At 40.3% G+C, this 72089-nt stretch overlaps 3 pseudogenes; all 3 read right to left on the bottom strand.

The window, feature by feature from the left end:
* Positions 1-14328: 14328 nt before the first annotated feature.
* On the bottom strand, positions 14329-16116 carry LOC147610620 (putative FAD-linked oxidoreductase ARB_02478; annotated as a pseudogene).
* Positions 16117-16308: 192 nt separating this feature from the next.
* Positions 16309-42914, bottom strand: LOC147610619 (putative FAD-linked oxidoreductase ARB_02478; annotated as a pseudogene).
* Positions 42915-43106: 192 nt separating this feature from the next.
* On the bottom strand, positions 43107-69736 carry LOC147610618 (putative FAD-linked oxidoreductase ARB_02478; annotated as a pseudogene).
* Positions 69737-72089: the final 2353 nt, after the last annotated feature.

The following is a 72089-nucleotide window of genomic DNA, read 5'->3' as shown; positions in this document are numbered from 1 at the left end:
GACTCACCAATTTTAAAAAACCTACAAAAATAACTCAAAATCTGCATTTCCCTCTGATTCCACTAGTTTGCATCCATCCAACCCTTCCTTGGCATCATTTGTGATATCCTGACCCCGCAGTGTTTCAGTTGCTCTTTGGCACTCTTTGGCTTTGGAGCATTTTCGTAGTGTTTCAGTTCCTCTTTGGAACTCTTCGGCTTTGGAGCATTTCCGTCTCCTAGCACGCCGCTTCTACGGGTAAGGAGAAAACTCACATTAGTATTTTTGTCATTGGCCATGTCGCCTCTAGGAAGTCGACCACCATTGGCATTGACAAGCTCAAGGCAGAATGAGAGCGGGAAACACCATTGACATTGCTCTGAAACCATAATCTTAACAAGAGCGTGTGTATATGTGGTGTAAACAAAACAACACAGATACCTTCTTCAACCTCCTCCTTCACCTTGTTCCATTGTTCCTTGTTTCTCACATACAACATCCATTGTCATCTCGCTTCTCTTCTCACTCACTTTTTCATATCTCTTGGGCTGAGGGTGTTTTCACACCTCACACGCACATGTACATTTTGCTCAACAACATTTACCTCATGTGTTTATGCATAGCCTTATATCATACGTGTGCTCAATTATCTTTCATAATGTGTGTAGAAGGATGCAACTCATCTTGCCTATATGAGAGATGAGTACAATTATGAGTGGAGGCACATAACATTTGCATTGCTCGAGAAGTTGAAGCAAGAAGGGCATCTAATTAATTGGGCCCATGTTGTCAACTATGTAAGCATAATGATCTTATAATTAAGTATAGAAGCATGTAGCTTATGGTTTGGTAGCATATAACTTATGATTTGCCTATATTTATGCAAGGAGTTCCGTAAGAGGCTCGCAACAATGACAAGGAAGGGGAAAGAGGCAATGGTGGAAATGATCATGAGTAGATAGACTATTTTTGTAAGAGCTATGTTTTTGTAACACAACAATGAAAATGATACTCCCGACAATATAGATATAATCATATTTATGTGTAAAAGTATATGCCAAACCTGAGTACCTATTATGCGTTGGCAAAGTTGCTAGCCCCGTTGTGTCCCATTATACCCTTTTTTTTAAAGAAAGAGCTGAAATAAGCATCAATTTTAACCAAATTCAGTAAAAGCATCAATGTGTGCATTGTATATTCATATTTCGATGCTTATTCTGACACTCATTTTCATAACCAGAGTCAATAAAAGTGATAGTATGTGCATCATATATTTACATTTCGATGCTCATAATGACTCACTCTTGTCAACCCTTATCTATACCAACAACGATGATACGATAACGGGAGAGGAAAGTCACATTGTCACCACAAAACATGATTTTCTCTCTAGAGAAGATAGGAATGTTGCTATACCCTCCCTATTTCTTATAGTGCAAGGGTAAGCTCTACTTTGAAACATATTGAGGAAATAATAGTGTATTATTCTATTCTTCACGCACCATGCTTGATTCTTTCATATGGGTGAAATGATCTTAAAGTTACTATTCCATCATAATCCTGTGGTGTGTTGAGTTGTAGAAACTTTAGTAATGCGGAGCTTAGAAGATACAACTTTCAACATGCAATGTGATTTGATTGAAATAATGTTGCAACTTACATATGATAATAGAAAAGATTAAAAAAGACGATTTTCTCATCTTAATCTTGATGTGTGGTAGTGTGTATTGTGCTTGCAATACTAGCTATGTGGAGTGTTGCATGACAAATAAAGATCAATACAAGGATGCAACAAAAAAGATACTTAGGGCTCTTGAAAAGAGTTCAAAGTTGTAGATGAATGTGGGAGAGGGCTTGACAATAATCCCACATGGGAACTTTTGGGAGTTCTAGAATTTTTGTATAAAAGGTGGCTCATTTGAGAGCATGGACACATTGGGCAAACTCATGTTTGAGCTCTCTTGAGAATAGCTCTCCCTCTTCTTCCATAGAGGTGCAAGCTCTTCTCTCTCCCCATCTACGTTGTTGTAAGTTCTATTCTTTTGTTAATTCAATGCAATGAGTTGATATTTGTCTCTCTTCTCTTGTCAATTCTCTTGTGTGCATGTTTCTTATTGATAGCTTCAAGGATTGTGTGCATGCTAGGGAAATGAGTATTTGAGAATGAAGACTGCTTTGATCTTGTGTAAGCAATAGCTAAGCTTTCTTCTTGTTTGGATGTATGGATGAGTGGAATGTGGAGTTGAGTGAGCAATAGCAAGATTGAGCTTGAGTGTGTGTTGAGTCTATGTCAATAGTAGTAGTTTTCTTAGCAATCTCTCCATCAAATGGATAAGCTATTGTGCACCGGTACGGGTTGAATCCCTAGCTCCGAAAGGGATGCAAATCCCATTGGATTGAGCTAAGTGTGGATCATACTACTCTTGCTACAAGTGAGAGAGTTTTTCCGTCTCTCCATTGGCGCCGCTGCCGGGGAGAAGACTCAAATCCGGTTGAGAGTGTGTGGAAACCACCACTATTTTCTCTTTTGGTTGCAAAACCATTGAGTGATTAGGTTAAGTTCGGGTGTGCGATCCCGGTGTGAGTGGATAAGGTTAGGATAAGAATGAGCGGTTGAGATTTCTCCCGCATTGTTTTTTTTATGTTTTATTGCTTTTATGCTTTTTCAAGTACCGTTCATTATGCTTACCTTCATTGTTTTTTGTCATTTCATTCTTTCATGCTTTTTGCTAACATGTAATTAGTAGTAAAAATAAAAATAAAAATAAAAAGATATGCGTTGCTAAGCTCTTCCATAGCTTATGCAAGCTCCATAGGCGTACAAGTGAGAAGTCCGCTTAAGTAAGAGAGGAGAGAGGAAAAAAAAAAGAGAGGGAGAAAAGCGAAAAAAAAAGAGAAAAAAGAAAAGAGAGGTTGTAAATTTTATTTTTTATTTTTGTTATATATTTTTAAAAGGCACATAGTAGGAGTCCGCTGTTGGCGAGCGTGAGGAGAGGCAGGTGTAGCTGAAGAAGGCGGCGGGCTCTGCCTGGCTGTAAAAAAAAAAAAAGGAAGAAGAAGAAGAAGAAGAAGAAGAAAGCGAAGGAGTCAGCAGGTTCAAGGCGGCTGATTCCCTGAAGGGCCGTGAAGCGGACGGCATAGGGGAGGCGGGGTGAAGTGGCCGCTGAAGGCCAAAGGTAATTATTAAAAAAAAAAAAAACGAAGGCTGCAGGGCGGCCGCGTGGAAAAGAAGGGGTCCGTCGAAAGAGGTGGCTGAGCGTTGCGACTGGCAAGCGAGGTGGAGGCGCCAAAGAGCAGCAGCAGGGCGAAGGGAGGCAGCCGTGTAGAAGGTTGACGGCGGCCGGTTGCAGCAGACTAGGAGAAAGGTAAAGGAAGCGTGAAGCTGTTGGTCGGCTGCAGCTAAGGTGCGCAGCTGGCGAAGGTTAGCGTGGAGGTAAAGCGAGCGCAGAAGGGAGAAAAAGAAGGAAGAGCTGCCGACGAGAGGTAGCTGCAAGAAAAGCGGGCAAAGAGGAGGTGACCGTGTAGCTGCGTGGAGAGGCACTGTGGGGGGCGTCTTCATCGGGCGCAGCAGCAGTGTGCAGGCGAAGAGCTGTGGGAGTGTGTAGGCAGCAAAACGGCAGCAAAAGGCCGTTGGAGGCAGCTGTAGGCGAAGGTCGGCGTGAAGGCGGCTGCAGTTGTGAAGGCAGCACAACAGAGCTGGTTGCAGAGCAGATGCGGAGAGGTTGAAGGCGAAGAAGAGCCAGGTGGCGAGAGCAACACCAGAGAGGAAAAGAAGGTTGGTGAAAGAGAAGGGGCCTGTATCTGCGCCGGCAGCAGTGAAGAAGCAGTGAAGAGGGCGGCTGGCTGCAGAAGAAGACGAAGAGCTCGGAGCGGTGGGAGCTAGCCATTAAAGAAGGTCGGCGAGGAGGCACGTGAAGAGCCCGGCGAATCTGCAGAGAAAGCGCCAGGAAAAAAAGGTTTGTATTTTTTTTATAATTTTTAATTTTTAATTTTAATTTATTATTATTATTTTTTTATGTTTTTTGTATTTTTTAAAAAAAATAAAAAAAAAATAAAAAGAAAAAAACCATAAAATAATAAAAATAATTTTTTTTTAAAAAAATAAGAAAAGAAAGAAAGAAAGAAAGAAAAAAAGAAAAAAAAATATGTGTTTTATTTTGAGTCCATATTTTTTTGCATAATTTGTATTTTTTTTAATTTTCTGTAATTTTTTTGCATAATTAGTGTAATTTTATATTTTTTTTAAAAAACTTTTGTAATTTTTTTTTTTTGCATAATTAGAGTTTCTTGCATTTTTTTAAATTTTTGTAATTTTGTACATAATTAGTATTTTTGTTTAATTAGTTAAAAAAATATATTAAAAAAACAAAAGAAAAGAAAAGAAAAGAAATAGAAATAGAAAAAAATTCTGTAAATTATTTGTTTTGTTTTTAGGAATCCATATTCTTTACATATTCTCTGTAATTTTTTATTTTTTTTAAAAAAAAACTTTTGTAATTTTTTTTTGGTGCATAATTAAAGTAGTTTGCATTTTAGAATTTTTGTAATTATTGCATAATTAATAAATTCATATTTTTATATTTGGCACGAAATTTATTAGTTTTAAAAAAAAACAACAACAAAAGAAAAAAAAATTGATAAATTAAGTAATTTTTAGGAGTCTACTTTTTTGCATAAATTATAATTCTTTATTTTTTTAATTCTTTGCATAATTAGTTTAACCTGCATTTTTTAATTTTTGTAACTTTGTGCATAATTAGTATTTTTTTTAGTGTGATTCATAATTTTTGTGTAAATTTAAAAAAATAAAAACATAAAAAAACATAAAATCATTTAAAAAAATCATAATTAAATTTAAAAAAAATAAGATAGATAGTTACACCGCACATACTCCTTTTAGTGCATTTAGTGATTAGGTAGGTTAAAAAAAATATATATATATATATATATACATATATATATATATATATATTTTATTTAAAAGAAAAAACAAAACAAAACAAAAACACATAAAAAACCCAAAATTTTTTTTTGACCTTATGCACTTGCGGTCGGGACGTCTTGTAGATTCTGCCATAGGACCTAGGGCACCTTCTAGAGTACCTACGCAGGAAAGTGGGACCCAATCGGTAGGAAATTTGGCAGATATTGCTGAAACCCTTTCTGAATCCCAATCCGATACCCTTTCCTCTAGAACAACTAGTTCATTGTCCATGGACAATCTAGGGCCGACAAATAGTCATCCCGTAGCCCCAAATAGGACACCCTCAAGATCCTTTAATCCATTTGAAGCCGACACTATGGGATTAACACTCAATGTGAGACTCCAATATGTCTACACAAATGCTCAAGGAGCTGAGATCTTTAGGGACCCACAACAACGGTATCTTGTTAAGATCGCAGACATTTTCTCAGAACTTGATAGAGCACCTCTAGTCAATGACCAGGGTAACATGTACATGGGTGGAGATGGTGTTCGCTACGAAGTCACCTACCATCCAGAAAAGGTAGACAAATTAGGGGAGCTCTCTAAAACCGAGTTCTTAGACTTATCAGAACTTTCCAGAGCAAGGGTGTCTAGAGATGATTGGCTCATCGAGCCGGACATGCCTGGACCATCCAATGCCCAGTCCTCAAGGCCATCCATAGATGATTTACTTCTTGTAGATCTAAGTTTGGAAAAGGATAGGAAAGGCAAGAGTAGAATGGATCAGGAAGCTGAATGCCAATGGGAGTTTGTACGACAAATTCCTGTGACAAAGGTCTTACAGGATGACCCACTTCAAGAGGTCTATGAGGACTCGTTAAAGGGATATTATGCCACAACTAAATTGCCACAGCTAGATCTTCCTCTAGCTCATGTGGTGGTAGTTGAGAAGCGTGCACGACACATGAACAGAATAATTGATAAATGGGCCAATGAATACCGAACCTTAGATTGGAAAGAGATTCGGGAACTCACGTGGAAAGGACAACCATCATTTATGGAAGTGTTCTCAACAAATACAGCCAAACCAGGAGAGACAGCCTTTCTTGGAGAAACTGTTGCTCCTCCCCTACGAGAGTTCACTAGAGAGGGACCTTCAACATCTAAGTGGACCACTGCTAGTAGCCCAACTCTAGCACCAAGATATCGTCCTACACCAAATGTGCGACAGAGAATGAGGAGTGTACTTCCTACAGGTCCTCATCTTTGTGGAGCATGTGGCGGTAACCATAAAACAGAGGACTGTAATACCATATCTCCTCTAGTCACAAACCAACCCACAAAGAAGTGGTGCCAAGCCTGTGCTTGGAACTTTACTCATACCACACAGGAATGTACTCGCATCGCGAGAATGAGACAGGAACGTGAGCAGCCGAGGGGTGGAGTGGCTCCACAAATGTATCAACAGTATACTAGTTTTGAACGTAAGCCACCGATGACACAAGAGCAAGCACGACCTGTACTTGGTGCTCAACCTCCTGCTCCAGGGACTGCTCCTGTGAGGGTTGTTGACTATGACAATTCAAATATGTGTAGAGAATTGGTAAACCCAGGCTATGTGGAGGAGGAATATGTATCATATTCATCCAAGGAAAATATCTTTGAAAGTCCCGCATACCCAAGCCTAGCACTGGACGTTCAACCAGGGGAACAAAACTCTTTAATGTTGCTAGGCGGCTACCAACCTAGGACTCCAGGTCCCTCAGGTCAATGGCAGCCAAGGAAAGTAGAGGCCAAACCAATGGGCCCCTGTTATGAGTGCGGAGAACCCCATTGGGCTCGTGATTGTCCACATCGCTCAAGGCAAGCATCTCGGTCCAATACAACAGTACAACAGTTTCCACCAATTGAAAGATATTGTCTAGGGTGTTGTGTAGAACACTTCCCAAAAGACTGTCTGCTGAAACCACATGAGGAAGGCACCTCTCAACCAAAGGTCTCACTCAACCTTGTAGGTACAGTTCCATCGCCACCTTCATCTGAGAATGAGGATGTCGTGCCACTTAGAGTCATGACTAGATCACAGACACGAAATGCCGAAATACAGACTGATGAGACACCTCGAACTAGGGATGCAAAGACAAATCTAGTGGACAAGACCCTACAGTCCAATAGAAAAAAGACCACTAGGAGGAAGAAGAACCGAAGCAAACAAACTAAAAGTACATCCACTAGTTCTCAAGAAGCCTCTAAACAAAACATGAGGGATAAAACTTTTACATCCCAAGAAGTGCATGAGGAACATCAACCTCAACCTGAGCCTGGTGCTAAACAAAATGAGGCTAGTACGACTGAGGATAGTTCTGGGGGTTCTGTTTTTGTGGATAAAGTGAATGAGACTCTAGAGGCCATCATTGATGCTCATAGAAGTCGCATTGCAGCTTTATCAGAGCTACCCAAGAAGCTTCAAGAATACCCAAACCCTCGTGAGGAGAAGATCAATCTAGCTGTACATCAGCAAATCATTAGGGAAGCTCAGTCAATACTTGAGGGACCACCACCACCTATTCCTCGGGGCCCAACCTCTCTTAAGCCAACATTAGAAACCATACCAGAAGTGTCATCGAGTCGGGAAATGAAAAGTGAGCTCATTTCACAAGCTCATAGCGAAAGGTCTGCACTAATTGACACCCAATTGAAAGGGGGTAATCTGCCACCACCTAGCCTTGTCTTCCCATGCAATGATGAAGTTATTGATGCTAATGAGGACATGGCAAATGAGATGTGGGCCGCAGTTCATGAGAAAGTTAATGAGAACATGTCTTCTATTAGTTCGCCTCCATTCTCTGAGGTGGATTTTACCAGAGGCACGGAAAACAACTTTGGACGCCCAAGCATCCAGGAGGAAGTTCAAACAATTGTTTCTCCTAGAAGTAAGCAGACAATGAAAACATTACCATCATATCTGGGAGAATATGAGAACTGTTCTCAAACCTTGAGGATACCCTCCATAAATAAAAGGTTGAGAAAGGAGAAAGATATGAGTATGGTGCAAGCTATTTTGTCAGCACCAGTGGCTTGTACCTTACCTTTGCTTGATTTGATAAAAATTCGACCTGAGTTGTGGAATGATATTGCCACATGTTTGTCAGAATAGGTATTGCTACAAAAGGGTCACCATGAGTGTACTATACACCCTGAGACAAAGCATGTAATGCCAGTTCCTATCAACAAAGTAGGAAAATTTTGTGAGGACGATCAGGGAAATGCTACCCTCCCATTAGAAGTGCGAAAAGTATCTTCAACTGCAATACTTTGATAGTGGCGCAGGAGTGGGCATTGTGACAAGGTCCATTTGGGAAAAGTGGGACAAACCAGCTATTAGGAGTACTAGGATGCGCTTGCAGCTAGCAGATGGAAGCTTAGAACATCCCCTTGGGCTGCTTGAGAACATATTGGTCACCACATGTGGGATTGAATATGAGCACACCTTTGCAGTAGTGGATTTTGGAAAACATCCAAACTACGAAGTGATATTGGGTAGACCATTCATGCGACAATTTCAAATGATTCAAGATTGGGGATGCAATTATTTGTACCTCCGACATGATTCTATCATCACAAGGGTCAACCTAAGGAATCACTCATATCGTGATGTAACAAGGTCTCCAATAGATGAGTTTGATTCTGCTTCATCTGAGGGCTCCAGAGTTACATTGTCCGATGGGCGAGAAGATCTATGGATGTGCGGAGCCTCATGTAGGGATTTCAACACTGAGAGACTTAAGGGTAATCGAAGTGTATCAGACGAGGCATACATTCCACAACCCTTCCCTGAGCATTTAATTGATCCACTAGAATGGAGTCATGTCCTTGCAACATTATCAACATGTGCTTTACCGAAGCCAATTCAATTTTGTGACTCAGATGGATATGATATTATTCCTATACGAATGGTACAACCACGTGCCCTTCTGGATGATTTGTACTATAGGGATACATCCACAACAGCATTGCATGTTAAGGAAGTCTCGGCTACACCACGAGCTTTATCGTGTCAAAGGGGTAATGTTTCTACCTTACCCAACCCACAATCAAAATCTGCTCTTGAAGCTCCAAAACAAATGATGTGGATAATTGATGAGTACTCAAGTGGGGGCCATGGTTGGCATGTTCCAACTACTCTAGTTGCTGCTCAAAGAAGGCCAGGTAAGAAGGAATTATCAATGTGGCTACCCAAAGATGCGTACAAACTTGTACCATCTAGTCCAGTTGCTAAGCCTCCTAAGAAGCACATCATTTCCAAGCCTAAACCTCGGATTGTTAATCGATGGGTCCCAAAACATGTTCTTAAAGCACAAGGCTATTATGAGGGTGCAACAGCAATTTGGCTTCCAAAATGCCATGCTTTGGCAGGGGTAAAAGAGTGTTTCAGAAAGATTCCAAAAGCCACCCTTGATTGTCCATATCAGTGGGTGCAAAAGACATCAACACAAAATCTTCAAGAAAGGAAAGGTGGCTGTGATAGCACCTACAAAACTACTTGTGTTGATCTTCCTAAAACATGTATTGAAACACCGGTTGTCTCGATTTCTCCTTGTTACACAAATCAACCGTCAACTTGTGTACCTACGACAAGTCCAAACGAGTCTCATTTGAGCATAGATTCTAGCATTTCAATGACTAAATCCTCTTATCTTGCTCAAATTCCAAGACAATTGCTAAAGTTTCCACCTCTTAAAAAGGATATACCAAAAACTAAAGATAAGGCATTAACACTACAATTAAAGCTCTTTGGTAAATCAATGTTTGAATAATGTAGTTCCTTATGCCTTTAGAAGATGTGTACTTTTTGAGATAATCTTGTTTTTGATTGGAATTGTCATGATGGATATGAGTGTTCTAAATTTCATTATTCTACGTCCAGATAACTCCTGATGGATATTTGGCGAGATACATGTCCACCATGCATTGACCCCGATAGTACTCGACCAGATCATCGCGGGGGTTATAGTGCTCCTCCATTTCAAACACATTCTAGGTACTTCTATGCTCCCTTAGGTGAAAGTTGCTGTGGGCATCATTTTGTCACATTATTCTATCAACAGCATCACCCATTTCCACATTGTCAAGAGTGTGCACGGCTTGTATTAGAAGAAGCTTCACATATTTGTTGGATATGCCGCTCTTACTTTAGACGATATGGCACGGGCTTAATGAAGCAAATTGTGGGAGTTACACCCCAACGCCATAATCTTCTTAATGTGAGAATACCAGAGAGAGGACCAAATCAGCGTAGATTACCTGAGGAGGTTCAAGCACAACAATGGAGGGATACAAGCCTAAATGACTTGCAACCACCGATCTTGCAAGCCCTCCTTCCCCAAGCCTCCACATGTCAATATTGGATCAATATGAGTACCTACATTGCGCAGTTCCAAAATCGAAACTGTCTGATTAACCTTCCCATAGAACCAATGCCATACTTTAGTGAGGAAGCACTCCTTCCTCTACCACCTTCTCCAGCGGCCGGTTTTTGTGAGGGGTTGTCTCTGCATCCTGAGGAAATTGATACCATCTTTCCATCAGACGAGGACACGGATCCACCACCAGCGCAAGGGTAAGTTCAACGACTCCATAATAAGATCGACAAGCCAGGGCACTTTTCTCCCATTGGGTTTTTTCCCTCGGCTATATTCGGTGTTTGGCACCAATGGCAAATTTTATTTTTTTCTTTTCTTTTCGTGTTTGTTAATAAAAATTTTGCAGAAATCTCTGTAAAAAACAAGAGCATCAAACACGCCCCAATAGTCCACCTATCATGCACACAAATTAGGAAGGGGGGAGAAATGCTACGCTTACAAAGATCAAGGAGGAGCAATCTGCACAAAATCAGCAATGCATCAATGCAAACGGACAACATCAACAGGGCACTACAACAGGTGTATTCAAATCTTAATCTTTATTTCTTTATGTGCTCTTATATGGTTTGCATGTTCACACAATGTTGGCTGGTTTAAGTTTTTGATTAGTTGTTAAAATATGGTGAGTGAATTCTAGAGTCTTAGAAGACTTAGGAAAAGATATTTCTATCTAAAGACAGTGTAGGATATATACCAAGGGAGTATGCCAAGTTCTTATGCTTTCAAGGTATATTAGTTATCCCTAGTGGTGGCTACCTCTTAAATATGAGCTAGGTGCTAGGAGTAATAAAAATTTACGAAAATGTACCCTAAAAAATATATATATCCAAAGTAAATTGAGACATGACGTGTCTACAGCCATGAGAAATGCTTGGTAGGACCTGGGGTTGTCTTAGCACCTTGGGGCCGATGCCTTGGTTTCCATGGGGTGAACACTGGTGTCTAAAAGCTTCAGAAAAAGACCTTTGAGGAATCTATCGCCTTGAAGGATGTTGGTAGGACTCTGGGGTACACTATGGGTCCTCGAGACCGATGCCCTCATCTTCATGGGGTACTCCTTAGGTCATAAAAGAAAGAAAAAGGGTCTGTCGCCCTTGAGATACTTAGCGGTCTTTAGATTCTCTTGGCGGAGGTCTCTTGGCCATTGCTTGGGTCTCTTTGGGATGGAACCTTAATCTTTATCACCTTCTACACACACATCAAAAAGAAAAAGAAAAAAAAAAGAAAAAAAAATTCCAATCACCTTTGCTCATATTTAGGAGTAGGTTTGCCACTTAGGAATAACTTACATACTTGTAGGACATTGAGACTGCGGTCATAACCGGCGGTGTACAAAGCACACTTGCCTTTTCATAGAACTATCTACCACTTAAGTCTCACTTTGACTAGTCTTTACTCACCTATTTTAGTACTCGTTAAAACTTTAATCAGCCTTGCACTTGTATGCTCACGTGTGAAATTATCATTGCTGGTTTTTCTTTTCTTTTCTTTTTTTTAAATAAGAGACTTTACTTGTATCCATTGTCTTTTTTGTTGCAGCTCTTGCTACTACCGCGCTCGAGGATGTGCGCAAAATAGGAAGGGGGGAGTGTTGCATGACAAATGAAGATCAATACAAGGATGCAACAAAAAAGATACTTAGGGCTCTTGAAAAGAGTTCAAAGTTGTAGATGAATGTGGGAGAGGGCTTGACAATAATCCCACATGGAAACTTTTGGGAGTTCTAGAATTTTTGTATAAAAGGTTGAGAGCATGGACACATTGGGCAAACTCATGTTTGAGCTCTCTTGAGAATAGCTCTCCCTCTTCTTCCATAGAGGTGCAAGCTCTTCTCTCTCCCCATCTACATTGTTGTAAGTTCTATTCTTTTGTTAATTCAATGCAATGAGTTGATATTTGTCTCTCTTCTCTTGTCAATTCTCTTGTGTGCATGTTTCTTATTGATAGCTTCAAGGATTGTGTGCATGCTAGGGAAATGAGTATTTGAGAATGAAGACTGCTTTGATCTTGTGTAAGCAATAGCTAAGCTTTCTTCTTGTTTGGATGTATGGATGAGTGGAATGTGGAGTTGAGTGAGCAATAGCAAGATTGAGCTTGAGTGTGTGTTGAGTCTATGTCAATAGTAGTAGTTTTCTTAGCAATCTCTCCATCAAATGGATAAGCTATTGTGCACCGGTACGGGTTGAATCCCTAGCTCCGAAAGGGATGCAAATCCCATTGGATTGAGCTAAGTGTGGATCATACTACTCTTGCTATAAGTGAGAGAGTTTTTCCGTCTCTCCATTGCATTGAATTAACAAAAGAATAGAACTTACAACAATGTAGATGGGGAGAGATAAGAGCTTGCACCTCTATGGAAGAAGAGGGAGAGCTAGTCTCAAGAGAGCTCAAACATGAGTTTTCCCAATGTCTCCATGCTCTCAAATGAGCCACCTTTTATACAAAAATTCTAGAACTCCCAAAAGTTCCCATGTGGGATTATTGTCAAGCCCTCTCCCACATTCATCTACAACTTTGAACTCTTTTCAAGAGCCCTAAGTATCTTTTTTGTTGCATCCTTGTATTGATCTTCATTTGTCATGCAACATGGAGGCTAAGAGAAATCTTTGAAACATGGAATGTGATATGATAGAATGGATATTGTAGCTTCTCTTTGATTGAGCTTACATCTACGCAAGGAGCTAGATAACATTGACCTTACATCTTAATCTTGATTCGTGGTAGTGTTTAGTGTGCTTGCAATACTAAAGTTATGTGGAGCCTAAGAGAAGCCTTTGAAACATGGAATCTGATTATATGATGAAAAGGATTTTGCAACTTGTCTTTTATTAACCTTACATCTTGTTTTTTTGGTTTTTTGAGCCGAGGTCAGAGACGAACACATTCGTTTCTGAGACTCGAACAGAGAAACGCTTTTGTCATTAGTTTCGTCTCGTCTCAGTTGCTTACATCTTGTTGTGTTGTAATGTGTAGTGTGCTTGCAATTCTAAGCTATGTAGAGGGCTAAGAGAAGCCTTTAAAACATGGAATGTGATATGATGGAAAGGATGATGCAACTTTTCTTTTATGAACCTTACATCTATGTAAGGAGCTAGATAAACATCAAGCTAATTAAATTGGTGGATTTACTCAAAAGGATGGTACAACTTATGTATGATGACCTACATCTATGTGAATCCAAATGTATGGGAGTCAAGGTAATGAGAATTTAAAAAAAGCCATGTAAGGGATAAGCACATGTACATGACATAATTGTGACTTAATTGTGCATTCATTTTGAAGAATATAACCTTGACTTAAAAAACAAAAGCTCTTGAATTCATTGTTCTTTTTTAGTCTTTAACGGCAAGTTAGAGATATCGTTGTTTTGTTTTTCACTATGGGTTTATCAGGTCAATTTGCCTCCATTTATTTTCACACGTTGCTCTTTAGCGTGTAGCGAGCAAGGATGGAACATATGATCAATTAGCATCACTTTATTTTTACATGTTGCTCTCTAGCCTGTAGTAGTGAGCAAGGATGGAACCTATGATCTCCACATTAAGAACTTCAGCTATATGGGCAAGGGATAAGCTAAAAAGGTATCCTAAGTGTTAGGACCATATGTCCAATCTATCTATATGGAGTTACATTAATTTTAAAAAACATTGTATGTATATACGTAAAATAAAGACTAGCTAATCTCCACGATTAAATATTGACATCCAAAAGCATTCACCTATATGACTTGTAACATGGATGGAATACACTTACAATCCACCTTCTCTTCATGGTTGGTCGAGTCACTCTATGGATGAAGAACCAGGCCGATCAGATTCGGGTCACATTTTGTGATCAAGAACAGGTTTGGGTCGTCACACGTGCACACATGCTTCACATTTTGTGGACACATCAGGTTTTTATGGCATAATAATTCTTTTCTTGATACATATGATTGTATAGCAAAGCTTAGAAATTCCAAATCAAAACGAGTAATCATACAAATGCATATATGATTTTCTAAGGTACATCTACGCCTGTTATCTCGGAGGAAGGCAGGCAGCAGGGGTCGTCGGTGGAATCCTCGCTGCCCACGCACTTTGTGCAGGTGAACAAGGCATGGGGTCCACCAGGTTCTCGATGAGATTGAGGCGGTCGAAGCTGTCGCCGAAGAAGGAAGTCTGCCAATCGGGCTCGTTGAAGTCGGCCTCGTTGAAGTAGCATCCCGAACCAGGAGTCAAGTCGCGGAGAAGCCCATTCGTTTCCGTGAGGGTACGCATCTTGGCTGCCTTGATGTCAGCACTTGCATAGTCGTCCCAGGTGGATGCGAGGACAACGTGCCACAGGGCCTTTCGCCACGCCGGATTCACAGCGTTGTTTTGGTTGGTGGCAACCGCTCCCCCACCAACAAGGTGGCCGATGATAACGTCCACGCCACTCTCTAGAATCTGAATGAAAGATCCGGCCACCTCCGCCGCATTTTCTCTCAACACCGCCTTTGGGAGTAGCCGCAAGCGATGGCGACGTTGGAGTCCGTGGCATCGGAGCAAACCCCTGGGTTTACTGTACACATCACAGAACTGTGCCATGCTTGGAAGGATTGGAAAGCTTGGTTGGTTTGGCTGATGGTCATCTCGCCGGGATGCTGATCAACATAGGTGGTGAGGGGCTCAAAGGCGGTAATGGCCGTGGACGCGGCGTCAGAATTGGGAAGCGTGTAATTTGCTGAGATGATCATGGGGCTAATGTAGGAATATCCCGACCAGTAACCGGCGTCTGATAGCGAGGATTGCAACTCCACAAACTTTGCAATCAAGCCCTTAAAAGAAGAATGGCCCGGGTCACATAGTGAACCCCAAGGACGCTACTCAAAGCGGGGAACGTTTTATGCGTCGCAGAGACGACGACGCCGAAAGTTCCTCCTCCTCCTCCCCTGAGTGCCCAGAACAGATCTTGGTTTTGGCAGGCGTTGGCCGTTATCAGCCTCCCGTCGGCTGTCACAGCTCTGAGCTCTAGGACGTTGTCCGCCGCCAGGCCTAATAAAGGAGAGAGCGGACTGTGCCCGCCTCCTTGCATGTAACCTCCCGCAGCGCTCACGGAGGCGCTCATCCCTCCAACTACTACTCTATTCTGAGTGTCTACAGCCTCATAAAGCTCTTGCCATTGGACTCCCGCCTCAGCTGTCACGGCAGGGACCTCCGAAACACTAGAATGGCAGCCTTGTGGAATGAAGGAGTCGTAGAATGTGATTTCCTTGAGACGGTGCATCCAGATGTTGAGCGATCCCGGCGCCGTGCTTCTGCCCAGGAAGTCGTGGCCGGTGGACTTTATGGTGAGCCTAAGGTTGTGCTGGACTGCATACCGCACAGCCACTTGCACTTGCCAGGGCTCCGACACCTCCACGGCGTAGGTGGGGACCGCTCCTTGATAGCAAATTGTGTATGGGTCGGATGTGAGAATGCAGCCTGCGTCGCCGTCCGCCTCTCTGTTGGGATGCTGCATGGCCCCGGCCTGATCTGCGCGCCAGAATGGGTTGCGCCAGTTGCGCGTGGCCGTCTGGCATGCCGTGGTATCCAGGCCCGGGACATGGCACGGGGCAACCGGAGGGTGAGGACTCAGCAACCGCCCTCCCAAGGAGAAGTTGAAGGCAACCCATGAAGCATTGCTAGGCCAACAATCCGAACTCGGCAGGCAACGGCACTGTATCCAGCGCCCAGCTTCGGCTGAGGCACACAGATGCAGAAGGATGCAAAGAAGAGAGGCCGCGTACACCATGTCGTTCTCTGCTTGCAAAGTAAAATACTTCATTCCGGCGAGGAAATATCGGTGGTCACGTATAGGCTCCCTACGATAGAGAGGAGTTGGTCTCAGTATTGACCTAGAGAAATTAGAGATGCCGCGCCAGCATCCTTAAGGATGGCTTTAGCCTTTACTCATGCATATTCACTCTCCTATTCGGAAACAAGGTTAAATTAACCTGTGTCGCCGATGATTATGTACTTAAACAGGTACTGGTAGGACATGGTCAGAAGATTGAGAAATGGAAGGCTCCGGTAGAACTTTGACGGACGGATTTTGCCGGACTTGAGAAGTTCCGTTCGATCGATTGATTGACGGACGGGCTTTTGCCGGATTGAGAAACAGACATTCGGGATTGCTGAAGAGGCACCCAACCTCTCCCTCTAAAGGGATGGCCTGGATGCATCGGCCGGACTCGCAATCCCAAACCTTTACCTTCCGGTCTCGGCCCCCGGTGAATAGGGTGTTGGAGCCTTGAGGGAGGACTATGCCCGTCAAAGAACACCCTTTGCTGTGGCCTTTCAACTCGGTGAAGAGGGCAGCTGCGCCTTCCGTGTGTGCATGCAAGAACTTGCAGCAACTCTGGTCGCCCTTGGGGCAGGGGCTGCCACGCAAATAGAACGAGCAGAGGGGAAGGCTGTGGTCCCCTATTACTACAGCGTTCTTTCGCAAACCGATGGTGCTTGCGGTTGTGCACCATTCGCAACGGACGGTGCCTGGAGTCGTTCATGGTGTGAAGAAGAGGAGGAGACGCGCAACGTTTAATCGACTACATTAAACTTGTTAACAATAGTGCATGAAAACCGTAGCTTTCCACAAGATTAATGAAAGATTTCTTTTTTTTTCACTCATTGTGGCCCCCTATTTATGCTAATTAGAAAGCGTAGTAAAGACGTTTGTAAAAGAATGGAAAATGGCTTTCTAGTCACGCATTATTATCTGCTCTAATAAAACCAACTACTAATGTTTTTCCGGTTTCCAACCGTCGCTGTTAAGCGGCTCCTCTCTCACTCAATTGAAAGCCCCACAACAAACCCCTCTGTCTCAGCTTACAAATGTCAAAGAAATCTGTTTGTCAAGTCACGAAAAGCTGCAAACAGCAAGAACATCTCTATCGCAAATAAATCTCTCCCTATCGAAAGGGGGGGGGGGGGGGGGGGGAAATGGCATCCCTAAAAGTTGACGTACTCTCAACTTCCCAAGAGAAGAAAAGAATGCATATTTCTCTAGGAGTCTATGCTAATCTCTCTTTTATAAAACAACATGCCTAAAACATCATCGATGTATTGATAAGAAAATTTCAATTCTGTATGATTAAATATTAAAACAAAGTATCATTTTGTACACTCCTCGATAGTTAAAAGTAGGAGAAGCTTCACGGAGATTTCCCTATAAATCTCTCTTTTTATTGAAAGTCCTAGTAATGTTGCCAACCAATACCTCTCTTTGTCTTTTTATTGGAGGTATTACTAATGTTCCTAACCCGCATCTCTCTAGTGCTATAGCTCTTTAAACATATCAAAAAATGTTTAACTTTTCTCGACCAAGTCATTTAACTGAATTTTTATTTTAGGTTTCAAATTTTGTAAACAAGCAGTCATCTAGAGAAGAAAAAATAATGAGAAAGGAAACTTTCTAAAAAACAAAGCCTTAACTCCCCAACCATGCCAAAGTAAAAAGCTGCAAAACCTATGGTGGATGGTGGGGAGAGTGTTAGAACATGGCTGCAAGCCCTAATGCTTTCTAGCTTTTGCCCAACTTCTAATAAAATTGAGCTTTATTATTACAGTCATCCCACCCCTTACGGGTGGGATGAGAGGGAGGGGTGGCTCGCTTAGTAGGGCTTGAACACCCTATCACCTGGAGATCTCCCCCACTCCTAGCTCTACTCATTTTTTAAATTAAATGTAAAATATTCATTGGAATAGACGTCGGTATTTTATGACATTTATTGCGATGAATATGCCCATGTGGTCCAAGCAGTCTCCATTCTTTCAGAGTTTCTATGGGTGCTACAAGTAATCTTTTTACCAAGTTATCATTCCTAGTGTATATACTAATAGCCGAACATCCAACAACACACATGCTCTGTCCATTAACACCTCTAATGCAATGGAGCTGGAAGTTTTGGATGATGGAAACAAATCCCACATTTCATAATAAGAAATGGTACTTACCTATGCCAATTAAAGAACAACACATTAAGGGAGACATATGCTAAGAAAGGCCCTCAGAAGACATGGGTAAGTCAGCCAAAAAAGGGGAGGTATTCCCATAAAAAAAATTTATTCATATTTTCCATATATTTTAGGTTGATCTTATTCCCCTACTCCCTACTTTGTTTCCTACTTTCCCTCTACTCTCCCTAATTCCTCTTTTAGCCCCACCACTTACACCTATCTCTTTCCCCCATTTATTACTCTTACATTATTCTTACTCTCTTTACTCACATCACACCACATCAATAGCTTTCCCTTTCACCTAGACACCTATCTCTTTTCCTCGTTCTTCGTTCCTTTTACTACCACACCATCAGCTTCGCTAAAAAGTGACCTTAAAATTTGATTTTTATTCTCCCCAAAAGTTGTAACTACCCTCCGAAAAGTCCCCCATACCTACCTAGGAAAAACCAAGTTCCTTAATATCCACAATTAAAATTCAATCTCTATTACTAGTCCACTTCTCGTACCTGCAAATATGACATTTTTTATTTCTCTTTAAAATATTATGTAATTCTTCAAGAAGCTATCCATACCTCCTAGTGATAAAATTTACTTTGTTATGTCTAAAATCTCCATATTAGATTCCATAAATCACTCCTCCTTGAATTTTCAATAAAGTTAGGCCACCACATCATCATCTTGAGTAGAATGTCACCAAAAAAAAATCCCAACGCTCCTCCCCAAATGAAAAAAAAACGGTTGTAACTACTCCACAAGGAACTATCCCATATTTACCTATTATTTAATAAACAAGTTATAACTAATCCACAAGAATCTATTACATACCTAGCTATGTTTAAAACATGCTTTTTTTCTCTTTGTAATCATAGATCAAGATCCATAATCAAGCTTTGTAACCACTCCACGTCACTTACATGCAAATATGACATTTTCTCTCTCTCTCTCTAAGACATTGTAATAGTCCTTCAAAAAGTTGTCCATACCTACATGTGATCGAAAAATGTATTTGATCTCTAAAATCTCCATATTAGATCACCCCTTCTCCCTAGTTCTAACTTTAGCCCCACCATCTATAAGTCTATCACTTTCCCCTATTCATTACACTTATGTTATTCTTACTCTCTTTACCACCACATCATTAGTTTCCCTTTCACCTGGATATATCCCTTCCCCTCGTTCTTATTTCCCTTTACCACCACATCATCAACTTTGCTAAAACAAGTGACCGTAAAATTTGATTTTTTGTTCTCCCTAAAAGTTGTAACTACCCTCAAAAAAGTTCCGTACACTTACCTATGACAAAAGCAAGTTTTTTAATATCCAAAATTAAAATTTGTATGGTATTTGATTACACAAAAGTTGATAATATTTTTATTGATCTAAAATATCAAGATTTAAGGTGACATAGCTCATTTTTATAACTTGGTTCAATTTGTTTGATGGTGTGTAATTTGTTGTCATGCTATCTTTAAGTTATTAAGAGACCTTCAATGTCTACAGAATGGAGTTCTTTTTCACTGTGATTTTAGGTTCTCAAGACACACTTGAATTTGTTTTGAAGCTGGATGAGACTCAGGTTGTGAAATGCCATAAGATTGAGAGGGTAAGTGTGACACTAATAATGACATAAGATTGAGAGAGTAAGTGTGACACTAATTACACTAATGAATTATGTAATGGCTCGTGCTAAGGATATTAAATCAAAGATACATCCATTTAGTGTATTGGAGAAGGAGATATGGTGGTTGGCTACCTTTGAAGTTCCAAAGAAACACATAATGTTTTCTACAAGGGATTTTCCAACAAACATTGTTCAACATTTCTTAGCGAAATATTGGTTAGAAACTTGATGTTGAAGGGCTAGGGAGTTTTAAAGTGAATTAGCATTAATCTCAACACCATTAATGCCATTATATGTGCATGTGTTGTGAACCATGACACAAAGGTCTCAACACTGCTTTCATGTCCTTTCCATGTGAAAGGTTTGATAGTTTTAACAAAGAAGGTTGAAGAAGTGACGTGGACAAATGGAGGGGCACTTGAAGGTAACACTAAATAGATGTATCAGAGGCAACAATTGGAAAACACTATTTCCTATTTCTCTAGTTAATGTTCTCACTTTTGCACTCTTCATAGAGGGCATGTGAAAATCAAGAAAGTTAGAAAAACATATGGACTTAAGTATGATATTTCTTAATACGTTTCCATGAGTGGAGTAAAAGCTCAAAGGAATATGACATAAATGCAAAAAAAAAAAGAACATGGGATTGTTGGAAGGAGTTTGCAAGTGCACAATTAATGAAGATCAGAATACCAACCTTGTAATTTATAGATAAAAACTTTGGTTTAGCAAGTTTGGTGGTGTTTAGCTTTTATAAACTTATGTTCAAGATTATGATAAAAAAGTACCACCCACAAAAATAATAGATAAGAAGTCCTTAAAAAAGAGGATGAAGAATTCACCAAGCTTATTATTATAGCATGGGGAGAAAAAACATTAAACATCACATGGTATTAGAAGTTTAAGTGAATGTCTAGAAGCCCAAAATTCCTTACATAATTAATTTAGTTATATGTATGAAGTTAAATTCAACGATTTTCTTTTTTGGCATGCACGGAGCAAGTATAGCTGTGTTGAAATGTGGAACACTCAATGCAAGGAAAAAAAGAATATTAACAAGCCAAGCGTGTATATATATATATATATATATAATTTAGGAATGGAGGAGGAAATATTTGTGTACAATGTGATCAAGATGGAGAGGGCACAATATTTGATATTGGGTAAAGCTATATGAAAATAAACCAAGTTGAGAAACATTGCCAAGTGTAAAAGCAAAACAGGTCCCAAAACATATGTAGCTTGGCATACAAGGATGGAGTACCAAGGATCAATGTGATTTTAAGTTGCACCTTGTTTTAAAAGTTTTTTATTTTCAATGAAGACTTTACACTTAATGTTTTAATGAGTGAAATGAAGACTATGCTGTTTTTTTCCCGAATGAAGACTATGCAGTTTATGTAATTTTATATGAGTGAAATGTGCAGCATGTTTTAAAAGATATTTTCTTTTCAAATAAAGGCTATGCAGTTTTTGTAGCTTTATATGAGTGACGGCCAATTAAAGAACAACACATGAGGGGGACATAAGCTAACAAAGGGCCTCATAAAACATGGGTAAGTGAACCAAACAAAGGGGAGGTATTCCCATAAAAATTTGCATCATATTTCCCATATCTTTTATGTTGATCTTATCCCCCTACTCACTACTTTTTTCCTACATTCTCTCTAATCTCCTAAGTCCAGTTTCAGCCCCACTACCTACACCTACACCTATCTCTTTCCTCCATTTATTACTCCTACATCATTCTTACTCGATTTACCCACCACATCAATAGTTTGATATTATCCCCCTTCTCCCTACTTTTTTTTCCTATGTTCCCTCTACTCTCCCTAATTCCACTTTTAGCCCCACCACCTACACATATCTCTTTCCCCCATTTATTACTCTTACGTTATTATTACTCTCTTTATTGGTCACCACATCATAAGCTTTCCGTTTCACCTAGACACCTATCCCTTTTCTCCATTCTTAGTTCCCTTTACTACCACAACATCAACTATGCTAAAAAGTGATCTTAAATTTTGATTTTTATTCTCCCCAAAAGTTATAAATACCCTTAAAAAAAAGTCCCCCATACCTACCTATGACAAAACCAAGTTTCTTAGTGTCCACAATTAAAAATCACGCTTTATTACCACTCTACTGTTACTTGCAAATATGACATTTTTTATATCTCTCTAAAATATTGTAATGATCCTTTAAAAAGCTATCCATACCTACTTGTGATAAAAAATTACTTTGTTATCTCTAAAATCTCCATATTATATTCCATAAATCACTCTTCCTTGCATTTTCAATAAAATTTGGACCACACATCATCATCTCCAACATAAAGTCACCAAAAAAAATGATTTCTAATCCTCCTCCACAAAAGGAAAAAAATGTTATAAATACTCCAGAAGAAACTATCCCATATTTACCTATGATTTAAAAAAACGTTATAACTACTCCACAAGAACCTATAATTACATACCTAGCTATGTTCAAACCATGCATCTTTTCTCTTTGTAATCATAGATCAAGATCTATAATCAAGCTTTGTAACCACTCCACTTCGCTTACCTACAAATTCGGCATTTTTTATTCCACTCTGAAACATTGTAATAATCCTTCAAAAATCTATCCATACCTACTTGTGATTAGGAAATGCTTTTTATCTCTAAAATTTCCATATTTGATTCTAAAAATCACCCCTTCTCCCTAATTCCACTTTTAGCCCCACCACCTACACCTATCTCTTCCCCCTTTATTACTTTTGCGTTATTATTACTCTCTTTACCATACATCATTACACTACTACAAGACAATCAAATACCGACGTTTTTTCCAACGTAAAACAGTTGCTTGTAAAATCAGCGATCGTCTATATTCGCATTGAAAAAACCGTTGGAAAGAACATCCAAACTTACACTGGAAAGTTTGTCGGAAACATCATCGCAAAAAACGTCGGTATCCACGCTGGTTAAATCATTGTTGCGACGTGGTTTTTGATGCTTATATCAATGAATATTTCAACATAAATATTGATGGAAGTAGGAATTCACCGACGAAAATACCGACGGATGCAGGAATTTACCAACACAGATACTGATAAATGCAGGAATTTACCGATATTCATACTGACGGCCGTCGTAGGTTGTTTTTTGGCATAATGATGCATTCAGGTACAGTTCTATACCTTGATGCACCATTATGCCAAATATCTAAAGATTTTATTTCATTCAAGTGAAAATTTACGCGCACTTAAAGAATTAACACAAACAAACATACATTGATGTACAAAATCAAGTTTCATTGCTTGATGTCAAACCACATTGATACAAAATTCCATGATATCAATACTTATACGATAAATGTTTATATATTAAAAATTTTGCATGTGAACTATGCATGCCCCAAAGGTGTGCAAAAAAGATGTGTACAATTCCAAAACTATGCCAACTAAAGTGGGTGTACAATCTACAAGCTAGCCTAAAAAATGGGGAGGCTTAGGTACCGCTCTTTGCAAAAACAATGCAATACACACAAATTAGCATATATAAACTTACCAAAACCTCAAATTGGCATATGGTATGCCCTACTTACCGAAGCCACAACCGTCCAATCTACATTTTTACCATCATGCTAATGCACTCAAGTAAGGCTTAAGTGTCATACTTGAATGCATAACGCTCCTCCAACTCGATAGCCTGGCGTTGTGTATGGGTGCTTCCATTATTATCTTGTCACTCGATTTATATCTTGTGTTTACATATTCATTATCGTTCCTCGATAAAATGTATTTTCTTATGACATCCAATAGACCTCCTCTCTCTCATGTGCACGTTGTACTCGGGTCTATGACTAGCATCGTCATTCACATCAATTACATTCGATTTTCGTCTCTTGTGTCCGGATGATTCTATAAGAATATGGCACAACACAAATAGATAGCAAGATAAAGAAAAATATACAATGCAATAGATACACAATGGAGAGAATTCAAAAATTCTACCAAAGAGGTACAAGTGATGGTGTTGTCCGCCCGTGCACTCTCAACAAGTAGAGCTTAGATGGCAATCTAGACAAACTATGGATGGAGAATATACGAACTATAGAAGGGGGTGGATACTCACAAGCATTGTATGCCTTAGCTCATGGCAACTATGTGCATATCTAATACCATAGGTAGTGTGGTAGATGCGTATACAATGAGGGCGGTTACACTGCATAGACACGATCACTGCCCACGTATCAAGAACACGGCCCACTAACCACCACCCACCACTAATGATAGAGCTGGTATCCGTGGAAATATTCTATAGAATATTCCTCATATCGTTGCCCCAGCTAATGCTCGTACCCCTAACCATCTCCTAACCATCATCAATGGTCACAATAATGACCCCATTAGCGTCTAAGTCGGGGTTCCCATCAAAGACATATGGCTACTCCTCACTCATAATGAGGACCTAGAAAATGTGCATTATACATCAAAGTGAGAGACTTGCTAAGATGCAGGAATTGAGTGTATACTAACACCCCCCCCTCAGTGTCCACGCGAAGATGAACTAGGTTTTTGGCCCAACACTAAGTCGATGAAGATGCCGAGTGATTCGGTCCTTCCCAAGATCCTTGGTGAAGATTTCCATGGAGTTTTTCTATGTATAGCAATACTCCAGATCCATTATTTCATCCTCTATTAGCTCCTGCACATAATGATTCTAAATGTCAATGTGCTTTGTGTGAGCATGAAACACAAGGTTCTTGGAGATAGCCATGTAACTCTGATTGTCACATTGCAAGACTGTAGCCTCCCTAATCTGAACTCCCATGTCTACCAAGATTCTCCTCAGCCATACCTCACATGCAGCAAAGCAAGCTACCTTATTCTCAGCCTCTCTGTGGGAAGAAAGTGCCACTATAGGTTTCTTTTTGTTGTTTTGCTGGTCCAAGAGAAAGCACCGGAAAGCGAAAAACAATATCCAGAAACTAATTTCCTAGAATCACAATCTCTTGCCCAATCTAAGTCACAATAACCTGTTAGAGTGTCACCCATGTTGTAAGTGATGCCATACTTAAGAGTACCTTTGATGTACTTAAGTACATCAAAGGTACTCTCATCCCTTCCTTCCAATGAGTCTCTCGTGGCTTGTTGGAAAACTTAACACACCAATCATGCTGTAAGTGATGCCATACTCAAGAGTACCTCTGATGTACCTAGGTACCCTCATCCCTTCCTTTCAATGACTCTCTCGTGGTGGCTTGTTGGAAAACCCGATCAACACACCAACTATGAAGCTGATATCAGGTCTAGTGTTAGTGAGAAAATTCAAACTCCCCACCAACTTGGAAATCTAACCTTGACGATACAACTTTGGATGATCATTTGATTCCACTTTTTATGATCAACCAATTTCACTTTCTTTGATCGTTTGTGATTTCCAAGTTAGATTGTTCAATCCATCAATAATCCAAGTGTCCAATTGGCAATTCTACTCTGGATTTTTAGAACTTTTTAGATTTTTTAACATCAACCAATTTCACTTTCTTTGATCGTCTGTGATTTCCAAGTTAGATTGTTCAATCCATCAATAATCCAAGAGTCCAATTGGCGATTCTACTCTGGATTTTTAGAACTTTTTAGATTTTTTAACATCACCTATTGACTTCAATGTATTCTTTCCAAAGAGAATAAATTAGATGGGTCACATTACTCCCTATGGAGTTTTATGGTAAAAAATGTCCTTGTTGCAAAGGGTTTATGGGGTCTTGTCAGTGGTGAGATGAGCCCTGCCCTAGCATAATTACTCCTAATACTCCTCAAAGGGGGTCAAGGCTAGTAGATCTAGCCTCAAGTCTCACAAACTATTGCTAGCCAAAGAATATGAGATTCACAAAATGATTAAGCTTTAGCACTAATTACCTTGATAATTAAAAGATCTATTATATTGCATCATTATTTGTTCTTTCAAAATATCTAAACTTGTGCGAGAAACTTTAGAGGCTATGTACCAGGTTAAAAATGATCTTGAGGGAGGGAGGGGGGGTCACTCATAAATATGTAAGCATAGCATGTGAGTTCAACACAAGGGATTTTAAAATCCTTTTTTACACAGTTTTTACATACAGAAGGGTGTCATTTAAAGAAGGTGTTCACAGATTGAATAGAAAAAGGGTGTGTTTTATTCACACAAAAAAAATTCATAGATAAGGGGTTTTTTAAATAGGCCTTTAATGCACATGATATAGAGGGTTTACATATAATGAACCCACTGAGAAATTGATGCACCTATTGCTTTTACCAAAAGACAACTTTATAACTAAAAAAATACAAGAGAAGGGGTCAATGAATGAACACTTAACCAAGTTGCAGGACTTAAGAACAACTTCTTAATATTGATGAGATCATTCTTAATAAGTATATGGCTAGTGTCACCTTTAACTCTTTGCATAAATATTATCTGGGTTTCAAAACTTCCCTCTAGCTTTCTTTGAGAGAAAATGTAGGCCCTCCTACCTGTCAATAGCTTGTAAGCTTACTGTATGAATAGTCCAAAAATGTTAGCAAATATTGGTAAGTTTTGATTTCTTATTTCTCTACATAATGTAGATGAACCTAAGTCATTTTAAGAGGCTCAAGAAGATCCAAATTGGGTGAAAGCTATTTGGAATGAAATTCATGTCATTTAGAAAAATGGAATCAAACAAGATAAAGGCAAATGGATAATTTGATAGATTCAAGGCCAGACTTGTTGTAAAAGTTAATACCCAATAGGAAGGGATTGGTTACAGATTCAAGGCTAGAATTGTTGCTACTTTTTTGCTGATATGCAGCCAACATTGACAATCCAACCACTTATTTGGTACCAAAAAGATAGCTCAACAAAGCCTGATGCTGCATAGACTCACCAATTTTAAAAAACCTACAAAAATAACTCAAAATCTGCATTTCCCTCTGATTCCACTAGTTTGCATCCATCCAACCCTTCCTTGGCATCATTTGTGATATCCTGACCCCGCAGTGTTTCAGTTGCTCTTTGGCACTCTTTGGCTTTGGAGCATTTTCGTAGTGTTTCAGTTCCTCTTTGGAACTCTTCGGCTTTGGAGCATTTCCGTCTCCTAGCACGCCGCTTCTACGGGTAAGGAGAAAACTCACATTAGTATTTTTGTCATTGGCCATGTCGCCTCTAGGAAGTCGACCACCATTGGCATTGACAAGCTCAAGGCAGAATGAGAGCGGGAAACACCATTGACATTGCTCTGAAACCATAATCTTAACAAGAGCGTGTGTATATGTGGTGTAAACAAAACAACACAGATACCTTCTTCAACCTCCTCCTTCACCTTGTTCCATTGTTCCTTGTTTCTCACATACAACATCCATTGTCATCTCGCTTCTCTTCTCACTCACTTTTTCATATCTCTTGGGCTGAGGGTGTTTTCACACCTCACACGCACATGTACATTTTGCTCAACAACATTTACCTCATGTGTTTATGCATAGCCTTATATCATACGTGTGCTCAATTATCTTTCATAATGTGTGTAGAAGGATGCAACTCATCTTGCCTATATGAGAGATGAGTACAATTATGAGTGGAGGCACATAACATTTGCATTGCTCGAGAAGTTGAAGCAAGAAGGGCATCTAATTAATTGGGCCCATGTTGTCAACTATGTAAGCATAATGATCTTATAATTAAGTATAGAAGCATGTAGCTTATGGTTTGGTAGCATATAACTTATGATTTGCCTATATTTATGCAAGGAGTTCCGTAAGAGGCTCGCAACAATGACAAGGAAGGGGAAAGAGGCAATGGTGGAAATGATCATGAGTAGATAGACTATTTTTGTAAGAGCTATGTTTTTGTAACACAACAATGAAAATGATACTCCCGACAATATAGATATAATCATATTTATGTGTAAAAGTATATGCCAAACCTGAGTACCTATTATGCGTTGGCAAAGTTGCTAGCCCCGTTGTGTCCCATTATACCCTTTTTTTTAAAGAAAGAGCTGAAATAAGCATCAATTTTAACCAAATTCAGTAAAAGCATCAATGTGTGCATTGTATATTCATATTTCGATGCTTATTCTGACACTCATTTTCATAACCAGAGTCAATAAAAGTGATAGTATGTGCATCATATATTTACATTTCGATGCTCATAATGACTCACTCTTGTCAACCCTTATCTATACCAACAACGATGATACGATAACGGGAGAGGAAAGTCACATTGTCACCACAAAACATGATTTTCTCTCTAGAGAAGATAGGAATGTTGCTATACCCTCCCTATTTCTTATAGTGCAAGGGTAAGCTCTACTTTGAAACATATTGAGGAAATAATAGTGTATTATTCTATTCTTCACGCACCATGCTTGATTCTTTCATATGGGTGAAATGATCTTAAAGTTACTATTCCATCATAATCCTGTGGTGTGTTGAGTTGTAGAAACTTTAGTAATGCGGAGCTTAGAAGATACAACTTTCAACATGCAATGTGATTTGATTGAAATAATGTTGCAACTTACATATGATAATAGAAAAGATTAAAAAAGACGATTTTCTCATCTTAATCTTGATGTGTGGTAGTGTGTATTGTGCTTGCAATACTAGCTATGTGGAGTGTTGCATGACAAATAAAGATCAATACAAGGATGCAACAAAAAAGATACTTAGGGCTCTTGAAAAGAGTTCAAAGTTGTAGATGAATGTGGGAGAGGGCTTGACAATAATCCCACATGGGAACTTTTGGGAGTTCTAGAATTTTTGTATAAAAGGTGGCTCATTTGAGAGCATGGACACATTGGGCAAACTCATGTTTGAGCTCTCTTGAGAATAGCTCTCCCTCTTCTTCCATAGAGGTGCAAGCTCTTCTCTCTCCCCATCTACGTTGTTGTAAGTTCTATTCTTTTGTTAATTCAATGCAATGAGTTGATATTTGTCTCTCTTCTCTTGTCAATTCTCTTGTGTGCATGTTTCTTATTGATAGCTTCAAGGATTGTGTGCATGCTAGGGAAATGAGTATTTGAGAATGAAGACTGCTTTGATCTTGTGTAAGCAATAGCTAAGCTTTCTTCTTGTTTGGATGTATGGATGAGTGGAATGTGGAGTTGAGTGAGCAATAGCAAGATTGAGCTTGAGTGTGTGTTGAGTCTATGTCAATAGTAGTAGTTTTCTTAGCAATCTCTCCATCAAATGGATAAGCTATTGTGCACCGGTACGGGTTGAATCCCTAGCTCCGAAAGGGATGCAAATCCCATTGGATTGAGCTAAGTGTGGATCATACTACTCTTGCTACAAGTGAGAGAGTTTTTCCGTCTCTCCATTGGCGCCGCTGCCGGGGAGAAGACTCAAATCCGGTTGAGAGTGTGTGGAAACCACCACTATTTTCTCTTTTGGTTGCAAAACCATTGAGTGATTAGGTTAAGTTCGGGTGTGCGATCCCGGTGTGAGTGGATAAGGTTAGGATAAGAATGAGCGGTTGAGATTTCTCCCGCATTGTTTTTTTTATGTTTTATTGCTTTTATGCTTTTTCAAGTACCGTTCATTATGCTTACCTTCATTGTTTTTTGTCATTTCATGCTTTCATGCTTTTTGCTAACATGTAATTAGTAGTAAAAATAAAAATAAAAATAAAAAGATATGCGTTGCTAAGCTCTTCCATAGCTTATGCAAGCTCCATAGGCGTACAAGTGAGAAGTCCGCTTAAGTAAGAGAGGAGAGAGGAAAAAAAAAAGAGAGGGAGAAAAGCGAAAAAAAAAGAGAAAAAAGAAAAGAGAGGTTGTAAATTTTATTTTTTATTTTTGTTATATATTTTTAAAAGGCACACAGTAGGAGTCCGCTGTTGGCGAGCGTGAGGAGAGGCAGGTGTAGCTGAAGAAGGCGGCGGGCTCTGCCTGGCTGTAAAAAAAAAAAAAAAGGAAGAAGAAGAAGAAGAAGAAGAAGAAAGCGAAGGAGTCAGCAGGTTCAAGGCGGCTGATTCCCTGAAGGGCCGTGAAGCGGACGGCATAGGGGAGGCGGGGTGAAGTGGCCGCTGAAGGCCAAAGGTAATTATTAAAAAAAAAAAAAACGAAGGCTGCAGGGCGGCCGCGTGGAAAAGAAGGGGTCCGTCGAAAGAGGTGGCTGAGCGTTGCGACTGGCAAGCGAGGTGGAGGCGCCAAAGAGCAGCAGCAGGGCGAAGGGAGGCAGCCGTGTAGAAGGTTGACGGCGGCCGGTTGCAGCAGACTAGGAGAAAGGTAAAGGAAGCGTGAAGCTGTTGGTCGGCTGCAGCTAAGGTGCGCAGCTGGTGAAGGTTAGCGTGGAGGTAAAGCGAGCGCAGAAGGGAGAAAAAGAAGGAAGAGCTGCCGACGAGAGGTAGCTGCAAGAAAAGCGGGCAAAGAGGAGGTGACCGTGTAGCTGCGTGGAGAGGCACTGTGGGGGGCGTCTTCATCGGGCGCAGCAGCAGTGTGCAGGCGAAGAGCTGTGGGAGTGTGTAGGCAGCAAAACGGCAGCAAAAGGCCGTTGGAGGCAGCTGTAGGCGAAGGTCGGCGTGAAGGCGGCTGCAGTTGTGAAGGCAGCACAACAGAGCTGGTTGCAGAGCAGATGCGGAGAGGTTGAAGGCGAAGAAGAGCCAGGTGGCGAGAGCAACACCAGAGAGGAAAAGAAGGTTGGTGAAAGAGAAGGGGCCTGTATCTGCGCCGGCAGCAGTGAAGAAGCAGTGAAGAGGGCGGCTGGCTGCAGAAGAAGACGAAGAGCTCGGAGCGGTGGGAGCTAGCCATTAAAGAAGGTCGGCGAGGAGGCACGTGAAGAGCCCGGCGAATCTGCAGAGAAAGCGCCAGGAAAAAAAGGTTTGTATTTTTTTTATAATTTTTAATTTTTAATTTTAATTTATTATTATTATTTTTTTATGTTTTTTGTATTTTTTAAAAAAAATAAAAAAAAATAAAAAGAAAAAATCCATAAAATAATAAAAATAATTTTTTTTAAAAAAAATAAGAAAAGAAAGAAAGAAAGAAAGAAAAAAAGAAAAAAAAATATGTGTTTTATTTTGAGTCCATATTTTTTTGCATAATTTGTATTTTTTTTAATTTTCTGTAATTTTTTTGCATAATTAGTGTAATTTTATATTTTTTTTAAAAAACTTTTGTAATTTTTTTTTTTTGCATAATTAGAGTTTCTTGCATTTTTTTAAATTTTTGTAATTTTGTACATAATTAGTATTTTTGTTTAATTAGTTAAAAAAATATATTAAAAAAACAAAAGAAAAGAAAAGAAAAGAAATAGAAATAGAAAAAAATTCTGTAAATTATTTGTTTTGTTTTTAGGAATCCATATTCTTTACATATTCTCTGTAATTTTTTATTTTTTTTTAAAAAAAACTTTTGTAATTTTTTTTTGGTGCATAATTAAAGTAGTTTGCATTTTAGAATTTTTGTAATTATTGCATAATTAATAAATTCATATTTTTATATTTGGCACGAAATTTATTAGTTTTAAAAAAAAACAACAACAAAAGAAAAAAAATTGATAAATTAAGTAATTTTTAGGAGTCTACTTTTTTGCATAAATTATAATTCTTTATTTTTTTAATTCTTTGCATAATTAGTTTAACCTGCATTTTTTAATTTTTGTAACTTTGTGCATAATTAGTATTTTTTTTAGTGTGATTCATAATTTTTGTGTAAATTTAAAAAAATAAAAACATAAAAAAACATAAAATCATTTAAAAAAATCATAATTAAATTTAAAAAAAATAAGATAGATAGTTACACCGCACATACTCCTTTTAGTGCATTTAGTGATTAGGTAGGTTTAAAAAAATATATATATATATATATACATATATATATATATATATATATTTTATTTAAAAGAAAAAACAAAACAAAACAAAAACACATAAAAAACCCAAAAAAAATTTTTGACCTTATGCACTTGCGGTCGGGACGTCTTGTAGATTCTGCCATAGGACCTAGGGCACCTTCTAGAGTACCTACGCAGGAAAGTGGGACCCAATCGGTAGGAAATTTGGCAGATATTGCTGAAACCCTTTCTGAATCCCAATCCGATACCCTTTCCTCTAGAACAACTAGTTCATTGTCCATGGACAATCTAGGGCCGACAAATAGTCATCCCGTAGCCCCAAATAGGACACCCTCAAGATCCTTTAATCCATTTGAAGCCGACACTATGGGATTAACACTCAATGTGAGACTCCAATATGTCTACACAAATGCTCAAGGAGCTGAGATCTTTAGGGACCCACAACAACGGTATCTTGTTAAGATCGCAGACATTTTCTCAGAACTTGATAGAGCACCTCTAGTCAATGACCAGGGTAACATGTACATGGGTGGAGATGGTGTTCGCTACGAAGTCACCTACCATCCAGAAAAGGTAGACAAATTAGGGGAGCTCTCTAAAACCGAGTTCTTAGACTTATCAGAACTTTCCAGAGCAAGGGTGTCTAGAGATGATTGGCTCATCGAGCCGGACATGCCTGGACCATCCAATGCCCAGTCCTCAAGGCCATCCATAGATGATTTACTTCTTGTAGATCTAAGTTTGGAAAAGGATAGGAAAGGCAAGAGTAGAATGGATCAGGAAGCTGAATGCCAATGGGAGTTTGTACGACAAATTCCTGTGACAAAGGTCTTACAGGATGACCCACTTCAAGAGGTCTATGAGGACTCGTTAAAGGGATATTATGCCACAACTAAATTGCCACAGCTAGATCTTCCTCTAGCTCATGTGGTGGTAGTTGAGAAGCGTGCACGACACATGAACAGAATAATTGATAAATGGGCCAATGAATACCGAACCTTAGATTGGAAAGAGATTCGGGAACTCACGTGGAAAGGACAACCATCATTTATGGAAGTGTTCTCAACAAATACAGCCAAACCAGGAGAGACAGCCTTTCTTGGAGAAACTGTTGCTCCTCCCCTACGAGAGTTCACTAGAGAGGGACCTTCAACATCTAAGTGGACCACTGCTAGTAGCCCAACTCTAGCACCAAGATATCGTCCTACACCAAATGTGCGACAGAGAATGAGGAGTGTACTTCCTACAGGTCCTCATCTTTGTGGAGCATGTGGCGGTAACCATAAAACAGAGGACTGTAATACCATATCTCCTCTAGTCACAAACCAACCCACAAAGAAGTGGTGCCAAGCCTGTGCTTGGAACTTTACTCATACCACACAGGAATGTACTCGCATCGCGAGAATGAGACAGGAACGTGAGCAGCCGAGGGGTGGAGTGGCTCCACAAATGTATCAACAGTATACTAGTTTTGAACGTAAGCCACCGATGACACAAGAGCAAGCACGACCTGTACTTGGTGCTCAACCTCCTGCTCCAGGGACTGCTCCTGTGAGGGTTGTTGACTATGACAATTCAAATATGTGTAGAGAATTGGTAAACCCAGGCTATGTGGAGGAGGAATATGTATCATATTCATCCAAGGAAAATATCTTTGAAAGTCCCGCATACCCAAGCCTAGCACTGGACGTTCAACCAGGGGAACAAAACTCTTTAATGTTGCTAGGCGGCTACCAACCTAGGACTCCAGGTCCCTCAGGTCAATGGCAGCCAAGGAAAGTAGAGGCCAAACCAATGGGCCCCTGTTATGAGTGCGGAGAACCCCATTGGGCTCGTGATTGTCCACATCGCTCAAGGCAAGCATCTCGGTCCAATACAACAGTACAACAGTTTCCACCAATTGAAAGATATTGTCTAGGGTGTTGTGTAGAACACTTCCCAAAAGACTGTCTGCTGAAACCACATGAGGAAGGCACCTCTCAACCAAAGGTCTCACTCAACCTTGTAGGTACAGTTCCATCGCCACCTTCATCTGAGAATGAGGATGTCGTGCCACTTAGAGTCATGACTAGATCACAGACACGAAATGCCGAAATACAGGCTGATGAGACACCTCGAACTAGGGATGCAAAGACAAATCTAGTGGACAAGACCCTACAGTCCAATAGAAAAAAGACCACTAGGAGGAAGAAGAACCGAAGCAAACAAACTAAAAGTACATCCACTAGTTCTCAAGAAGCCTCTAAACAAAACATGAGGGATAAAACTTTTACATCCCAAGAATTGCATGAGGAACATCAACCTCAACCTGAGCCTGGTGCTAAACAAAATGAGGCTAGTACGACTGAGGATAGTTCTGGGGGTTCTGTTTTTGTGGATAAAGTGAATGAGACTCTAGAGGCCATCATTGATGCTCATAGAAGTCGCATTGCAGCTTTATCAGAGCTACCCAAGAAGCTTCAAGAATACCCAAACCCTCGTGAGGAGAAGATCAATCTAGCTGTACATCAGCAAATCATTAGGGAAGCTCAGTCAATACTTGAGGGACCACCACCACCTATTCCTCGGGGCCCAACCTCTCTTAAGCCAACATTAGAAACCATACCAGAAGTGTCATCGAGTCGGGAAATGAAAAGTGAGCTCATTTCACAAGCTCATAGCGAAAGGTCTGCACTAATTGACACCCAATTGAAAGGGGGTAATCTGCCACCACCTAGCCTTGTCTTCCCATGCAATGATGAAGTTATTGATGCTAATGAGGACATGGCAAATGAGATGTGGGCCGCAGTTCATGAGAAAGTTAATGAGAACATGTCTTCTATTAGTTCGCCTCCATTCTCTGAGGTGGATTTTACCAGAGGCACGGAAAACAACTTTGGACGCCCAAGCATCCAGGAGGAAGTTCAAACAATTGTTTCTCCTAGAAGTAAGCAGACAATGAAAACATTACCATCATATCTGGGAGAATATGAGAACTGTTCTCAAACCTTGAGGATACCCTCCATAAATAAAAGGTTGACAAAGGAGAAAGATATGAGTATGGTGCAAGCTATTTTGTCAGCACCAGTGGCTTGTACCTTACCTTTGCTTGATTTGATAAAAATTCGACCTGAGTTGTGGAATGATATTGCCACATGTTTGTCAGAACAGGTATTGCTACAAAAGGGTCACCATGAGTGTACTATACACCCTGAGACAAAGCATGTAATGCCAGTTCCTATCAACAAAGTAGGAAAATTTTGTGAGGACGATCAGGGAAATGCTACCCTCCCATTAGAAGTGCGAAAAGTATCTTCAACTGCAATACTTTGATAGTGGCGCAGGAGTGGGCATTGTGACAAGGTCCATTTGGGAAAAGTGGGACAAACCAGCTATTAGGAGTACCAGGATGCGCTTGCAGCTAGCAGATGGAAGCTTAGAACATCCCCTTGGGCTGCTTGAGAACATATTGGTCACCACATGTGGGATTGAATATGAGCACACCTTTGCAGTAGTGGATTTTGGAAAACATCCAAACTACGAAGTGATATTGGGTAGACCATTCATGCGACAATTTCAAATGATTCAAGATTGGGGATGCAATTATTTGTACCTCCGACATGATTCTATCATCACAAGGGTCAACCTAAGGAATCACTCATATCGTGATGTAACAAGGTCTCCAATAGATGAGTTTGATTCTGCTTCATCTGAGGGCTCCAGAGTTACATTGTCCGATGGGCGAGAAGATCTATGGATGTGCGGAGCCTCATGTAGGGATTTCAACACTGAGAGACTTAAGGGTAATCGAAGTGTATCAGACGAGGCATACATTCCACAACCCTTCCCTGAGCATTTAATTGATCCACTAGAATGGAGTCATGTCCTTGCAACATTATCAACATGTGCTTTACCGAAGCCAATTCAATTTTGTGACTCAGATGGATATGATATTATTCCTATACGAATGGTACAACCACGTGCCCTTCTGGATGATTTGTACTATAGGGATACATCCACAACAGCATTGCATGTTAAGGAAGTCTCGGCTACACCACGAGCTTTATCGTGTCAAAGGGGTAATGTTTCTACCTTACCCAACCCACAATCAAAATCTGCTCTTGAAGCTCCAAAACAAATGATGTGGATAATTGATGAGTACTCAAGTGGGGGCCATGGCTGGCATGTTCCAACTACTCTAGTTGCTGCTCAAAGAAGGCCAGGTAAGAAGGAATTATCAATGTGGCTACCCAAAGATGCGTACAAACTTGTACCATCTAGTCCAGTTGCTAAGCCTCCTAAGAAGCACATCATTTCCAAGCCTAAACCTCGGATTGTTAATCGATGGGTCCCAAAACATGTTCTTAAAGCACAAGGCTATTATGAGGGTGCAACAGCAATTTGGCTTCCAAAATGCCATGCTTTGGCAGGGGTAAAAGAGTGTTTCAGAAAGATTCCAAAAGCCACCCTTGATTGTCCATATCAGTGGGTGCAAAAGACATCAACACAAAATCTTCAAGAAAGGAAAGGTGGCTGTGATAGCACCTACAAAACTACTTGTGTTGATCTTCCTAAAACATGTATTGAAACACCGGTTGTCTCGATTTCTCCTTGTTACACAAATCAACCGTCAACTTGTGTACCTACGACAAGTCCAAATGAGTCTCATTTGAGCATAGATTCTAGCATTTCAATGACTAAATCCTCTTATCTTGCTCAAATTCCAAGACAATTGCTAAAGTTTCCACCTCTTAAAAAGGATATACCAAAAACTAAAGATAAGGCATTAACACTACAATTAAAGCTCTTTGGTAAATCAATGTTTGAATAATGTAGTTCCTTATGCCTTTAGAAGATGTGTACTTTTTGAGATAATCTTGTTTTTGATTGGAATTGTCATGATGGATATGAGTGTTCTAAATTTCATTATTCTACGTCCAGATAACTCCTGATGGATATTTGGCGAGATACATGTCCACCATGCATTGACCCCGATAGTACTCGACCAGATCATCGCGGGGGTTATAGTGCTCCTCCATTTCAAACACATTCTAGGTACTTCTATGCTCCCTTAGGTGAAAGTTGCTGTGGGCATCATTTTGTCACATTATTCTATCAACAGCATCACCCATTTCCACATTGTCAAGAGTGTGCACGGCTTGTATTAGAAGAAGCTTCACATATTTGTTGGATATGCCGCTCTTACTTTAGACGATATGGCACGGGCTTAATGAAGCAAATTGTGGGAGTTACACCCCAACGCCATAATCTTCTTAATGTGAGAATACCAGAGAGAGGACCAAATCAGCGTAGATTACCTGAGGAGGTTCAAGCACAACAATGGAGGGATACAAGCCTAAATGACTTGCAACCACCGATCTTGCAAGCCCTCCTTCCCCAAGCCTCCACATGTCAATATTGGATCAATATGAGTACCTACATTGCGCAGTTCCAAAATCGAAACTGTCTGATTAACCTTCCCATAGAACCAATGCCATACTTTAGTGAGGAAGCACTCCTTCCTCTACCACCTTCTCCAGCGGCCGGTTTTTGTGAGGGGTTGTCTCTGCATCCTGAGGAAATTGATACCATCTTTCCATCAGACGAGGACACGGATCCACCACCAGCGCAAGGGTAAGTTCAACGACTCCATAATAAGATCGACAAGCCAGGGCACTTTTCTCCCATTGGGTTTTTTCCCTCGGCTATATTCGGTGTTTGGCACCAATGGCAAATTTTATTTTTTTCTTTTCTTTTCGTGTTTGTTAATAAAAATTTTGCAGAAATCTCTGTAAAAAACAAGAGCATCAAACACGCCCCAATAGTCCACCTATCATGCACACAAATTAGGAAGGGGGGAGAAATGCTACGCTTACAAAGATCAAGGAGGAGCAATCTGCACAAAATCAGCAATGCATCAATGCAAACGGACAACATCAACAGGGCACTACAACAGGTGTATTCAAATCTTAATCTTTATTTCTTTATGTGCTCTTATATGGTTTGCATGTTCACACAATGTTGGCTGGTTTAAGTTTTTGATTAGTTGTTAAAATATGGTGAGTGAATTCTAGAGTCTTAGAAGACTTAGGAAAAGATATTTCTATCTAAAGACAGTGTAGGATATATACCAAGGGAGTATGCCAAGTTCTTATGCTTTCAAGGTATATTAGTTATCCCTAGTGGTGGCTACCTCTTAAATATGAGCTAGGTGCTAGGAGTAATAAAAATTTACGAAAATGTACCCTAAAAATATATATATATCCAAAGTAAATTGAGACATGACGTGTCTACAGCCATGAGAAATGCTTGGTAGGACCTGGGGTTGTCTTAGCACCTTGGGGCCGATGCCTTGGTTTCCATGGGGTGAACACTGGTGTCTAAAAGCTTCAGAAAAAGACCTTTGAGGAATCTATCGCCTTGAAGGATGTTGGTAGGACTCTGGGGTACACTATGGGTCCTCGAGACCGATGCCCTCATCTTCATGGGGTACTCCTTAGGTCATAAAAGAAAGAAAAAGGGTCTGTCGCCCTTGAGATACTTAGCGGTCTTTAGATTCTCTTGGCGGAGGTCTCTTGGCCATTGCTTGGGTCTCTTTGGGATGGAACCTTAATCTTTATCACCTTCTACACACACATCAAAAAGAAAAAGAAAAAAAAAAGAAAAAAAATTCCAATCACCTTTGCTCATATTTAGGAGTAGGTTTGCCACTTAGGAATAACTTACATACTTGTAGGACATTGAGACTGCGGTCATAACCGGCGGTGTACAAAGCACACTTGCCTTTTCATAGAACTATCTACCACTTAAGTCTCACTTTGACTAGTCTTTACTCACCTATTTTAGTACTCGTTAAAACTTTAATCAGCCTTGCACTTGTATGCTCACGTGTGAAATTATCATTGCTGGTTTTTCTTTTCTTTTCTTTTTTTTAAATAAGAGACTTTACTTGTATCCATTGTCTTTTTTGTTGCAGCTCTTGCTACTACCGCGCTCGAGGATGTGCGCAAAATAGGAAGGGGGGAGTGTTGCATGACAAATGAAGATCAATACAAGGATGCAACAAAAAAGATACTTAGGGCTCTTGAAAAGAGTTCAAAGTTGTAGATGAATGTGGGAGAGGGCTTGACAATAATCCCACATGGAAACTTTTGGGAGTTCTAGAATTTTTGTATAAAAGGTTGAGAGCATGGACACATTGGGCAAACTCATGTTTGAGCTCTCTTGAGAATAGCTCTCCCTCTTCTTCCATAGAGGTGCAAGCTCTTCTCTCTCCCCATCTACATTGTTGTAAGTTCTATTCTTTTGTTAATTCAATGCAATGAGTTGATATTTGTCTCTCTTCTCTTGTCAATTCTCTTGTGTGCATGTTTCTTATTGATAGCTTCAAGGATTGTGTGCATGCTAGGGAAATGAGTATTTGAGAATGAAGACTGCTTTGATCTTGTGTAAGCAATAGCTAAGCTTTCTTCTTGTTTGGATGTATGGATGAGTGGAATGTGGAGTTGAGTGAGCAATAGCAAGATTGAGCTTGAGTGTGTGTTGAGTCTATGTCAATAGTAGTAGTTTTCTTAGCAATCTCTCCATCAAATGGATAAGCTATTGTGCACCGGTACGGGTTGAATCCCTAGCTCCGAAAGGGATGCAAATCCCATTGGATTGAGCTAAGTGTGGATCATACTACTCTTGCTATAAGTGAGAGAGTTTTTCCGTCTCTCCATTGCATTGAATTAACAAAAGAATAGAACTTACAACAATGTAGATGGGGAGAGATAAGAGCTTGCACCTCTATGGAAGAAGAGGGAGAGCTAGTCTCAAGAGAGCTCAAACATGAGTTTTCCCAATGTCTCCATGCTCTCAAATGAGCCACCTTTTATACAAAAATTCTAGAACTCCCAAAAGTTCCCATGTGGGATTATTGTCAAGCCCTCTCCCACATTCATCTACAACTTTGAACTCTTTTCAAGAGCCCTAAGTATCTTTTTTGTTGCATCCTTGTATTGATCTTCATTTGTCATGCAACATGGAGGCTAAGAGAAATCTTTGAAACATGGAATGTGATATGATAGAATGGATATTGTAGCTTCTCTTTGATTGAGCTTACATCTACGCAAGGAGCTAGATAACATTGACCTTACATCTTAATCTTGATTCGTGGTAGTGTTTAGTGTGCTTGCAATACTAAAGTTATGTGGAGCCTAAGAGAAGCCTTTGAAACATGGAATCTGATTATATGATGAAAAGGATTTTGCAACTTGTCTTTTATTAACCTTACATCTTGTTTTTTTGGTTTTTTGAGCCGAGGTCAGAGACGAACACATTCGTTTCTGAGACTCGAACAGAGAAACGCTTTTGTCATTAGTTTCGTCTCGTCTCAGTTGCTTACATCTTGTTGTGTTGTAATGTGTAGTGTGCTTGCAATTCTAAGCTATGTAGAGGGCTAAGAGAAGCCTTTAAAACATGGAATGTGATATGATGGAAAGGATGATGCAACTTTTCTTTTATGAACCTTACATCTATGTAAGGAGCTAGATAAACATCAAGCTAATTAAATTGGTGGATTTACTCAAAAGGATGGTACAACTTATGTATGATGACCTACATCTATGTGAATCCAAATGTATGGGAGTCAAGGTAATGAGAATTTAAAAAAAGCCATGTAAGGGATAAGCACATGTACATGACATAATTGTGACTTAATTGTGCATTCATTTTGAAGAATATAACCTTGACTTAAAAAACAAAAGCTCTTGAATTCATTGTTCTTTTTTAGTCTTTAACGGCAAGTTAGAGATATCGTTGTTTTGTTTTTCACTATGGGTTTATCAGGTCAATTTGCCTCCATTTATTTTCACACGTTGCTCTTTAGCGTGTAGCGAGCAAGGATGGAACATATGATCAATTAGCATCACTTTATTTTTACATGTTGCTCTCTAGCCTGTAGTAGTGAGCAAGGATGGAACCTATGATCTCCACATTAAGAACTTCAGCTATATGGGCAAGGGATAAGCTAAAAAGGTATCCTAAGTGTTAGGACCATATGTCCAATCTATCTATATGGAGTTACATTAATTTTAAAAAACATTGTATGTATATACGTAAAATAAAGACTAGCTAATCTCCACGATTAAATATTGACATCCAAAAGCATTCACCTATATGACTTGTAACATGGATGGAATACACTTACAATCCACCTTCTCTTCATGGTTGGTCGAGTCACTCTATGGATGAAGAACCAGGCCGATCAGATTCGGGTCACATTTTGTGATCAAGAACAGGTTTGGGTCGTCACACGTGCACACATGCTTCACATTTTGTGGACACATCAGGTTTTTATGGCATAATAATTCTTTTCTTGATACATATGATTGTATAGCAAAGCTTAGAAATTCCAAATCAAAACGAGTAATCATACAAATGCATATATGATTTTCTAAGGTACATCTACGCCTGTTATCTCGGAGGAAGGCAGGCAGCAGGGGTCGTCGGTGGAATCCTCGCTGCCCACGCACTTTGTGCAGGTGAACAAGGCATGGGGTCCACCAGGTTCTCGATGAGATTGAGGCGGTCGAAGCTGTCGCCGAAGAAGGAAGTCTGCCAATCGGGCTCGTTGAAGTCGGCCTCGTTGAAGTAGCATCCCGAACCAGGAGTCAAGTCGCGGAGAAGCCCATTCGTTTCCGTGAGGGTACGCATCTTGGCTGCCTTGATGTCAGCACTTGCATAGTCGTCCCAGGTGGATGCGAGGACAACGTGCCACAGGGCCTTTCGCCACGCCGGATTCACAGCGTTGTTTTGGTTGGTGGCAACCGCTCCCCCACCAACAAGGTGGCCGATGATAACGTCCACGCCACTCTCTAGAATCTGAATGAAAGATCCGGCCACCTCCGCCGCATTTTCTCTCAACACCGCCTTTGGGAGTAGCCGCAAGCGATGGCGACGTTGGAGTCCGTGGCATCGGAGCAAACCCCTGGGTTTACTGTACACATCACAGAACTGTGCCATGCTTGGAAGGATTGGAAAGCTTGGTTGGTTTGGCTGATGGTCATCTCGCCGGGATGCTGATCAACATAGGTGGTGAGGGGCTCAAAGGCGGTAATGGCCGTGGACGCGGCGTCAGAATTGGGAAGCGTGTAATTTGCTGAGATGATCATGGGGCTAATGTAGGAATATCCCGACCAGTAACCGGCGTCTGATAGCGAGGATTGCAACTCCACAAACTTTGCAATCAAGCCCTTAAAAGAAGAATGGCCCGGGTCACATAGTGAACCCCAAGGACGCTACTCAAAGCGGGGAACGTTTTATGCGTCGCAGAGACGACGACGCCGAAAGTTCCTCCTCCTCCTCCCCTGAGTGCCCAGAACAGATCTTGGTTTTGGCAGGCGTTGGCCGTTATCAGCCTCCCGTCGGCTGTCACAGCTCTGAGCTCTAGGACGTTGTCCGCCGCCAGGCCTAATAAAGGAGAGAGCGGACTGTGCCCGCCTCCTTGCATGTAACCTCCCGCAGCGCTCACGGAGGCGCTCATCCCTCCAACTACTACTCTATTCTGAGTGTCTACAGCCTCATAAAGCTCTTGCCATTGGACTCCCGCCTCAGCTGTCACGGCAGGGACCTCCGAAACACTAGAATGGCAGCCTTGTGGAATGAAGGAGTCGTAGAATGTGATTTCCTTGAGACGGTGCATCCAGATGTTGAGCGATCCCGGCGCCGTGCTTCTGCCCAGGAAGTCGTGGCCGGTGGACTTTATGGTGAGCCTAAGGTTGTGCTGGACTGCATACCGCACAGCCACTTGCACTTGCCAGGGCTCCGACACCTCCACGGCGTAGGTGGGGACCGCTCCTTGATAGCAAATTGTGTATGGGTCGGATGTGAGAATGCAGCCTGCGTCGCCGTCCGCCTCTCTGTTGGGATGCTGCATGGCCCCGGCCTGATCTGCGCGCCAGAATGGGTTGCGCCAGTTGCGCGTGGCCGTCTGGCATGCCGTGGTATCCAGGCCCGGGACATGGCACGGGGCAACCGGAGGGTGAGGACTCAGCAACCGCCCTCCCAAGGAGAAGTTGAAGGCAACCCATGAAGCATTGCTAGGCCAACAATCCGAACTCGGCAGGCAACGGCACTGTATCCAGCGCCCAGCTTCGGCTGAGGCACACAGATGCAGAAGGATGCAAAGAAGAGAGGCCGCGTACACCATGTCGTTCTCTGCTTGCAAAGTAAAATACTTCATTCCGGCGAGGAAATATCGGTGGTCACGTATAGGCTCCCTACGATAGAGAGGAGTTGGTCTCAGTATTGACCTAGAGAAATTAGAGATGCCGCGCCAGCATCCTTAAGGATGGCTTTAGCCTTTACTCATGCATATTCACTCTCCTATTCGGAAACAAGGTTAAATTAACCTGTGTCGCCGATGATTATGTACTTAAACAGGTACTGGTAGGACATGGTCAGAAGATTGAGAAATGGAAGGCTCCGGTAGAACTTTGACGGACGGATTTTGCCGGACTTGAGAAGTTCCGTTCGATCGATTGATTGACGGACGGGCTTTTGCCGGATTGAGAAACAGACATTCGGGATTGCTGAAGAGGCACCCAACCTCTCCCTCTAAAGGGATGGCCTGGATGCATCGGCCGGACTCGCAATCCCAAACCTTTACCTTCCGGTCTCGGCCCCCGGTGAATAGGGTGTTGGAGCCTTGAGGGAGGACTATGCCCGTCAAAGAACACCCTTTGCTGTGGCCTTTCAACTCGGTGAAGAGGGCAGCTGCGCCTTCCGTGTGTGCATGCAAGAACTTGCAGCAACTCTGGTCGCCCTTGGGGCAGGGGCTGCCACGCAAATAGAACGAGCAGAGGGGAAGGCTGTGGTCCCCTATTACTACAGCGTTCTTTCGCAAACCGATGGTGCTTGCGGTTGTGCACCATTCGCAACGGACGGTGCCTGGAGTCGTTCATGGTGTGAAGAAGAGGAGGAGACGCGCAACGTTTAATCGACTACATTAAACTTGTTAACAATAGTGCATGAAAACCGTAGCTTTCCACAAGATTAATGAAAGATTTCTTTTTTTTTCACTCATTGTGGCCCCCTATTTATGCTAATTAGAAAGCGTAGTAAAGACGTTTGTAAAAGAATGGAAAATGGCTTTCTAGTCACGCATTATTATCTGCTCTAATAAAACCAACTACTAATGTTTTTCCGGTTTCCAACCGTCGCTGTTAAGCGGCTCCTCTCTCACTCAATTGAAAGCCCCACAACAAACCCCTCTGTCTCAGCTTACAAATGTCAAAGAAATCTGTTTGTCAAGTCACGAAAAGCTGCAAACAGCAAGAACATCTCTATCGCAAATAAATCTCTCCCTATCGAAAGGGGGGGGGGGGGGGGGGGGAAATGGCATCCCTAAAAGTTGACGTACTCTCAACTTCCCAAGAGAAGAAAAGAATGCATATTTCTCTAGGAGTCTATGCTAATCTCTCTTTTATAAAACAACATGCCTAAAACATCATCGATGTATTGATAAGAAAATTTCAATTCTGTATGATTAAATATTAAAACAAAGTATCATTTTGTACACTCCTCGATAGTTAAAAGTAGGAGAAGCTTCACGGAGATTTCCCTATAAATCTCTCTTTTTATTGAAAGTCCTAGTAATGTTGCCAACCAATACCTCTCTTTGTCTTTTTATTGGAGGTATTACTAATGTTCCTAACCCGCATCTCTCTAGTGCTATAGCTCTTTAAACATATCAAAAAATGTTTAACTTTTCTCGACCAAGTCATTTAACTGAATTTTTATTTTAGGTTTCAAATTTTGTAAACAAGCAGTCATCTAGAGAAGAAAAAATAATGAGAAAGGAAACTTTCTAAAAAACAAAGCCTTAACTCCCCAACCATGCCAAAGTAAAAAGCTGCAAAACCTATGGTGGATGGTGGGGAGAGTGTTAGAACATGGCTGCAAGCCCTAATGCTTTCTAGCTTTTGCCCAACTTCTAATAAAATTGAGCTTTATTATTACAGTCATCCCACCCCTTACGGGTGGGATGAGAGGGAGGGGTGGCTCGCTTAGTAGGGCTTGAACACCCTATCACCTGGAGATCTCCCCCACTCCTAGCTCTACTCATTTTTTAAATTAAATGTAAAATATTCATTGGAATAGACGTCGGTATTTTATGACATTTATTGCGATGAATATGCCCATGTGGTCCAAGCAGTCTCCATTCTTTCAGAGTTTCTATGGGTGCTACAAGTAATCTTTTTACCAAGTTATCATTCCTAGTGTATATACTAATAGCCGAACATCCAACAACACACATGCTCTGTCCATTAACACCTCTAATGCAATGGAGCTGGAAGTTTTGGATGATGGAAACAAATCCCACATTTCATAATAAGAAATGGTACTTACCTATGCCAATTAAAGAACAACACATTAAGGGAGACATATGCTAAGAAAGGCCCTCAGAAGACATGGGTAAGTCAGCCAAAAAAGGGGAGGTATTCCCATAAAAAAAATTTATTCATATTTTCCATATATTTTAGGTTGATCTTATTCCCCTACTCCCTACTTTGTTTCCTACTTTCCCTCTACTCTCCCTAATTCCTCTTTTAGCCCCACCACTTACACCTATCTCTTTCCCCCATTTATTACTCTTACATTATTCTTACTCTCTTTACTCACATCACACCACATCAATAGCTTTCCCTTTCACCTAGACACCTATCTCTTTTCCTCGTTCTTCGTTCCTTTTACTACCACACCATCAGCTTCGCTAAAAAGTGACCTTAAAATTTGATTTTTATTCTCCCCAAAAGTTGTAACTACCCTCCGAAAAGTCCCCCATACCTACCTAGGAAAAACCAAGTTCCTTAATATCCACAATTAAAATTCAATCTCTATTACTAGTCCACTTCTCGTACCTGCAAATATGACATTTTTTATTTCTCTTTAAAATATTATGTAATTCTTCAAGAAGCTATCCATACCTCCTAGTGATAAAATTTACTTTGTTATGTCTAAAATCTCCATATTAGATTCCATAAATCACTCCTCCTTGAATTTTCAATAAAGTTGGGCCACCACATCATCATCTTGAGTAGAATGTCACCAAAAAAAAATCCCAACGCTCCTCCCCAAATGAAAAAAAAACGGTTGTAACTACTCCACAAGGAACTATCCCATATTTACCTATTATTTAATAAACAAGTTATAACTAATCCACAAGAATCTATTACATACCTAGCTATGTTTAAAACATGCTTTTTTTCTCTTTGTAATCATAGATCAAGATCCATAATCAAGCTTTGTAACCACTCCACGTCACTTACATGCAAATATGACATTTTCTCTCTCTCTCTCTAAGACATTGTAATAGTCCTTCAAAAAGTTGTCCATACCTACATGTGATCGAAAAATGTATTTGATCTCTAAAATCTCCATATTAGATCACCCCTTCTCCCTAGTTCTAACTTTAGCCCCACCATCTATAAGTCTATCACTTTCCCCTATTCATTACACTTATGTTATTCTTACTCTCTTTACCACCACATCATTAGTTTCCCTTTCACCTGGATATATCCCTTCCCCTCGTTCTTATTTCCCTTTACCACCACATCATCAACTTTGCTAAAACAAGTGACCGTAAAATTTGATTTTTTGTTCTCCCTAAAAGTTGTAACTACCCTCAAAAAAGTTCCGTACACTTACCTATGACAAAAGCAAGTTTTTTAATATCCAAAATTAAAATTTGTATGGTATTTGATTACACAAAAGTTGATAATATTTTTATTGATCTAAAATATCAAGATTTAAGGTGACATAGCTCATTTTTATAACTTGGTTCAATTTGTTTGATGGTGTGTAATTTGTTGTCATGCTATCTTTAAGTTATTAAGAGACCTTCAATGTCTACAGAATGGAGTTCTTTTTCACTGTGATTTTAGGTTCTCAAGACACACTTGAATTTGTTTTGAAGCTGGATGAGACTCAGGTTGTGAAATGCCATAAGATTGAGAGGGTAAGTGTGACACTAATAATGACATAAGATTGAGAGAGTAAGTGTGACACTAATTACACTAATGAATTATGTAATGGCTCGTGCTAAGGATATTAAATCAAAGATACATCCATTTAGTGTATTGGAGAAGGAGATATGGTGGTTGGCTACCTTTGAAGTTCCAAAGAAACACATAATGTTTTCTACAAGGGATTTTCCAACAAACATTGTTCAACATTTCTTAGCGAAATATTGGTTAGAAACTTGATGTTGAAGGGCTAGGGAGTTTTAAAGTGAATTAGCATTAATCTCAACACCATTAATGCCATTATATGTGCATGTGTTGTGAACCATGACACAAAGGTCTCAACACTGCTTTCATGTCCTTTCCATGTGAAAGGTTTGATAGTTTTAACAAAGAAGGTTGAAGAAGTGACGTGGACAAATGGAGGGGCACTTGAAGGTAACACTAAATAGATGTATCAGAGGCAACAATTGGAAAACACTATTTCCTATTTCTCTAGTTAATGTTCTCACTTTTGCACTCTTCATAGAGGGCATGTGAAAATCAAGAAAGTTAGAAAAACATATGGACTTAAGTATGATATTTCTTAATACGTTTCCATGAGTGGAGTAAAAGCTCAAAGGAATATGACATAAATGCAAAAAAAAAAAGAACATGGGATTGTTGGAAGGAGTTTGCAAGTGCACAATTAATGAAGATCAGAATACCAACCTTGTAATTTATAGATAAAAACTTTGGTTTAGCAAGTTTGGTGGTGTTTAGCTTTTATAAACTTATGTTCAAGATTATGATAAAAAAGTACCACCCACAAAAATAATAGATAAGAAGTCCTTAAAAAAGAGGATGAAGAATTCACCAAGCTTATTATTATAGCATGGGGAGAAAAAACATTAAACATCACATGGTATTAGAAGTTTAAGTGAATGTCTAGAAGCCCAAAATTCCTTACATAATTAATTTAGTTATATGTATGAAGTTAAATTCAACGATTTTCTTTTTTGGCATGCACGGAGCAAGTATAGCTGTGTTGAAATGTGGAACACTCAATGCAAGGAAAAAAAGAATATTAACAAGCCAAGCGTGTATATATATATATATATATAATTTAGGAATGGAGGAGGAAATATTTGTGTACAATGTGATCAAGATGGAGAGGGCACAATATTTGATATTGGGTAAAGCTATATGAAAATAAACCAAGTTGAGAAACATTGCCAAGTGTAAAAGCAAAACAGGTCCCAAAACATATGTAGCTTGGCATACAAGGATGGAGTACCAAGGATCAATGTGATTTTAAGTTGCACCTTGTTTTAAAAGTTTTTTATTTTCAATGAAGACTTTACACTTAATGTTTTAATGAGTGAAATGAAGACTATGCTGTTTTTTTCCCGAATGAAGACTATGCAGTTTATGTAATTTTATATGAGTGAAATGTGCAGCATGTTTTAAAAGATATTTTCTTTTCAAATAAAGGCTATGCAGTTTTTGTAGCTTTATATGAGTGACGGCCAATTAAAGAACAACACATGAGGGGGACATAAGCTAACAAAGGGCCTCATAAAACATGGGTAAGTGAACCAAACAAAGGGGAGGTATTCCCATAAAAATTTGCATCATATTTCCCATATCTTTTATGTTGATCTTATCCCCCTACTCACTACTTTTTTCCTACATTCTCTCTAATCTCCTAAGTCCAGTTTCAGCCCCACTACCTACACCTACACCTATCTCTTTCCTCCATTTATTACTCCTACATCATTCTTACTCGATTTACCCACCACATCAATAGTTTGATATTATCCCCCTTCTCCCTACTTTTTTTTCCTATGTTCCCTCTACTCTCCCTAATTCCACTTTTAGCCCCACCACCTACACATATCTCTTTCCCCCATTTATTACTCTTACGTTATTATTACTCTCTTTATTGGTCACCACATCATAAGCTTTCCGTTTCACCTAGACACCTATCCCTTTTCTCCATTCTTAGTTCCCTTTACTACCACAACATCAACTATGCTAAAAAGTGATCTTAAATTTTGATTTTTATTCTCCCCAAAAGTTATAAATACCCTTAAAAAAAAGTCCCCCATACCTACCTATGACAAAACCAAGTTTCTTAGTGTCCACAATTAAAAATCACGCTTTATTACCACTCTACTGTTACTTGCAAATATGACATTTTTTATATCTCTCTAAAATATTGTAATGATCCTTTAAAAAGCTATCCATACCTACTTGTGATAAAAAATTACTTTGTTATCTCTAAAATCTCCATATTATATTCCATAAATCACTCTTCCTTGCATTTTCAATAAAATTTGGACCACACATCATCATCTCCAACATAAAGTCACCAAAAAAAATGATTTCTAATCCTCCTCCACAAAAGGAAAAAAATGTTATAAATACTCCAGAAGAAACTATCCCATATTTACCTATGATTTAAAAAAACGTTATAACTACTCCACAAGAACCTATAATTACATACCTAGCTATGTTCAAACCATGCATCTTTTCTCTTTGTAATCATAGATCAAGATCTATAATCAAGCTTTGTAACCACTCCACTTCGCTTACCTACAAATTCGGCATTTTTTATTCCACTCTGAAACATTGTAATAATCCTTCAAAAATCTATCCATACCTACTTGTGATTAGGAAATGCTTTTTATCTCTAAAATTTCCATATTTGATTCTAAAAATCACCCCTTCTCCCTAATTCCACTTTTAGCCCCACCACCTACACCTATCTCTTCCCCCTTTATTACTTTTGCGTTATTATTACTCTCTTTACCATACATCATTACACTACTACAAGACAATCAAATACCGACGTTTTTTCCAACGTAAAACAGTTGCTTGTAAAATCAGCGATCGTCTATATTCGCATTGAAAAAACCGTTGGAAAGAACATCCAAACTTACACTGGAAAGTTTGTCGGAAACATCATCGCAAAAAACGTCGGTATCCACGCTGGTTAAATCATTGTTGCGACGTGGTTTTTGATGCTTATATCAATGAATATTTCAACATAAATATTGATGGAAGTAGGAATTCACCGACGAAAATACCGACGGATGCAGGAATTTACCAACACAGATACTGATAAATGCAGGAATTTACCGATATTCATACTGACGGCCGTCGTAGGTTGTTTTTTGGCATAATGATGCATTCAGGTACAGTTCTATACCTTGATGCACCATTATGCCAAATATCTAAAGATTTTATTTCATTCAAGTGAAAATTTACGCGCACTTAAAGAATTAACACAAACAAACATACATTGATGTACAAAATCAAGTTTCATTGCTTGATGTCAAACCACATTGATACAAAATTCCATGATATCAATACTTATACGATAAATGTTTATATATTAAAAATTTTGCATGTGAACTATGCATGCCCCAAAGGTGTGCAAAAAAGATGTGTACAATTCCAAAACTATGCCAACTAAAGTGGGTGTACAATCTACAAGCTAGCCTAAAAAATGGGGAGGCTTAGGTACCGCTCTTTGCAAAAACAATGCAATACACACAAATTAGCATATATAAACTTACCAAAACCTCAAATTGGCATATGGTATGCCCTACTTACCGAAGCCACAACCGTCCAATCTACATTTTTACCATCATGCTAATGCACTCAAGTAAGGCTTAAGTGTCATACTTGAATGCATAACGCTCCTCCAACTCGATAGCCTGGCGTTGTGTATGGGTGCTTCCATTATTATCTTGTCACTCGATTTATATCTTGTGTTTACATATTCATTATCGTTCCTCGATAAAATGTATTTTCTTATGACATCCAATAGACCTCCTCTCTCTCATGTGCACGTTGTACTCGGGTCTATGACTAGCATCGTCATTCACATCAATTACATTCGATTTTCGTCTCTTGTGTCCGGATGATTCTATAAGAATATGGCACAACACAAATAGATAGCAAGATAAAGAAAAATATACAATGCAATAGATACACAATGGAGAGAATTCAAAAATTCTACCAAAGAGGTACAAGTGATGGTGTTGTCCGCCCGTGCACTCTCAACAAGTAGAGCTTAGATGGCAATCTAGACAAACTATGGATGGAGAATATACGAACTATAGAAGGGGGTGGATACTCACAAGCATTGTATGCCTTAGCTCATGGCAACTATGTGCATATCTAATACCATAGGTAGTGTGGTAGATGCGTATACAATGAGGGCGGTTACACTGCATAGACACGATCACTGCCCACGTATCAAGAACACGGCCCACTAACCACCACCCACCACTAATGATAGAGCTGGTATCCGTGGAAATATTCTATAGAATATTCCTCATATCGTTGCCCCAGCTAATGCTCGTACCCCTAACCATCTCCTAACCATCATCAATGGTCACAATAATGACCCCATTAGCGTCTAAGTCGGGGTTCCCATCAAAGACATATGGCTACTCCTCACTCATAATGAGGACCTAGAAAATGTGCATTATACATCAAAGTGAGAGACTTGCTAAGATGCAGGAATTGAGTGTATACTAACACCCCCCCCTCAGTGTCCACGCGAAGATGAACTAGGTTTTTGGCCCAACACTAAGTCGATGAAGATGCCGAGTGATTCGGTCCTTCCCAAGATCCTTGGTGAAGATTTCCATGGAGTTTTTCTATGTATAGCAATACTCCAGATCCATTATTTCATCCTCTATTAGCTCCTGCACATAATGATTCTAAATGTCAATGTGCTTTGTGTGAGCATGAAACACAAGGTTCTTGGAGATAGCCATGTAACTCTGATTGTCACATTGCAAGACTGTAGCCTCCCTAATCTGAACTCCCATGTCTACCAAGATTCTCCTCAGCCATACCTCACATGCAGCAAAGCAAGCTACCTTATTCTCAGCCTCTCTGTGGGAAGAAAGTGCCACTATAGGTTTCTTTTTGTTGTTTTGCTGGTCCAAGAGAAAGCACCGGAAAGCGAAAAACAATATCCAGAAACTAATTTCCTAGAATCACAATCTCTTGCCCAATCTAAGTCACAATAACCTGTTAGAGTGTCACCCATGTTGTAAGTGATGCCATACTTAAGAGTACCTTTGATGTACTTAAGTACATCAAAGGTACTCTCATCCCTTCCTTCCAATGAGTCTCTCGTGGCTTGTTGGAAAACTTAACACACCAATCATGCTGTAAGTGATGCCATACTCAAGAGTACCTCTGATGTACCTAGGTACCCTCATCCCTTCCTTTCAATGACTCTCTCGTGGTGGCTTGTTGGAAAACCCGATCAACACACCAACTATGAAGCTGATATCAGGTCTAGTGTTAGTGAGAAAATTCAAACTCCCCACCAACTTGGAAATCTAACCTTGACGATACAACTTTGGATGATCATTTGATTCCACTTTTTATGATCAACCAATTTCACTTTCTTTGATCGTTTGTGATTTCCAAGTTAGATTGTTCAATCCATCAATAATCCAAGTGTCCAATTGGCAATTCTACTCTGGATTTTTAGAACTTTTTAGATTTTTTAACATCAACCAATTTCACTTTCTTTGATCGTCTGTGATTTCCAAGTTAGATTGTTCAATCCATCAATAATCCAAGAGTCCAATTGGCGATTCTACTCTGGATTTTTAGAACTTTTTAGATTTTTTAACATCACCTATTGACTTCAATGTATTCTTTCCAAAGAGAATAAATTAGATGGGTCACATTACTCCCTATGGAGTTTTATGGTAAAAAATGTCCTTGTTGCAAAGGGTTTATGGGGTCTTGTCAGTGGTGAGATGAGCCCTGCCCTAGCATAATTACTCCTAATACTCCTCAAAGGGGGTCAAGGCTAGTAGATCTAGCCTCAAGTCTCACAAACTATTGCTAGCCAAAGAATATGAGATTCACAAAATGATTAAGCTTTAGCACTAATTACCTTGATAATTAAAAGATCTATTATATTGCATCATTATTTGTTCTTTCAAAATATCTAAACTTGTGCGAGAAACTTTAGAGGCTATGTACCAGGTTAAAAATGATCTTGAGGGATGGAGGGGGGGTCACTCATAAATATGTAAGCATAGCATGTGAGTTCAACACAAGGGATTTTAAAATCCTTTTTTACACAGTTTTTACATACAGAAGGGTGTCATTTAAAGAAGGTGTTCACAGATTGAATAGAAAAAGGGTGTGTTTTATTCACACAAAAAAAATTCATAGATAAGGGGTTTTTTAAATAGGCCTTTAATGCACATGATATAGAGGGTTTACATATAATGAACCCACTGAGAAATTGATGCACCTATTGCTTTTACCAAAAGACAACTTTATAACTAAAAAAATACAAGAGAAGGGGTCAATGAATGAACACTTAACCAAGTTGCAGGACTTAAGAACAACTTCTTAATATTGATGAGATCATTCTTAATAAGTATATGGCTAGTGTCACCTTTAACTCTTTGCATAAATATTATCTGGGTTTCAAAACTTCCCTCTAGCTTTCTTTGAGAGAAAATGTAGGCCCTCCTACCTGTCAATAGCTTGTAAGCTTACTGTATGAATAGTCCAAAAATGTTAGCAAATATTGGTAAGTTTTGATTTCTTATTTCTCTACATAATGTAGATGAACCTAAGTCATTTTAAGAGGCTCAAGAAGATCCAAATTGGGTGAAAGCTATTTGGAATGAAATTCATGTCATTTAGAAAAATGGAATCAAACAAGATAAAGGCAAATGGATAATTTGATAGATTCAAGGCCAGACTTGTTGTAAAAGTTAATACCCAATAGGAAGGGATTGGTTACAGATTCAAGGCTAGAATTGTTGCTACTTTTTTGCTGATATGCAGCCAACATTGACAATCCAACCACTTATTTGGTACCAAAAAGATAGCTCAACAAAGCCTGATGCTGCATAGACTCACCAATTTTAAAAAACCTACAAAAATAACTCAAAATCTGCATTTCCCTCTGATTCCACTAGTTTGCATCCATCCAACCCTTCCTTGGCATCATTTGTGATATCCTGACCCCGCAGTGTTTCAGTTGCTCTTTGGCACTCTTTGGCTTTGGAGCATTTTCGTAGTGTTTCAGTTCCTCTTTGGAACTCTTCGGCTTTGGAGCATTTCCGTCTCCTAGCACGCCGCTTCTACGGGTAAGGAGAAAACTCACATTAGTATTTTTGTCATTGGCCATGTCGCCTCTAGGAAGTCGACCACCATTGGCATTGACAAGCTCAAGGCAGAATGAGAGCGGGAAACACCATTGACATTGCTCTGAAACCATAATCTTAACAAGAGCGTGTGTATATGTGGTGTAAACAAAACAACACAGATACCTTCTTCAACCTCCTCCTTCACCTTGTTCCATTGTTCCTTGTTTCTCACATACAACATCCATTGTCATCTCGCTTCTCTTCTCACTCACTTTTTCATATCTCTTGGGCTGAGGGTGTTTTCACACCTCACACGCACATGTACATTTTGCTCAACAACATTTACCTCATGTGTTTATGCATAGCCTTATATCATACGTGTGCTCAATTATCTTTCATAATGTGTGTAGAAGGATGCAACTCATCTTGCCTATATGAGAGATGAGTACAATTATGAGTGGAGGCACATAACATTTGCATTGCTCGAGAAGTTGAAGCAAGAAGGGCATCTAATTAATTGGGCCCATGTTGTCAACTATGTAAGCATAATGATCTTATAATTAAGTATAGAAGCATGTAGCTTATGGTTTGGTAGCATATAACTTATGATTTGCCTATATTTATGCAAGGAGTTCCGTAAGAGGCTCGCAACAATGACAAGGAAGGGGAAAGAGGCAATGGTGGAAATGATCATGAGTAGATAGACTATTTTTGTAAGAGCTATGTTTTTGTAACACAACAATGAAAATGATACTCCCGACAATATAGATATAATCATATTTATGTGTAAAAGTATATGCCAAACCTGAGTACCTATTATGCGTTGGCAAAGTTGCTAGCCCCGTTGTGTCCCATTATACCCTTTTTTTTAAAGAAAGAGCTGAAATAAGCATCAATTTTAACCAAATTCAGTAAAAGCATCAATGTGTGCATTGTATATTCATATTTCGATGCTTATTCTGACACTCATTTTCATAACCAGAGTCAATAAAAGTGATAGTATGTGCATCATATATTTACATTTCGATGCTCATAATGACTCACTCTTGTCAACCCTTATCTATACCAACAACGATGATACGATAACGGGAGAGGAAAGTCACATTGTCACCACAAAACATGATTTTCTCTCTAGAGAAGATAGGAATGTTGCTATACCCTCCCTATTTCTTATAGTGCAAGGGTAAGCTCTACTTTGAAACATATTGAGGAAATAATAGTGTATTATTCTATTCTTCACGCACCATGCTTGATTCTTTCATATGGGTGAAATGATCTTAAAGTTACTATTCCATCATAATCCTGTGGTGTGTTGAGTTGTAGAAACTTTAGTAATGCGGAGCTTAGAAGATACAACTTTCAACATGCAATGTGATTTGATTGAAATAATGTTGCAACTTACATATGATAATAGAAAAGATTAAAAAAGACGATTTTCTCATCTTAATCTTGATGTGTGGTAGTGTGTATTGTGCTTGCAATACTAGCTATGTGGAGTGTTGCATGACAAATAAAGATCAATACAAGGATGCAACAAAAAAGATACTTAGGGCTCTTGAAAAGAGTTCAAAGTTGTAGATGAATGTGGGAGAGGGCTTGACAATAATCCCACATGGGAACTTTTGGGAGTTCTAGAATTTTTGTATAAAAGGTGGCTCATTTGAGAGCATGGACACATTGGGCAAACTCATGTTTGAGCTCTCTTGAGAATAGCTCTCCCTCTTCTTCCATAGAGGTGCAAGCTCTTCTCTCTCCCCATCTACGTTGTTGTAAGTTCTATTCTTTTGTTAATTCAATGCAATGAGTTGATATTTGTCTCTCTTCTCTTGTCAATTCTCTTGTGTGCATGTTTCTTATTGATAGCTTCAAGGATTGTGTGCATGCTAGGGAAATGAGTATTTGAGAATGAAGACTGCTTTGATCTTGTGTAAGCAATAGCTAAGCTTTCTTCTTGTTTGGATGTATGGATGAGTGGAATGTGGAGTTGAGTGAGCAATAGCAAGATTGAGCTTGAGTGTGTGTTGAGTCTATGTCAATAGTAGTAGTTTTCTTAGCAATCTCTCCATCAAATGGATAAGCTATTGTGCACCGGTACGGGTTGAATCCCTAGCTCCGAAAGGGATGCAAATCCCATTGGATTGAGCTAAGTGTGGATCATACTACTCTTGCTACAAGTGAGAGAGTTTTTCCGTCTCTCCATTGGCGCCGCTGCCGGGGAGAAGACTCAAATCCGGTTGAGAGTGTGTGGAAACCACCACTATTTTCTCTTTTGGTTGCAAAACCATTGAGTGATTAGGTTAAGTTCGGGTGTGCGATCCCGGTGTGAGTGGATAAGGTTAGGATAAGAATGAGCGGTTGAGATTTCTCCCGCATTGTTTTTTTTATGTTTTATTGCTTTTATGCTTTTTCAAGTACCGTTCATTATGCTTACCTTCATTGTTTTTTGTCATTTCATGCTTTCATGCTTTTTGCTAACATGTAATTAGTAGTAAAAATAAAAATAAAAATAAAAAGATATGCGTTGCTAAGCTCTTCCATAGCTTATGCAAGCTCCATAGGCGTACAAGTGAGAAGTCCGCTTAAGTAAGAGAGGAGAGAGGAAAAAAAAAAGAGAGGGAGAAAAGCGAAAAAAAAAGAGAAAAAAGAAAAGAGAGGTTGTAAATTTTATTTTTTATTTTTGTTATATATTTTTAAAAGGCACACAGTAGGAGTCCGCTGTTGGCGAGCGTGAGGAGAGGCAGGTGTAGCTGAAGAAGGCGGCGGGCTCTGCCTGGCTGTAAAAAAAAAAAAAAAGGAAGAAGAAGAAGAAGAAGAAGAAGAAAGCGAAGGAGTCAGCAGGTTCAAGGCGGCTGATTCCCTGAAGGGCCGTGAAGCGGACGGCATAGGGGAGGCGGGGTGAAGTGGCCGCTGAAGGCCAAAGGTAATTATTAAAAAAAAAAAAAACGAAGGCTGCAGGGCGGCCGCGTGGAAAAGAAGGGGTCCGTCGAAAGAGGTGGCTGAGCGTTGCGACTGGCAAGCGAGGTGGAGGCGCCAAAGAGCAGCAGCAGGGCGAAGGGAGGCAGCCGTGTAGAAGGTTGACGGCGGCCGGTTGCAGCAGACTAGGAGAAAGGTAAAGGAAGCGTGAAGCTGTTGGTCGGCTGCAGCTAAGGTGCGCAGCTGGTGAAGGTTAGCGTGGAGGTAAAGCGAGCGCAGAAGGGAGAAAAAGAAGGAAGAGCTGCCGACGAGAGGTAGCTGCAAGAAAAGCGGGCAAAGAGGAGGTGACCGTGTAGCTGCGTGGAGAGGCACTGTGGGGGGCGTCTTCATCGGGCGCAGCAGCAGTGTGCAGGCGAAGAGCTGTGGGAGTGTGTAGGCAGCAAAACGGCAGCAAAAGGCCGTTGGAGGCAGCTGTAGGCGAAGGTCGGCGTGAAGGCGGCTGCAGTTGTGAAGGCAGCACAACAGAGCTGGTTGCAGAGCAGATGCGGAGAGGTTGAAGGCGAAGAAGAGCCAGGTGGCGAGAGCAACACCAGAGAGGAAAAGAAGGTTGGTGAAAGAGAAGGGGCCTGTATCTGCGCCGGCAGCAGTGAAGAAGCAGTGAAGAGGGCGGCTGGCTGCAGAAGAAGACGAAGAGCTCGGAGCGGTGGGAGCTAGCCATTAAAGAAGGTCGGCGAGGAGGCACGTGAAGAGCCCGGCGAATCTGCAGAGAAAGCGCCAGGAAAAAAAGGTTTGTATTTTTTTTATAATTTTTAATTTTTAATTTTAATTTATTATTATTATTTTTTTATGTTTTTTGTATTTTTTAAAAAAAATAAAAAAAAATAAAAAGAAAAAATCCATAAAATAATAAAAATAATTTTTTTTAAAAAAAATAAGAAAAGAAAGAAAGAAAGAAAGAAAAAAAGAAAAAAAAATATGTGTTTTATTTTGAGTCCATATTTTTTTGCATAATTTGTATTTTTTTTAATTTTCTGTAATTTTTTTGCATAATTAGTGTAATTTTATATTTTTTTTAAAAAACTTTTGTAATTTTTTTTTTTTGCATAATTAGAGTTTCTTGCATTTTTTTAAATTTTTGTAATTTTGTACATAATTAGTATTTTTGTTTAATTAGTTAAAAAAATATATTAAAAAAACAAAAGAAAAGAAAAGAAAAGAAATAGAAATAGAAAAAAATTCTGTAAATTATTTGTTTTGTTTTTAGGAATCCATATTCTTTACATATTCTCTGTAATTTTTTATTTTTTTTTAAAAAAAACTTTTGTAATTTTTTTTTGGTGCATAATTAAAGTAGTTTGCATTTTAGAATTTTTGTAATTATTGCATAATTAATAAATTCATATTTTTATATTTGGCACGAAATTTATTAGTTTTAAAAAAAAACAACAACAAAAGAAAAAAAATTGATAAATTAAGTAATTTTTAGGAGTCTACTTTTTTGCATAAATTATAATTCTTTATTTTTTTAATTCTTTGCATAATTAGTTTAACCTGCATTTTTTAATTTTTGTAACTTTGTGCATAATTAGTATTTTTTTTAGTGTGATTCATAATTTTTGTGTAAATTTAAAAAAATAAAAACATAAAAAAACATAAAATCATTTAAAAAAATCATAATTAAATTTAAAAAAAATAAGATAGATAGTTACACCGCACATACTCCTTTTAGTGCATTTAGTGATTAGGTAGGTTTAAAAAAATATATATATATATATATACATATATATATATATATATATATTTTATTTAAAAGAAAAAACAAAACAAAACAAAAACACATAAAAAACCCAAAAAAAATTTTTGACCTTATGCACTTGCGGTCGGGACGTCTTGTAGATTCTGCCATAGGACCTAGGGCACCTTCTAGAGTACCTACGCAGGAAAGTGGGACCCAATCGGTAGGAAATTTGGCAGATATTGCTGAAACCCTTTCTGAATCCCAATCCGATACCCTTTCCTCTAGAACAACTAGTTCATTGTCCATGGACAATCTAGGGCCGACAAATAGTCATCCCGTAGCCCCAAATAGGACACCCTCAAGATCCTTTAATCCATTTGAAGCCGACACTATGGGATTAACACTCAATGTGAGACTCCAATATGTCTACACAAATGCTCAAGGAGCTGAGATCTTTAGGGACCCACAACAACGGTATCTTGTTAAGATCGCAGACATTTTCTCAGAACTTGATAGAGCACCTCTAGTCAATGACCAGGGTAACATGTACATGGGTGGAGATGGTGTTCGCTACGAAGTCACCTACCATCCAGAAAAGGTAGACAAATTAGGGGAGCTCTCTAAAACCGAGTTCTTAGACTTATCAGAACTTTCCAGAGCAAGGGTGTCTAGAGATGATTGGCTCATCGAGCCGGACATGCCTGGACCATCCAATGCCCAGTCCTCAAGGCCATCCATAGATGATTTACTTCTTGTAGATCTAAGTTTGGAAAAGGATAGGAAAGGCAAGAGTAGAATGGATCAGGAAGCTGAATGCCAATGGGAGTTTGTACGACAAATTCCTGTGACAAAGGTCTTACAGGATGACCCACTTCAAGAGGTCTATGAGGACTCGTTAAAGGGATATTATGCCACAACTAAATTGCCACAGCTAGATCTTCCTCTAGCTCATGTGGTGGTAGTTGAGAAGCGTGCACGACACATGAACAGAATAATTGATAAATGGGCCAATGAATACCGAACCTTAGATTGGAAAGAGATTCGGGAACTCACGTGGAAAGGACAACCATCATTTATGGAAGTGTTCTCAACAAATACAGCCAAACCAGGAGAGACAGCCTTTCTTGGAGAAACTGTTGCTCCTCCCCTACGAGAGTTCACTAGAGAGGGACCTTCAACATCTAAGTGGACCACTGCTAGTAGCCCAACTCTAGCACCAAGATATCGTCCTACACCAAATGTGCGACAGAGAATGAGGAGTGTACTTCCTACAGGTCCTCATCTTTGTGGAGCATGTGGCGGTAACCATAAAACAGAGGACTGTAATACCATATCTCCTCTAGTCACAAACCAACCCACAAAGAAGTGGTGCCAAGCCTGTGCTTGGAACTTTACTCATACCACACAGGAATGTACTCGCATCGCGAGAATGAGACAGGAACGTGAGCAGCCGAGGGGTGGAGTGGCTCCACAAATGTATCAACAGTATACTAGTTTTGAACGTAAGCCACCGATGACACAAGAGCAAGCACGACCTGTACTTGGTGCTCAACCTCCTGCTCCAGGGACTGCTCCTGTGAGGGTTGTTGACTATGACAATTCAAATATGTGTAGAGAATTGGTAAACCCAGGCTATGTGGAGGAGGAATATGTATCATATTCATCCAAGGAAAATATCTTTGAAAGTCCCGCATACCCAAGCCTAGCACTGGACGTTCAACCAGGGGAACAAAACTCTTTAATGTTGCTAGGCGGCTACCAACCTAGGACTCCAGGTCCCTCAGGTCAATGGCAGCCAAGGAAAGTAGAGGCCAAACCAATGGGCCCCTGTTATGAGTGCGGAGAACCCCATTGGGCTCGTGATTGTCCACATCGCTCAAGGCAAGCATCTCGGTCCAATACAACAGTACAACAGTTTCCACCAATTGAAAGATATTGTCTAGGGTGTTGTGTAGAACACTTCCCAAAAGACTGTCTGCTGAAACCACATGAGGAAGGCACCTCTCAACCAAAGGTCTCACTCAACCTTGTAGGTACAGTTCCATCGCCACCTTCATCTGAGAATGAGGATGTCGTGCCACTTAGAGTCATGACTAGATCACAGACACGAAATGCCGAAATACAGGCTGATGAGACACCTCGAACTAGGGATGCAAAGACAAATCTAGTGGACAAGACCCTACAGTCCAATAGAAAAAAGACCACTAGGAGGAAGAAGAACCGAAGCAAACAAACTAAAAGTACATCCACTAGTTCTCAAGAAGCCTCTAAACAAAACATGAGGGATAAAACTTTTACATCCCAAGAATTGCATGAGGAACATCAACCTCAACCTGAGCCTGGTGCTAAACAAAATGAGGCTAGTACGACTGAGGATAGTTCTGGGGGTTCTGTTTTTGTGGATAAAGTGAATGAGACTCTAGAGGCCATCATTGATGCTCATAGAAGTCGCATTGCAGCTTTATCAGAGCTACCCAAGAAGCTTCAAGAATACCCAAACCCTCGTGAGGAGAAGATCAATCTAGCTGTACATCAGCAAATCATTAGGGAAGCTCAGTCAATACTTGAGGGACCACCACCACCTATTCCTCGGGGCCCAACCTCTCTTAAGCCAACATTAGAAACCATACCAGAAGTGTCATCGAGTCGGGAAATGAAAAGTGAGCTCATTTCACAAGCTCATAGCGAAAGGTCTGCACTAATTGACACCCAATTGAAAGGGGGTAATCTGCCACCACCTAGCCTTGTCTTCCCATGCAATGATGAAGTTATTGATGCTAATGAGGACATGGCAAATGAGATGTGGGCCGCAGTTCATGAGAAAGTTAATGAGAACATGTCTTCTATTAGTTCGCCTCCATTCTCTGAGGTGGATTTTACCAGAGGCACGGAAAACAACTTTGGACGCCCAAGCATCCAGGAGGAAGTTCAAACAATTGTTTCTCCTAGAAGTAAGCAGACAATGAAAACATTACCATCATATCTGGGAGAATATGAGAACTGTTCTCAAACCTTGAGGATACCCTCCATAAATAAAAGGTTGACAAAGGAGAAAGATATGAGTATGGTGCAAGCTATTTTGTCAGCACCAGTGGCTTGTACCTTACCTTTGCTTGATTTGATAAAAAATCGACCTGAGTTGTGGAATGATATTGCCACATGTTTGTCAGAACAGGTATTGCTACAAAAGGGTCACCATGAGTGTACTATACACCCTGAGACAAAGCATGTAATGCCAGTTCCTATCAACAAAGTAGGAAAATTTTGTGAGGACGATCAGGGAAATGCTACCCTCCCATTAGAAGTGCGAAAAGTATCTTCAACTGCAATACTTTGATAGTGGCGCAGGAGTGGGCATTGTGACAAGGTCCATTTGGGAAAAGTGGGACAAACCAGCTATTAGGAGTACCAGGATGCGCTTGCAGCTAGCAGATGGAAGCTTAGAACATCCCCTTGGGCTGCTTGAGAACATATTGGTCACCACATGTGGGATTGAATATGAGCACACCTTTGCAGTAGTGGATTTTGGAAAACATCCAAACTACGAAGTGATATTGGGTAGACCATTCATGCGACAATTTCAAATGATTCAAGATTGGGGATGCAATTATTTGTACCTCCGACATGATTCTATCATCACAAGGGTCAACCTAAGGAATCACTCATATCGTGATGTAACAAGGTCTCCAATAGATGAGTTTGATTCTGCTTCATCTGAGGGCTCCAGAGTTACATTGTCCGATGGGCGAGAAGATCTATGGATGTGCGGAGCCTCATGTAGGGATTTCAACACTGAGAGACTTAAGGGTAATCGAAGTGTATCAGACGAGGCATACATTCCACAACCCTTCCCTGAGCATTTAATTGATCCACTAGAATGGAGTCATGTCCTTGCAACATTATCAACATGTGCTTTACCGAAGCCAATTCAATTTTGTGACTCAGATGGATATGATATTATTCCTATACGAATGGTACAACCACGTGCCCTTCTGGATGATTTGTACTATAGGGATACATCCACAACAGCATTGCATGTTAAGGAAGTCTTGGCTACACCACGAGCTTTATCGTGTCAAAGGGGTAATGTTTCTACCTTACCCAACCCACAATCAAAATCTGCTCTTGAAGCTCCAAAACAAATGATGTGGATAATTGATGAGTACTCAAGTCGGGGCCATGGCTGGCATGTTCCAACTACTCTAGTTGCTGCTCAAAGAAGGCCAGGTAAGAAGGAATTATCAATGTGGCTACCCAAATATGCGTACAAACTTGTACCATCTAGTCCAGTTGCTAAGCCTCCTAAGAAGCACATCATTTCCAAGCCTAAACCTCGGATTGTTAATCGATGGGTCCCAAAACATGTTCTTAAAGCACAAGGCTATTATGAGGGTGCAACAGCAATTTGGCTTCCAAAATGCCATGCTTTGGCAGGGGTAAAAGAGTGTTTCAGAAAGATTCCAAAAGCCACCCTTGATTGTCCATATCAGTGGGTGCAAAAGACATCAACACAAAATCTTCAAGAAAGGAAAGGTGGCTGTGATAGCACCTACAAAACTACTTGTGTTGATCTTCCTAAAACATGTATTGAAACACCGGTTGTCTCGATTTCTCCTTGTTACACAAATCAACCGTCAACTTGTGTACCTACGACAAGTCCAAATGAGTCTCATTTGAGCATAGATTCTAGCATTTCAATGACTAAATCCTCTTATCTTGCTCAAATTCCAAGACAATTGCTAAAGTTTCCACCTCTTAAAAAGGATATACCAAAAACTAAAGATAAGGCATTAACACTACAATTAAAGCTCTTTGGTAAATCAATGTTTGAATAATGTAGTTCCTTATGCCTTTAGAAGATGTATACTTTTTGAGATAATCTTGTTTTTGATTGGAATTGTCATGATGGATATGAGTGTTCTAAATTTCATTATTCTACGTCCAGATAACTCCTGATGGATATTTGGCGAGATACATGTCCACCATGCATTGACCCCGATAGTACTCGACCAGATCATCGCGGGGGTTATAGTGCTCCTCCATTTCAAACACATTCTAGGTACTTCTATGCTCCCTTAGGTGAAAGTTGCTGTGGACATCATTTTGTCACATTATTCTATCAACAGCATCACCCATTTCCACATTGTCAAGAGTGTGCACGGCTTGTATTAGAAGAAGCTTCACATATTTGTTGGATATGCCGCTCTTACTTTAGACGATATGGCACGGGCTTAATGAAGCAAATTGTGGGAGTTACACCCCAACGCCATAATCTTCTTAATGTGAGAATACCAGAGAGAGGACCAAATCAGCGTAGATTACCTGAGGAGGTTCAAGCACAACAATGGAGGGATACAAGCCTAAATGACTTGCAACCACCGATCTTGCAAGCCCTCCTTCCCCAAGCCTCCACATGTCAATATTGGATCAATATGAGTACCTACATTGCGCAGTTCCAAAATCGAAACTGTCTGATTAACCTTCCCATAGAACCAATGCCATACTTTAGTGAGGAAGCACTCCTTCCTCTACCACCTTCTCCAGCGGCCGGTTTTTGTGAGGGGTTGTCTCTGCATCCTGAGGAAATTGATACCATCTTTCCATCAGACGAGGACACGGATCCACCACCAGCGCAAGGGTAAGTTCAACGACTCCATAATAAGATCGACAAGCCAGGGCACTTTTCTCCCATTGGGTTTTTTCCCTCGGCTATATTCGGTGTTTGGCACCAATGGCAAATTTTATTTTTTTCTTTTCTTTTCGTGTTTGTTAATAAAAATTTTGCAGAAATCTCTGTAAAAAACAAGAGCATCAAACACGCCCCAATAGTCCACCTATCATGCACACAAATTAGGAAGGGGGGAGAAATGCTACGCTTACAAAGATCAAGGAGGAGCAATCTGCACAAAATCAGCAATGCATCAATGCAAACGGACAACATCAACAGGGCACTACAACAGGTGTATTCAAATCTTAATCTTTATTTCTTTATGTGCTCTTATATGGTTTGCATGTTCACACAATGTTGGCTGGTTTAAGTTTTTGATTAGTTGTTAAAATATGGTGAGTGAATTCTAGAGTCTTAGAAGACTTAGGAAAAGATATTTCTATCTAAAGACAGTGTAGGATATATACCAAGGGAGTATGCCAAGTTCTTATGCTTTCAAGGTATATTAGTTATCCCTAGTGGTGGCTACCTCTTAAATATGAGCTAGGTGCTAGGAGTAATAAAAATTTACGAAAATGTACCCTAAAAAATATATATATCCAAAGTAAATTGAGACATGACGTGTCTACAGCCATGAGAAATGCTTGGTAGGACCTGGGGTTGTCTTAGCACCTTGGGGCCGATGCCTTGGTTTCCATGGGGTGAACACTGGTGTCTAAAAGCTTCAGAAAAAGACCTTTGAGGAATCTATCGCCTTGAAGGATGTTGGTAGGACTCTGGGGTACACTATGGGTCCTCGAGACCGACGCCCTCATCTTCATGGGGTACTCCTTAGGTCATAAAAGAAAGAAAAAGGGTCTGTCGCCCTTGAGATACTTAGCGGTCTTTAGATTCTCTTGGCGGAGGTCTCTTGGCCATTGCTTGGGTCTCTTTGGGATGGAACCTTAATCTTTATCACCTTCTACACACACATCAAAAAGAAAAAGAAAAAAAAAAGAAAAAAAATTCCAATCACCTTTGCTCATATTTAGGAGTAGGTTTGCCACTTAGGAATAACTTACATACTTGTAGGACATTGAGACTGCGGTCATAACCGGCGGTGTACAAAGCACACTTGCCTTTTCATAGAACTATCTACCACTTAAGTCTCACTTTGACTAGTCTTTACTCACCTATTTTAGTACTCGTTAAAACTTTAATCAGCCTTGCACTTGTATGCTCACGTGTGAAATTATCATTGCTGGTTTTTCTTTTCTTTTCTTTTTTTTAAATAAGAGACTTTACTTGTATCCATTGTCTTTTTTGTTGCAGCTCTTGCTACTACCGCGCTCGAGGATGTGCGCAAAATAGGAAGGGGGGAGTGTTGCATGACAAATGAAGATCAATACAAGGATGCAACAAAAAAGATACTTAGGGCTCTTGAAAAGAGTTCAAAGTTGTAGATGAATGTGGGAGAGGGCTTGACAATAATCCCACATGGAAACTTTTGGGAGTTCTAGAATTTTTGTATAAAAGGTTGAGAGCATGGACACATTGGGCAAACTCATGTTTGAGCTCTCTTGAGAATAGCTCTCCCTCTTCTTCCATAGAGGTGCAAGCTCTTCTCTCTCCCCATCTACATTGTTGTAAGTTCTATTCTTTTGTTAATTCAATGCAATGAGTTGATATTTGTCTCTCTTCTCTTGTCAATTCTCTTGTGTGCATGTTTCTTATTGATAGCTTCAAGGATTGTGTGCATGCTAGGGAAATGAGTATTTGAGAATGAAGACTGCTTTGATCTTGTGTAAGCAATAGCTAAGCTTTCTTCTTGTTTGGATGTATGGATGAGTGGAATGTGGAGTTGAGTGAGCAATAGCAAGATTGAGCTTGAGTGTGTGTTGAGTCTATGTCAATAGTAGTAGTTTTCTTAGCAATCTCTCCATCAAATGGATAAGCTATTGTGCACCGGTACGGGTTGAATCCCTAGCTCCGAAAGGGATGCAAATCCCATTGGATTGAGCTAAGTGTGGATCATACTACTCTTGCTATAAGTGAGAGAGTTTTTCCGTCTCTCCATTGCATTGAATTAACAAAAGAATAGAACTTACAACAATGTAGATGGGGAGAGATAAGAGCTTGCACCTCTATGGAAGAAGAGGGAGAGCTAGTCTCAAGAGAGCTCAAACATGAGTTTTCCCAATGTCTCCATGCTCTCAAATGAGCCACCTTTTATACAAAAATTCTAGAACTCCCAAAAGTTCCCATGTGGGATTATTGTCAAGCCCTCTCCCACATTCATCTACAACTTTGAACTCTTTTCAAGAGCCCTAAGTATCTTTTTTGTTGCATCCTTGTATTGATCTTCATTTGTCATGCAACATGGAGGCTAAGAGAAATCTTTGAAACATGGAATGTGATATGATAGAATGGATATTGTAGCTTCTCTTTGATTGAGCTTACATCTACGCAAGGAGCTAGATAACATTGACCTTACATCTTAATCTTGATTCGTGGTAGTGTTTAGTGTGCTTGCAATACTAAAGTTATGTGGAGCCTAAGAGAAGCCTTTGAAACATGGAATCTGATTATATGATGAAAAGGATTTTGCAACTTGTCTTTTATTAACCTTACATCTTGTTTTTTTGGTTTTTTGAGCCGAGGTCAGAGACGAACACATTCGTTTCTGAGACTCGAACAGAGAAACGCTTTTGTCATTAGTTTCGTCTCGTCTCAGTTGCTTACATCTTGTTGTGTTGTAATGTGTAGTGTGCTTGCAATTCTAAGCTATGTAGAGGGCTAAGAGAAGCCTTTAAAACATGGAATGTGATATGATGGAAAGGATGATGCAACTTTTCTTTTATGAACCTTACATCTATGTAAGGAGCTAGATAAACATCAAGCTAATTAAATTGGTGGATTTACTCAAAAGGATGGTACAACTTATGTATGATGACCTACATCTATGTGAATCCAAATGTATGGGAGTCAAGGTAATGAGAATTTAAAAAAAGCCATGTAAGGGATAAGCACATGTACATGACATAATTGTGACTTAATTGTGCATTCATTTTGAAGAATATAACCTTGACTTAAAAAACAAAAGCTCTTGAATTCATTGTTCTTTTTTAGTCTTTAACGGCAAGTTAGAGATATCGTTGTTTTGTTTTTCACTATGGGTTTATCAGGTCAATTTGCCTCCATTTATTTTCACACGTTGCTCTTTAGCGTGTAGCGAGCAAGGATGGAACATATGATCAATTAGCATCACTTTATTTTTACATGTTGCTCTCTAGCCTGTAGTAGTGAGCAAGGATGGAACCTATGATCTCCACATTAAGAACTTCAGCTATATGGGCAAGGGATAAGCTAAAAAGGTATCCTAAGTGTTAGGACCATATGTCCAATCTATCTATATGGAGTTACATTAATTTTAAAAAACATTGTATGTATATACGTAAAATAAAGACTAGCTAATCTCCACGATTAAATATTGACATCCAAAAGCATTCACCTATATGACTTGTAACATGGATGGAAGTTTCAAAAAGATTAGCCCAAATCTCTACACTTACAATCCACCTTCTCTTCATGGTTGGTCGAGTCACTCTATGGATGAAGAACCAGGCCGATCAGATTCGGGTCACATTTTGTGATCAAGAACAGGTTTGGGTCGTCACACGTGCACACATGCTTCACATTTTGTGGACACATCAGGTTTTTATGGCATAATAATTCTTTTCTTGATACATATGATTGTATAGCAAAGCTTAGAAATTCCAAATCAAAACGAGTAATCATACAAATGCATATATGATTTTCTAAGGTACATCTACGCCTGTTATCTCGGAGGAAGGCAGGCAGCAGGGGTCGTCGGTGGAATCCTCGCTGCCCACGCACTTTGTGCAGGTGAACAAGGCATGGGGTCCACCAGGTTCTCGATGAGATTGAGGCGGTCGAAGCTGTCGCCGAAGAAGGAAGTCTGCCAATCGGGCTCGTTGAAGTCGGCCTCGTTGAAGTAGCATCCCGAACCAGGAGTCAAGTCGCGGAGAAGCCCATTCGTTTCCGTGAGGGTACGCATCTTGGCTGCCTTGATGTCAGCACTTGCATAGTCGTCCCAGGTGGATGCGAGGACAACGTGCCACAGGGCCTTTCGCCACGCCGGATTCACAGCGTTGTTTTGGTTGGTGGCAACCGCTCCCCCACCAACAAGGTGGCCGATGATAACGTCCACGCCACTCTCTAGAATCTGAATGAAAGATCCGGCCACCTCCGCCGCATTTTCTCTCAACACCGCCTTTGGGAGTAGCCGCGAAGCGATGGCGACGTTGGAGTCCGTGGCATCGGAGCAAACCCCTGGGTTTACTGTACACATCACAGAACTGTGCCATGCTTGGAAGGATTGGAAAGCTTGGTTGGTTTGGCTGATGGTCATCTCGCCGGGATGCTGATCAACATAGGTGGTGAGGGGCTCAAAGGCGGTAATGGCCGTGGACGCGGCGTCAGAATTGGGAAGCGTGTAATTTGCTGAGATGATCATGGGGCTAATGTAGGAATATCCCGACCAGTAACCGGCGTCTGATAGCGAGGATTGCAACTCCACAAACTTTGCAATCAAGCCCTTAAAAGAAGAATGGCCCGGGTCACATAGTGAACCCCAAGGACGCTACTCAAAGCGGGGAACGTTTTATGCGTCGCAGAGACGACGACGCCGAAAGTTCCTCCTCCTCCTCCCCTGAGTGCCCAGAACAGATCTTGGTTTTGGCAGGCGTTGGCCGTTATCAGCCTCCCGTCGGCTGTCACAGCTCTGAGCTCTAGGACGTTGTCCGCCGCCAGGCCTAATAAAGGAGAGAGCGGACTGTGCCCGCCTCCTTGCATGTAACCTCCCGCAGCGCTCACGGAGGCGCTCATCCCTCCAACTACTACTCTATTCTGAGTGTCTACAGCCTCATAAAGCTCTTGCCATTGGACTCCCGCCTCAGCTGTCACGGCAGGGACCTCCGAAACACTAGAATGGCAGCCTTGTGGAATGAAGGAGTCGTAGAATGTGATTTCCTTGAGACGGTGCATCCAGATGTTGAGCGATCCCGGCGCCGTGCTTCTGCCCAGGAAGTCGTGGCCGGTGGACTTTATGGTGAGCCTAAGGTTGTGCTGGACTGCATACCGCACAGCCACTTGCACTTGCCAGGGCTCCGACACCTCCACGGCGTAGGTGGGGACCGCTCCTTGATAGCAAATTGTGTATGGGTCGGATGTGAGAATGCAGCCTGCGTCGCCGTCCGCCTCTCTGTTGGGATGCTGCATGGCCCCGGCCTGATCTGCGCGCCAGAATGGGTTGCGCCAGTTGCGCGTGGCCGTCTGGCATGCCGTGGTATCCAGGCCCGGGACATGGCACGGGGCAACCGGAGGGTGAGGACTCAGCAACCGCCCTCCCAAGGAGAAGTTGAAGGCAACCCATGAAGCATTGCTAGGCCAACAATCCGAACTCGGCAGGCAACGGCACTGTATCCAGCGCCCAGCTTCGGCTGAGGCACACAGATGCAGAAGGATGCAAAGAAGAGAGGCCGCGTACACCATGTCGTTCTCTGCTTGCAAAGTAAAATACTTCATTCCGGCGAGGAAATATCGGTGGTCACGTATAGGCTCCCTACGATAGAGAGGAGTTGGTCTCAGTATTGACCTAGAGAAATTAGAGATGCCGCGCCAGCATCCTTAAGGATGGCTTTAGCCTTTACTCATGCATATTCACTCTCCTATTCGGAAACAAGGTTAAATTAACCTGTGTCGCCGATGATTATGTACTTAAACAGGTACTGGTAGGACATGGTCAGAAGATTGAGAAATGGAAGGCTCCGGTAGAACTTTGACGGACGGATTTTGCCGGACTTGAGAAGTTCCGTTCGATCGATTGATTGACGGACGGGCTTTTGCCGGATTGAGAAACAGACATTCGGGATTGCTGAAGAGGCACCCAACCTCTCCCTCTAAAGGGATGGCCTGGATGCATCGGCCGGACTCGCAATCCCAAACCTTTACCTTCCGGTCTCGGCCCCCGGTGAATAGGGTGTTGGAGCCTTGAGGGAGGACTATGCCCGTCAAAGAACACCCTTTGCTGTGGCCTTTCAACTCGGTGAAGAGGGCAGCTGCGCCTTCCGTGTGTGCATGCAAGAACTTGCAGCAACTCTGGTCGCCCTTGGGGCAGGGGCTGCCACGCAAATAGAACGAGCAGAGGGGAAGGCTGTGGTCCCCTATTACTACAGCGTTCTTTCGCAAACCGATGGTGCTTGCGGTTGTGCACCATTCGCAACGGACGGTGCCTGGAGTCGTTCATGGTGTGAAGAAGAGGAGGAGACGCGCAACGTTTAATCGACTACATTAAACTTGTTAACAATAGTGCATGAAAACCGTAGCTTTCCACAAGATTAATGAAAGATTTCTTTTTTTTCACTCATTGTGGCCCCCTATTTATGCTAATTAGAAAGCGTAGTAAAGACGTTTGTAAAAGAATGGAAAATGGCTTTCTAGTCACGCATTATTATCTGCTCTAATAAAACCAACTACTAATGTTTTTCCGGTTTCCAACCGTCGCTGTTAAGCGGCTCCTCTCTCACTCAATTGAAAGCCCCACAACAAACCCCTCTGTCTCAGCTTACAAATGTCAAAGAAATCTGTTTGTCAAGTCACGAAAAGCTGCAAACAGCAAGAACATCTCTATCGCAAATAAATCTCTCCCTATCGAAAGGGGGGGGGGGGGGGAAATGGCATCCCTAAAAGTTGACGTACTCTCAACTTCCCAAGAGAAGAAAAGAATGCATATTTCTCTAGGAGTCTATGCTAATCTCTCTTTTATAAAACAACATGCCTAAAACATCATCGATGTATTGATAAGAAAATTTCAATTCTGTATGATTAAATATTAAAACAAAGTATCATTTTGTACACTCCTCGATAGTTAAAAGTAGGAGAAGCTTCACGGAGATTTCCCTATAAATCTCTCTTTTTATTGAAAGTCCTAGTAATGTTGCCAACCAATACCTCTCTTTGTCTTTTTATTGGAGGTATTACTAATGTTCCTAACCCGCATCTCTCTAGTGCTATAGCTCTTTAAACATATCAAAAAATGTTTAACTTTTCTCGACCAAGTCATTTAACTGAATTTTTATTTTAGGTTTCAAATTTTGTAAACAAGCAGTCATCTAGAGAAGAAAAAATAATGAGAAAGGAAACTTTCTAAAAAACAAAGCCTTAACTCCCCAACCATGCCAAAGTAAAAAGCTGCAAAACCTATGGTGGATGGTGGGGAGAGTGTTAGAACATGGCTGCAAGCCCTAATGCTTTCTAGCTTTTGCCCAACTTCTAATAAAATTGAGCTTTATTATTACAGTCATCCCACCCCTTACGGGTGGGATGAGAGGGAGGGGTGGCTCGCTTAGTAGGGCTTGAACACCCTATCACCTGGAGATCTCCCCCACTCCTAGCTCTACTCATTTTTTAAATTAAATGTAAAATATTCATTGGAATAGACGTCGGTATTTTATGACATTTATTGCGATGAATATGCCCATGTGGTCCAAGCAGTCTCCATTCTTTCAGAGTTTCTATGGGTGCTACAAGTAATCTTTTTACCAAGTTATCATTCCTAGTGTATATACTAATAGCCGAACATCCAACAACACACATGCTCTGTCCATTAACACCTCTGATGCAATGGAGCTGGAAGTTTTGGATGATGGAAACAAATCCCACATTTCATAATAAGAAATGGTACTTACCTATGCCAATTAAAGAACAACACATTAAGGGAGACATATGCTAAGAAAGGCCCTCAGAAGACATGGGTAAGTCAGCCAAAAAAGGGGAGGTATTCCCATAAAAAAAATTTATTCATATTTTCCATATATTTTAGGTTGATCTTATTCCCCTACTCCCTACTTTGTTTCCTACTTTCCCTCTACTCTCCCTA

This window comes from Cibotium barometz, chromosome 49, assembly GCF_041138505.1.
Source record: "Cibotium barometz isolate CiBa-2024 chromosome 49, ASM4113850v1, whole genome shotgun sequence".
Taxonomy (NCBI): Eukaryota; Viridiplantae; Streptophyta; class Polypodiopsida; order Cyatheales; family Cibotiaceae; genus Cibotium; species Cibotium barometz.
The sequence above is the reverse complement of the archived record's forward strand: the minus strand, read 5'-3'. Positions and strand labels throughout refer to the sequence as shown.